Source organism: Pseudophryne corroboree, chromosome 1 (assembly GCF_028390025.1).
Source record: "Pseudophryne corroboree isolate aPseCor3 chromosome 1, aPseCor3.hap2, whole genome shotgun sequence".
Lineage (NCBI taxonomy): Eukaryota > Metazoa > Chordata > Amphibia > Anura > Myobatrachidae > Pseudophryne > Pseudophryne corroboree.
Window position 1 is genome coordinate 493683569 of NC_086444.1, and position 64258 is coordinate 493747826.

Sequence of the window (64258 nt, forward strand, 5' to 3'; positions counted from 1 at the left end):
TCTGGAGCTTAATAAACAAATGTCTCTCTGAGCATCCCTCATATACAAGGCAGCATCTCTGATATGCTCTATGGTCATTTGAATGGCGTCCCTATCTAAGGTGTCAATTTCCGTAGATAAGGAATCTGCCCATGCCACAACCGCACTACAAACCCAGGCCGACGCCATAGCCGGTCGAGCAATAGTACCGGAATGGTTGTAAATGTGCTTTAAGGTAATTTCCTGCCTGCGATCAGCAGGTTCCTTGAGGGAAGCCGTATCCTGAGAAGGCAGTGCCACCTTTTTGGACAAATGTGTCAGCGCCTTGTCAACTCTTGGCGAAGATTCCCAGCGTATCCTATCAGTTTGTGGAAAAGGATACGCCATGAGAATCCTTTTGGGAACTTGGTCTCCTATCCGGAAATTCCCAAGCCTTTTCGCACAAGTCACTTAATTCAAATGAGGATGGAAAAGTGACTTCAGGCTTTTTCCCTTTATACATGTGTAGCCTCGTGTCAGGGACAGGGGGTTTCTCAGTAATATGCAAAACCTCTTTAATGGCAATAATCATGTACCGTATACCCTTAGCCACCTTCGGCTGTAATTTTGCATATTCATAGTCGACACTAGAGTCAGTATCTGTGTCATCGATCTGAGATATGGTGCGCTTCTGAGACCCCGAAGGACCTGGCTACCCAGGTACAGGCATGGACTGGCTACCTGACTGATTCCTAGCTTCTGCCTTGTCTAATCTTTTATGCAATAGATTGACATTTGCATTCAAGACATTCAGCATATCCACCCATTCCGGTGTCGGCGTTGCCGACGGTGACCTGACATTCAAGCATTCCCCCCTCCACATTAAGCAAGCCTTCCTCGTCAAACATGTCGACACACGCGTACCGACACACTTCACACACACACACACACACACACACACACACACACACGGAACCCCTTTCCTGAAGACAGTATCCCTGTCAAGGCCCTTTGGAGAGACAAAGAGAGAGTATGCCAGCACACACCCCAGCGCAATAACCCGGGAGACCAACACAAAATGTTTTTCACCAGCAGCGCTGTATAATATGTAAACCGCCAATTATGTGGCCCCCCCCCCCCTCTTTTTTAAGCACCCTTTCACAGTGTGTAAGCAGGGGAGAGTCCGGGGAGCTTCCTCGCAGCAGTGCTGTGGAGAGAAAATGGCGCTGGTGAGTGCTGAGGGAGAAGCCCCGCCCCCTCGGCGGCAGGCTTCTGTCCCGCTCAAACTTAGTAAAAATAAGATTTTACTAACCAGTAAATCTATTTCTCGTAGTCCGTAGTGGATGCTGGGGACTCCGTAAGGACCATGGGGAATAGACGGGCTCCGCAGGAGACAGGGCACTTTAAGAAAGAATTAGGATACCCGGAAGAGCCGACCGTACAAGGAAAGGATTTTGGAATCCAGGGTAAGACTCATACCAGCCACACCAATCACACCGTATAACTCGTGATAAACTTACCCAGTTAACAGCATGAACAACAACAGAGCATCATATAAACCCTGATGCAACCATAACATAACCCTTATGTAAGCAATAACTATATACAAGTATTGCAGAAGAAGTCCGCACTTGGGACGGGCGCCCAGCATCCACTACGGACTACGAGAAATCGATTTACCGGTAAGTAAAATCTTATTTTCTCTAACATCCTAGTGGATGCTGGGGACTCCGTAAGGACCATGGGGATTATTACAAAGCTTCCAAACGGGCGGGAGAGTGCGGATGACTCTGCAGCACCGAATGGGCAAACACAAGGTCCTCCTCAGCCAGGGTATCAAACTTGTAGAACTTTGCAAACGTGTTTGAACCCGACCAAGTTGCTGCTCGGCAAAGCTGTAATGCCGAGACCCCTCGAGCAGCCGCCCAAGAAGAGCCCACCTTCCTTGTGGAATGGGCCTTCACTGATTTTGGTAGCGACAATCCAGCCGCAGAATGAGCCTGCTGAATCGTGTTACAGATCCAGCGAGCAATAGTTTGCTTTGAAGCAGGAGCACCCAGCTTGTTGGGTGCATACAGGATAAAACAGTGACTCAGTTTTCCTGACTCTCGCCGTTCTGGCTACATAAACCTTCAAAGCCCTGACCACATCTAGCAACTTGGAATCCTCCAAGTCACGAGTAGCCACAGGCACCACAATAGGTTGGTTCATATAAAAAGATGACACCACTTTTGGCAGAAATTGCGGACGGGTCCGCAATTCCGCCCTGTCCATATGGAAAAACAGATAGGGGCTTTTATGTGACAAAGCCGCCAATTCTGACACACGCCTAGCTGAAGCCAAGGCTAACAGCATGACCACCTTCCACGTGAGAAATTTTAACTCCACGGTTTTAAGTGGCTCAAACCAGTGTGATTTCAGGAAACTCAACACCACATTAAGATCCCAAGGTGCCACTGGAGGCACAAACGGGGGCTGAAAATGTAGCACTCCCTTTACAAACGTCTGAACTTGAGGAAGAGAAGCCAGTTCTTTTTGAAAGAAAATGGATAGGGCCGAAATCTGGACCTTAATGGAACCCAATTTTAGTTCCAAAGTCACTCTCGACTGTAGGAAGTGAAGGAAACTGCCCAGCTGGAATTCCTCTGTAGGGGCAGTCCTGGCCTCACACCAAGCAACATATTTTCGCCATATACGGTGATGTTTAGCCGTCACGTCCTTCCTAGCCTTTATCAGCGTAGGAATAACCTCATCCGGAATGCCTTTTTCTGCTAGGATCCGGCGTTCAACCGCCATGCCGTCAAACGCAGCCGCGGTAAGTCTTGGAACAGACAGGGCCCCTGTTGCAACAGATCCTATCTTAGAGGCAGAGGCCATGGGTCCTCTGTGAGCATTTCTTGCAGCTCTGGATACCAAGTCCTTCTTGGCCAATCTGGAACAATGAGTATTGTTCTCACTCCTCTTTTTCTTATGATTCTCAGCACCTTGGGTATGAGAGGAAGAGGAGGAAACACATAAACCGACTGGAACACCCACGGTGTCACTAGTGCGTCTACAGCCATCGCCTGAGGGTCTCTTGACCTGGCACAATACCTCTGTAGCTTTTTGTTGAGGCGGGATGCCATCATGTCCACCTGTGGCAGTTCCCACCGACCTGCAATCTGCACGAAGACTTCTTGATGAAGTCCCCACTCTCCCAGGTGGAGGTCGTGCCTGCTGAGGAAGTCTGCTTCCCAGTTGTCCACTCCCGGAATGAACACTGCTGACAGTGCTCGTACGTGATTCTCCGCCCATCGAAGAATTCTGGTGGCTTCCGCCATCGCCACCCTGCTCCTTGTGCCGCCTTGGCGGTTTACATGAGCCACTGCGGTGATGTCTGATTGAATCAGCACAGATTGGTTGCGAAGCAGGGCCTCCGCTTGACTTAGGGCGTTGTATATGGCCCTTAGTTCCAGGATATTGATGTGAAGGCAAGTCTCCTGACTTGACCACAGACCCTGGAAATTTCTTCCCTGTGTGACTGTCCCCCACCCTCGGAGGCTTGCATCCGTGGTCACCAGGACCCAGTCCTGAATGCCGAATCTGCAGCCCTCAAGAAGGTGAGCACTCTGCAGCCACCACAGAAGAGACACCCTGGCCCTGGGGGATAGGGTGATCAGCCGATGCATCTGTATATGCGATCCGGACCACTTGTCCAACAGATCCCATTGAAAGGTCCTTGCATGGAACCTGCCGAAGGGAATGGCCTCGTATGACGCCACCATCTTTCCCAGGACTCGCGTGCAGTGATGCACCGACACCTGTTTTGGTTTTAAGAGGTCTCTGACCAGTGTCATGAGTTCCTGAGCCTTCTCCGTCGGGAGAAAAACCTTCTTCTGGTCTGTGTCCAGAATCATGCCCAGGAAGGGCAGACGCGTCGTAGGAATCAGCTGCGACTTTGGAATATTCATAATCCAGCCGTGCTGTTGTAACACTTCCCGAGAGCGTGCTACGCTGATCAGCAACTACTCTCTGGACCTCGCCTTTATGAGGAGATCGTCCAAGTATGGGATTATTGTGACTCCTTGCTTTCGCAGGAGCACCATCATTTCTGCCATTACCTTGGTAAATATTCTCGGTGCCGTGGAGAGACCAAACGGCAACGTCTGGAATTGGTAATGACATTCCTGTACCACAAATCTGAGGTACTCCTGATGAGGTGGATAAATGGGGACATGAAGGTAAGCATCCTTTATGTCCAGAGACACCATAAAATCCCCCTCCTCCAGGCTTGCGATGACCGCTCTGAGCGATTCCATCTTGAACTTGAACCTTTTCAGGTATATGTTCAGGTATTTTAAATTCAATATGGGTCTGACCGAACAGTCCGGTTTCGGTACCACAAACATTGTCGAATAGTAACCCCATACCTGTTGAAGGAGGGGAACCTTTACCACCACCTGCTGGAGATACAATTTGTGAATTGCAGCTAACACTATTTCCCTCTCCATGGGGGAAGCTGGCAGGGCCGATTTGAGGTAACGGTGAGGGAGCATCACTTCGAATTCCAGCTTGTATCCCTGAGACACAATCTCTATAGCCCAGGGATCCACCTGTGAGTGAACCCACTTGTGGCTGAAATTTCGGAGACGCGCCCCCACCGGGCCTGTGGTGCACCAGCGTCATGCGGTAGATTTAGTAGAAGCAGGGGAGGACTTCTGTTCCTGGGAACTAGCTGTATTGTGCAGCTTCTTTCCTCTACCCCTGCCTCTGGCAAGAAAGGACGCACCTCGGACTTTATTGCCTTTTTGTGATCGAAAGGACTGCATTTGGTAATACGGTGCTTTCTTAGGTTGTGAGGGAACATATGGCAAAACATTTGACTTTCCCACCGTAGCTGTGGAGACCAGGTCCGAGAGACCGTCCCCAAACAATTACTCACCCTTGTAAGGTAAAACCTCCATGTGCCTTTTTGAGTCGGCATCGCCTGTCCATTGCCGAGTCCACAGGACCCTTCTGGCAGAAATCGACATTGCATTTATTCTAGAGCCCAGTAGGCTAATGTCTCTTTGAGCATCTCTCATATATAGGACAGCGTCTTTTATATGCGCCAGGGTTAGTAATATAGTATCCTTGTCCAAGGTATCAAGTTCCTCAGGTATCTGTCCATGCTGCTGCAGCACTACACATCCAGGCCGACGCAATCGCCGGCCGTAGTAAGGTACCTGAATGTTTATAAATGGACTTCAGGATACCCTCCTGCTTTCTATCCGCAGCATCTTTGAGGGTGGCCGTATCCTGTGACGGCAGGGCTACCCTTTTGGATAAGCGTGTTAAAGCTTTGTCTACCCTAGGGGAGGATTCCCAGCGTAACCTGTCAGTTGGCGGGAAAGGATACGCCATAAGCATCCGTTTGGAAATCTGCAGTTTTCTATCTGGAGATTCCCAAGCTTTTTCACATAACTCATTTAACTCATGTGAAGGGGGTAAGGTCACCTCTTGCCTTTTCTCCCCATACATATAAACCCTCTTGTCAGGGACTGGGGTTTCGTCTGTGATGTGCAACACATCTTTCATTGCTATAATCATGTAGCGGATGGCTTTAGCCATTTTAGGCTGCAACTTTGCATCATCGCCACTGGAGTCAGAATCCGTGTCGATATGTGTCAACAATTTGGGATAGTGGGCGCTTCTGGAGACCCTGACGGCCTCTGCGATGTAGGATCAGGCGTGGGTTGAGACCCCGACTGTCCCAAGGCTTCAGCTTTATCCAACCTTTTATGCAAGGAATTAACATTATCATTTAAAACCTTCCACATATCCATCCAATCGGGTGTCGGCGCCGTCGGTGGCGACCCCACATTCATTTGTACCCGCTCTGTTACCACATAGCCTCAGCGGCGGGCTTCTGTCCCGCGTTGTGTGTGTAAAATAATGGCGGGGGCTCATGCATATATACAGTGCCCAACTGTATATATGCTGCTTTTTGCCAAGAGGTTCTCAATTGCGGCCCAGGGCGCCCCCCTCTGCGCCCTGCAGTGACCGGAGTGTGTGGGTTTAGTGTGGGAGCAATGGCGCACAGCTGCAGTGCTGTGTGCTACCTCATATGAAGACTGGAGTCTTCTGCCGCCGATTTCGAAGTCTTCTTGCTTCTCACGCCAGCTTCTGTCTTCTGGCTCTGTGAGGGGGACGGTGGCGCGGCTCTGGGATCGGACGACCAAGGGTGCGTTCCTGTGTACGATCCCTCTGGAGCTAATGGTGTCCAGTAGCCTAAGAAGCAGGACCTATCTTCAGTGAGTAGGGCTGCTTCTCTCCCCTCAGTCCCACGTAGCAGAGAGTCTGTTGCCAGCAGATCTCTCTGAAAATAAAAAATCCTAACAAAATACTTTCTTTTTAGCAAGCTCAGGAGAGCTCACTAAGTTGCACCCAGCTCGTCCGGGCACAGATTCAAACTGAGGTCTGGAGGAGGGACAGAGGGAGGAGCCAGTGCACACCAGTATCCTAATTCTTTCTTAAAGTGCCCTGTCTCCTGCGGAGCCCGACTATTCCCCATGGTCCTTACGGAGTCCCCAGCATCCACTAGGACGTTAGAGAAATATGGCGGGGGCTCTTTTATATACATGTGCAGAGCCCACCTGTACATGTATATAGACTTTTTGCCATGCAGAGGTTTTATATTGCAGCCCAGGGCACCCCCCCCTGCGCCTTGCACCCTTACAGTGACCGGAGTATGTGAGGTGTATGGGAGCAATGACGCACAGCTGCAGTGCTGTGAGTTACCTCAGTGAAGCTGAAGGCTTCTGCCGCCTGACCACTTCTGTACTTCTAGCTCTGTGAGGAGAACGGCGGCGCGGCTCCGGGGGTGGACGCCCAGTAAGAACCTGCGTTCACCCCCTCCGGAGCTAATGGTGTCCAGTAGCCGAGGAAGCAGAGCCTATCTTTGACAAGAAGGTCTGCTCCTCTCTCCTGTGTCCCTCGATGCAGGGAGCCTGTTGCCAGCAGTGCTCCCTGTGAAAAAGTAGTAAAAATGTAGAGAAAAAAAAATCTAAACAAAAATGCTTCTAGGCAGAGAACTCTGGAGAGCTCTCTGCAGTGCACCCATCTTGCTCTGTGCACAGTGTAAAACTAACTGAGGTCTGGAGGAGGGGCATAGAGGGAGGAGCCAGTGCACACCCAGAGTCCAAAGTTTTCTTAAAGTGCCCTATCTCCTGCGGAGCCAGTCTATTCCCCATGGTCCTTACAGAGTCCCAGCATCCTCAAGGACGTTCGAGAAACAAAAAATAAGATTCTAGATCATGCATGGTTACTTTCTCAAACTATAGAATTTTGGGAAGCAGATCCTGCCCACTTCCCAAGTGAAGAACGTTCGCCAGAGGCTTGTTGATCAGATTTGCTGTGAATAAAATCATTGCCATGTCCAGGGATGTTACAAGGTGGGCAGCAGGGCCATAACGGAAATTGCATTATCACGTCCCCATGCATTTGCCACCTGGACCACAGTGCCAAAAAGCAGAACATTTTCCACATTCCCTTATTGTAATAGCCCAGTACATTTTATTTAGCTTGATACATAAACAAAATAACAAATGAATGTCACAAAAAAATAAAATAAAAAGAGACTACTTCTAGAATGTCAACTATTTGCTAGTAAGTCTACATTCAGAGCTCACCAGGTAGTAGTTGCCATTGCTGCTTTTTCTCCCACAATCCCTTTATCTCCTTTGCCAGTGCTCTCCTATCAATCCTAATTACATGTGACGATGCTCTCACAATGCGAGTCTAGGAGCAAAGGTTATGTTCTCAAGTGGAGGGGTATGACACTATGTCTAGGTCCAGAATAAAAAACATAACTGAGCAGACAGATTCATTCCTAAAATATAGCCAGGGCTTCCGGGAGATCTTTGGAGCCTGGTGCTAGGGGAAACAACCAGTAAAGCATGTAAAAGGTGTGGCCATGCCCCAATATGAATGCTAGGGCTTTCTCCCTGACCGGCCCTGGTACATCGTATTCCCCACCAGAGAGACCTTGGCAAAGCTACAGAGATACTAAACAAAATATCCCCTACATATTCCCTCATTTTTGAAGCAACAATCTCTGTAAGATCACAGCTGTGTGGTATATTCCATACATTGTATGCCGCCAGGTGGAAACAGCTGATGTTTGAGACAGTAGCTTTAGCTTTTATCTTCCAGGCAGTGACTTTTTAATCAAAAACACGCAAACTGTATACACACTAGAAAACATTTAATTTGTTCTTATTGCATAAACAAAATATGCAGGTACGACAATTGTCTTGGGACAATATATTTTGACCTCTATTTACAGAAAAAAGAAAAGAAAAAAAAAAATAGAGGAGGGGTCAGTTAACGTGCAAAGAGTCAGAGGAGTCTGTGCTATCAGTGGCATTATTTAGTAATCGTATACTGACCTCGGCTCCAATATGTCCACATTGTGGTCACACCGTTCACTGCCATAACATGAGACGCTCATGCTGTGCAAAATTCTACTACAATATCATTTCACTGAAAAGAGATCATTGCAAACACCACTCATGAAGAGCATAACAGGAATGCTAGATAGGTTTTGTCCTCTCAGTACAAAAGAGACTAGTTTACGAGTGATGATTTCTACGCTATGAAAATAGCTTATCCATAGAGGTGGATTCTATACAGTAGAGAGAAGAATAAAGTCAGCATGGAAGTCATTGCACAGCTCTTCTTCACTGGTGAGTCTCCTTGAATTGTATCATGAAGTCTGCAAGTTTCTCAGCATCATCCACAGTGACCGCATTGTACAGGGAAGCTCGGATTCCTCCCACAGATCTAAAATACAGAAGTACAGAATGTAAAATACATTACACTATAAAACATGCAGTGGTTCTATTAGAGTCAGTATTATATATATTTATAGAAAAGCATCACTAATGTTTGTTAAATCAACTGGCACCAGGGGCTGTGTTTGTATTGTTAAATATAATTTTTTTTTTTACTATTGTGTAAATACTATTTAATGAAAATAAAAACAGACCAGTGAAGGGAACTCTTAATGCCACAGCATACAAATGACAGAGGTGGAAATGTGTGTTACCAACTTTGTAACAAAAGTTTGTGGGGCGGTTGGGCTGTAAAGACTATCCTGTTTCAGCAGGAAAAAAAGTTTACCGAGCAGAGCTTTCTAATGCAGAATACATGTATGGCCCCAGTTCCTGATGGTTTTTCACTGACCTATCATAGGACATTTGTCAAACATTTACCTCCCCACAGTAACTAACCTTAAGCTATTTGCCTTCTGTTAGGCCCAGACCAAGTGGGTTATGTCCCAATGAGACAGGCTACATACAGCATGTGACGGGCTAATAATCTGATTCATCACACTAACATTACTCCTTCTATTGTCTTGGTCTTAGATGCTGACAAAACTTTCCATCAAGTCTCGTGGCGGTTCATATTTGCTACTCTTGTCAGCATTTGGCTTCCATGGCAATCTTGTAACAGCAATTCAGGCTTTAGATCACAGTCCCGTCGGAGGTTATGATGTACTGTGCTCTCTCTGATGTTTCTTGCCAGTCACCCACTCTGACCCTTACTGCATTGAGCCCCTGGGGACTAGAATTAGAGCCAACGAAAATAAGAATTTACTTACCGATAATTCTATTTCTCGTAGTCCGTAGTGGATGCTGGGGACTCAGTCAGGACCATGGGGAATAGCGGCTCCGCAGGAGACAGGGCACAAAAAGTAAGCTTTTAGGATCACATGGTGTGTACTGGCTCCTCCCCTTATGACCCTCCTCCAAGCCTCAGCTAGGTACTGTGCCCGGACGAGCGTACACAATAAGGAAGGATATTGAACCCCGGGTAAGACTCATACCAGCCACACCAATCACACCGTATAACTTGTGATCTGAACCCAGTTAACAGTATGACAAACGTAGGAGCCTCTGAACAGACGGCTCACAACAAATAACCCGATTTTTTTGTAACAATAACTATGTACAAGTATTGCAGACAATCCGCACTTGGGATGGGCGCCCAGCATCCACTACGGACTACGAGAAATAGAATTATCGGTAAGTAAATTCTTATTTTCTCTAACGTCCTAAGTGGATGCTGGGGACTCAGTCAGGACCATGGGGATTATACCAAAGCTCCCAAACGGGCGGGAGAGTGCGGATGACTCTGCAGCACCGAATGAGAGAACTCAAGGTCCTCCTCAGCCAGGGTATCAAATTTGTAGAATTTTGCAAACGTGGTTTGCCCCTGACCAAGTAGCAGCTCGGCAGAGTTGTAATGCCGAGACTCCCCGGGCAGCCGCCCAGGATGAGCCCACTTTCCTTGTGGAATGGGCCTTGACAGATTTAGGTTGTGGCAAGCCTGCCACAGAAAGTGCAAGTTGAATTGTGCTACAAATCCAACGAGCAATCGTCTGCTTAGAAGCAGGAGCACCCATCTTGTTGGGTGCATACAATATAAGCAGTGAGTCAGACTTTCTGACTCCAGCCGTTCTTGAAATATATATTTTCAATGCCCGGACCACGTCCAACAACTTGGAATCCTCCAACTCGTTAGTAGCCGCAGGCACCACAATAGGCTGGTTCAGGTGAAACGCTGACACCACCTTAGGCAGAAAATGAGGACGCGTCCGCAGTTCTGCCCTGTCCGTATGGAAAATCAGATATGGGCTCTTATATGATAAAGCCGCCAATTCTGATACTCTCCTGGCTGAAGCCAGGGCCAGTAGCATGGTTACTTTCCATGTAAGATACTTCATCTCCACCGATTTGAGCGGCTCAAACCAATGGGATTTTAGAAAATCCAAGACTACATCAAGATCCCACGGTGCCACTGGGGGCACAACCGGGGGCTGTATATGTAGTACTCCTTTTACAAAAGTCTGGACTTCAGGAACTGAAGCCAATTCTTTCTGGAAGAAAATCGACAGGGCCGAAATTTGAACCTTAATGGACCCCAATTTGAGGCCCATAGACAATCCTGTTTGCAGGAAATGTAGGAATCGACCCAGTTGAAATTCCTCCGTGGGGGCCTTCCTGGCCTCACACCACGCAACATATTTCCTCCAAATGCGGTGATAATGTTGTGCAGTCACCTCCTTCCTGGCCTTTACCAGTGTAGGAATGACCTCTTCCGGAATGCCTTTTTCCTTTAGAATTCGGCGTTCAACCGCCATGCCGTCAAACGCAGCCGCGGTAAGTCTTGTAATAGACACGGTCCCTGCTGATGCAGGTCCCGTCTTAGAGGTAGAGGCCACGGATCCTCCGTGAGCATCTCTTGAAGTTCCGGGTACCAAGTTCTTCTTGGCCAATCCGGAGCCACTAGTATCGTTCTTACTCCCTTTTGCCGTATAATTCTCAGTACTTTTGGTATGAGAGGCAGAGGAGGGAACACATACACTGACGAACACCCACGGTGTTACCAGAGCGTCCACAGCTATTGCCTGAGGATCTCTTGACCTGGCGCAATACCTGTCCAGTTTTTTGTTGAGGCGGGACGCCATCATATCCACCATTGGTTTTTCCCAACGGTTCACAATCATGTGGAAGACTTCTGGATGAAGTCCCCACTCTCCCGGGTGTAGATCGTGTCAGCTGAGGAAGTCTGCTTCCCAGTTGTCCACTCCCGGAATGAATACTGCTGACAGTGCTATCACATGATCTTCCGCCCAGCGAAGAATCCTTGCAGCTTCTGCCATTGCTGTCCTGCTTCTTGTGCCGCCCTGTCTGTTTACGTGGGCGACTGCCGTGATGTTGTCCGACTGGATCAACACCGGCTGACCCTGAAGCAGGGGTTTTGCCAGACTTAGAGCATTGTAAATCGCTCTTAGCTCCAGTATATTTATGTGAAGAGACATCTCCAGGCTTGACCATACTCCCTGGAAGTTTCTTCCTTGTGTGACCGCTCCCCAGCCTCTCAGACTGGCATCCGTGGTCACCAGGACCCAGTCCTGTATGCCGAATCTGCGGCCCTCTAACAGATGAGCACTCTGCAACCACCACAGAAGAGACACCCTTGTCCGTGGCGATAAGGTTATCCGCTGATGCATCTGCAGATGCGATCCGGACCATTTGTCCAGCAGATCCCACTGAAAAGTTTGTGCGTGGAATCTGCCGAATGGAATCGCTTCGTAAGAAGCCACCATCTTTCCCAGGACTCTTGTGCATTGATGCACAGACACTGTCCCTGGTTTTAGGAGGTTCCTGACAAGTTCGGATAACTCCCTGGCTTTCTCCTCCGGAAGAAACACCTTTTTCTGAACCGTGTCCAGAATCATTCCCAGGAACAGCAGACGTGTCGTCGGGGTCAACTGAGATTTTGGAAAATTCAGAATCCACCCGTGTTGTTGCAGCACTAGTTGGGTTAGTGCTACTCCGTCTTCCAGCTGTTCTCTGGATCTTGCCCTTATCAGGAGATCGTCCAAGTAAGGGATAATTAATACGCCTCTTCTTCGTAGAAGGATCATCATTTCGGCCATTACCTTGGTAAAGACCCGAGGTGCCGTGGACAATCCAAACGGCAGCGTCTGAAACTGATAATGACAGTTTTGCACCACGAACCTGAGGTACCCTTGATGTGAAGGGCAAATTGGGACATGCAGGTAAGCGTCCTTTATGTCCAGGGACACCATAAAGTCCCCTTCTTCCAGATTCGCTATCACTGCTCTGAGTGACTCCATCTTGAACTTGAATTTTTGTATGTACAGGTTCAAACATTTGAGATTTAGAATAGGTCTTACCGAGCCGTCCGGCTTCGGTACCACAAATAGCGTGGAGTAATACCCCTTTCCCTGTTGTAGGAGGGGTACCTTGACTATCACCTGCTGAGCAAACAGCTTGTGAATGGCTTCCAATACCGTCGCCCTGTCCGAGGGAGACGTTGGCAAAGCAGACTTTAGGAACCGGCGAGGGGGAGACTTCTCGAATTCCAACCTGTAACCCTGAGATACTACCTGTAGAATCCAGGGGTCCACCTGTGAGCAAGCCCACTGTGCGCTGAAATTCTTGAGTCGACCCCCCACCGTTCCTGAGTCCGCTTGTAAGGCCCCAGCGTCATGCTGAGGGCTTTGCAGAACCCTGGGAGGGCTTCTGTTCCTGGGCAGGGGCTGCTTGCTGCCCTCTCTTACCCCTTCCTCTGCCCCGAGGCAGATATGACTGTCCTTTTGTCCGCTTGTTCTTATAGGAACGAAAGGACTGCGGCTGAAAAGACGGTGTCTTTTTCTGTTGGGAGGGGGTCTGAGGTAAAAAAGTGGATTTTCCGGCAGTTGCCGTAGCCACCAGATCCGATAGACCGACGCCAAATAATTCCTCCCCTTTATACGGCAATACTTCCATATGTCGTTTGGAATCCGCATCACCTGACCACTGTCGCGTCCATAAACTCCTTCTGGCAGATATGGACATCGCATTTACTCTCGATGCCAGAGTGCAAATATCTCTCTGCGCATCTCGCATATAAAGGAAAGCATCCTTTAATTGCTCTATAGTCAATAAAATACTGTCCCTATCCAGGGTATCAATATTTTCAGTCAGGGAATCCAACCAGACGACCCCAGCACTGCACATCCAGGCTGAGGCGATGGCTGGTCGCAGTATAACACCAGTATGAGTGTATATACTTTTCAGGGTAGTTTCCAGCCTCCTATCAGCTGGATCCTTGAGGGCGGCCGTATCAGGAGACGGTAACGCCACTTGTTTCGATAAGCGTGTGAGCGCCTTATCCACCCTAGGGGGTGTTTCCCAGCGCGCCCTAACCTCTGGCGGGAAAGGGTATAATGCTAATAACTTTTTTGAAATTAGCATTTTTCTATCTGGGTTAACCCACGCTTCATCACATACATCATTTAATTCCTCTGATTCAGGAAAAACTACAGGTAGTTTTTTCACCCCCCACATAATACCCCTTTTTGTGGTACTTGTAGTATCAGAGATATGCAAAGCCTCCTTCATTGCCGTGATCATATAACGTGTGGCCCTACTTGAAAATACGTTTGTTTCATCACTGTCGACACTAGATTCAGTGTCTGTGTCTGTGTCGACCGACTGAGGTAAAGGGCGCTTTACAGCCCCTGACGGTGTCTGAGACGCCTGGGCAGGTACTAACTGGTTTGCCGGCCGTCTCATGTCGTCAACTGATTTTTATAATGTGCTGACATTATCACGTAATTCCATAAACAAAGCCATCCATTCCGGTGTCGACTCCCTGGGGGGTGACATCACCATTATCGGCAATTGCTCTGCCTCCACGCCAACATCGTCCTCATACATGTCGACACACACGTACCGACACACAGCAGACACACAGGGAATGCTCTTATCGAAGACAGGACCCCACTAGCCCTTTGGGGAGACAGAGGGAGAGTTTGCCAGCACACACCCAAGCGCTATAATATATATGGGAACAACCCTATATAAGTGTTGTTCCTTATAGCCGCTTAAATATATAAAAATATCGCCAAAATATGCCCCCCCTCTCTGTTTTACCCTGTTTCTGTAGTGCAGTGCAGGGGAGAGTCCTGGGAGCCTTCCTCACAGCGGAGCGGAGCAGGAAAATGGCGCTGTGTGCTGAGGAGAATAAGCCCCGCCCCCTATTCCGGCGGGCTTTTCTCCCGGAGTTTTAGACATTTGGCATGGGTTAAATACATACATATAGCCTTAATGGCTATATGTGATGTATTCTTTTGCCATAAAAGGTATTATATATTGCTGCCCAGGGCGCCCCCAGCAGCGCCCTGCACCCTCCGTGACCGTCTGGTGTGAAGTGTGTGACAACAATGGCGCACAGCTGCAGTGCTGTGCGCTACCTTCATGAAGACTGAAGAGCCTTCTGCCGCCTGTTTCCGGACCTTCAATCTTCAGCATCTGTAAGGGGGGTCGGCGGCGCGGCTCCGGGACGAACCCCAGGGTGAGACCTGTGTTCCGACTCCCTCTGGAGCTAATGGTGTCCAGTAGCCTAAGAATCCAATCCATCCTGCACGCAGGTGAGTTGAAATTCTCTCCCCTAAGTCCCTCGATGCAGTGAGCCTGTTGCCAGCAGGACTCACTGAAAATAAAAAACTTTTTCTAAGCAGCTCTTTAGGAGAGCCACCTAGATTGCACCCTGCTCGGACGGGCACAAAAACCTAACTGAGGCTTGGAGGAGGGTCATAGGGGGAGGAGCCAGTATACACCATGTGATCCTAAAAGCTTACTTTTTGTGCCCTGTCTCCTGCGGAGCCGCTATTCCCCATGGTCCTGACGGAGTCCCCAGCATCCACTTAGGACGTTAGAGAAAACTTCTGTGGTATTGCTCTAGGTTCTCAGAGGTATAAAATAGCTCTTTTTGCTGACAATGCCTTGCTCACATTGTCACGACCAATTATTTCTCTTCCAAATCTATACTATGAGCTTGGAGTTTAGTTTCCTATTGGGATATAAAATCAATAATTCGAAGTCGAAAACACTCATCTCATATCTGTATCAGTCCACTTTTCCCACCCTTTCTGATGAATTTACTGTATATCATTGCCCGTAAAAGGAAATATTTCAGACGTTAACAATTCTATGCTAGCCCCAGAATTCATCCTCAAGAAATAGGCTATGAAAGGAACTTGGGGATGCCTCCGGACAGCAAGGACTGGGTTGCCAATGGTCTTAGGACTGCTAAAGTTTACTTCCAGTGGTATTTGGTTCCTGAAAATGTAAAAAAAAAAATTTCTTGAACTTCTAACATACATGTTGGTGGCAGTGTAGGGAAGTTGGCATTTTCTACATGGTGGTCATGCCCTCAGGGCCAACAATTCTGGACTGTAATCTGAACTCTGATCACATGACTCGCAGTCCTCATAATTACCAAGGAACCAGCTGTTGCTTTGCTCAACAGTCTCAGTTAAGCACATTAGTAAGCCTTGGGACTGCTTGCATTTTTGCAATGTAGCCAAAACTGTAATTGCTAAAGGTTGAATACATCCCACTCTCCCGTTGATCCCGGCATTGCTTAATAGGTTGTGGTTTGCAAAATCCATGGACTTTATTAGTCGAGCCCAGAACACAATCCCAAAATGTCATGAGATCTGGAATCCATGGTTCCAGTTCAGGATACCCTTCTGCCTGGGTCAAGATAAGTTCCGCATTGCAGCGAGTTTGCTGTCCGATGCACACTTTGCATTGCTCCTCTTCTGTGTGCGTGTGTGTACACTCCACCCTCTGCTCTCATTTTTTGTGGATATGCATGTTCTGATAGCTACCCACTTTTGATCATGAAAGTCTATATCCTTATTTTCTAAAAAAGGTACCACATGACCTCTATTTAAGCAAACTCACATCTGAACTTATGGTGGTTTTCTTTCATAACCAAATGTAAAAAATAAAAAAATAAAAATATAGGATTCTGGTTACCTACCGGTAAATCCTTTTCTCGTAGTCCGTAGAGGATGCTGGGGTCCATATTAGTACCATGGGGTATAGAAGGGTCTACCAGGAGCCATTGGCACTTTAAGAGTTTAATAGTGTGGGCTGGCTCCTCCCTGTATGCCCCTCCTACTAGACTCAGTCTAGAAACTGTGCCCGAAGAGACGACATACTTCGAGAGAAGGAATTACACAGATAGTGGTGTGATTCACACCAGCCCACACAACAAGAGAATCCGGCTAACATGCCAGAACAACTTCAGCAACAGCTGAAACAGTAAATGACGCAGAACTTACCTAAGAACCAGGTAACACTGAACCATAAAACCAATGCAGGAAAACAAAGCGTTGGGCGGGCGCCCAGCATCCTCTACGAGAAAAGGATTTACCGGTAAGTAACCAAAATCCTATTTTCCCTTACGTCCTTGATGGTGCTCGGGTCCATATTAGTACCATGGTGATGTGCCAGAGCTCCCAGTACGGGAGGGAGAGCGCGGAGGCTCCTGCAACACTGCTTGACCAAATTTGAGGTCATCAGAGGCCAAAGTATCGAACTTGTAAAACTTGGCAAACGTGTTCGACCCAGACCAAGTAGCTGCTCGGCAGAGTTGTACCGCCGAGACACCCCGGGCAGCCACCCAGGAAGAGCCCACTTTACGAGTTGAGTGGGCCTTTACAGATTTTGGACACGGCAATCCTGCCGAGGAATAAGCATGCTAGATAGTGAAACCGATCCAGCGGGAAATCGACTGCTTAGAAGCAGGACATCCAATTTTCTTTGGATCATGGAGGACAAACAGAGTGTCACTTTTCCTATGACGAGCCATCCTCTTCACGTAAATCTTCAAAGTCCTCACTACATCAAAGGCCATTGAAGTAATTGAGGAGTCCGTAGCCACTGGCACCACAATAGGTTGGTTGATGTGGAAAGCAGACACAACCTTAGGTAGGAACTGTGGACGAGTCCTAAGTTCCGCCCTGTCTTCATGGAAGATAAAAATAAGAATTTACTTACCGATAATTCTATTTCTCGGAGTCCGTAGTGGATGCTGGGGTTCCTGAAAGGACCATGGGGGAATAGCGGCTCCGCAGGAGACAGGGCACAAAAGTAAAGCTTTCCGATCAGGTGGTGTGCACTGGCTCCTCCCCCTATGACCCTCCTCCAAGCCAGTTAGGTACTGTGCCCGGACGAGCGTACACAATAAGGGAGGAATTTTGAATCCCGGGTAAGACTCATACCAGCCACACCAATCACACCGTACAACTTGTGATCTAAACCCAGTTAACAGTATGATAACAGCGGAGCCTCTGAAAAGATGGCTCACAACAATAATAACCCGATTTTTGTAACTATGTACAAGTATTGCAGATAATCCGCACTTGGGATGGGCGCCCAGCATCCACTACGGACTCCGAGAAATAGAATTATCGGTAAGTAAATTCTTATTTTCTCTATCGTCCTAGTGGATGCTGGGGTTCCTGAAAGGACCATGGGGATTATACCAAAGCTCCCAAACGGGCGGGAGAGTGCGGATGACTCTGCAGCACCGAATGAGAGAACTCCAGGTCCTCCTTAGCCAGGGTATCAAATTTGTAGAATTTAGCAAACGTGTTTGCCCCTGACCAAGTAGCTGCTCGGCAAAGTTGTAAAGCCGAGACCCCTCGGGCAGCCGCCCAAGATGAGCCCACCTTCCTTGTGGAATGGGCATTTACATATTTTGGCTGTGGCAGGCCTGCCACAGAATGTGCAAGCTGAATTGTATTACACATCCAACTAGCAATAGTCTGCTTAGAAGCAAGAGCACCCAGTTTGTTGGGTGCATACAGGATAACAGCAAGTCAGTTTTCCTGACTCCAGCCGTCCTGGAACATATTTTCAGGGCCCTGACAACATCTAGCAACTTGGAGTCCTCCAAGTCCCTAGTAGGTGCAAGGCACCACAATAAGCTGGTTCAGGTAAAACACTGACACCACCTTAGGGAGAGAACTGGGGACGAGTCCGCAGCTCTGCCCTGTCCGAATGGACAAACAGATATGGGCTTTTTTGAGAAAAAAACCACCAATTTGACACTCGCCTGGTCCAGGCCAGGGCCAAGAGCATGGTCACTTTTCCTGTGAGATGCTTCAAATCCACAGATTTGACTGGTTTTAAACCAATGTGATTTGAGGAATCCCAGAACTACGTTGAGATCCCACAGTGCCACTGGAGGCACAAAAGGGGGTTGTATATGCAATACTCCCTTGACAACTTCTGGACTTCAGGAACTGAAGCCAATTCTTTCTGGAAGAAAATCGACAGGGCCGAAATTTGAACCTTAATGGACCCCAATTTGAGGCCCATAGACACTCCTGTTTGCAGGAAATGCAGGAAACGACCGAGTTGAAATTTCTTTGTGGGGCCTTCCTGGCCTCACACCACGCAACATATTTTCGCCACATGTGGTGATAATGTTGTGCGGTCACCTCCTTTCTGGCTTTGACCAGGGTAGGAATGACCTCTTCCGGAATGCCTTTTTCCCTTAGGATCCGGCTTTCCACCGCCATGCCGACAAACGCAGCTGCGGTAAGTCTTGGAACAGACATGGTACTTGCTGAAGCAAGTCCCTTCTTAGCGGCAGAGGCCATAAGACCTCTGTAAGCATCTCTTGAAGTTCCGGGTACCAAGTCCTTCTTGGCCAATCCGGAGCCATGAGTATAGTTCTTACTCCTCTACGTCTTATAATTCTCAGCACCTTAGGTATGAGAAGCAGAGGAGGGAACACATACACCGACTGGTACACCCACGGTGTTACCAGAACGTCCACAGCTATTGCCTGAGGGTCTCTTGACCTGGCGCAATACCTGTCCCGTTTTTTGTTCAGACGGGACGCCATCATGTCCACCTTTGGTATTTCCCAACGGTTTACAATCATGTGGAAAAAACTTCCCGATGAAGTTTCCACTCTCCCGGGTGGAGGTCGTGCCTGCTGAGGAAGTCTGCTTCCCAGTTTCCATTCCCGGGATGAAACACTGCTGACAGTGCTATCACATGATTTTCCGCCCAGCGAAAAGTCCTTGCAGTTTTTGCCATTGCCCTCCTGCTTCTTGTGTCGCCCTGTCTGTTTACGTGGGCGACTGCCGTGATGTTTTTCCCACTGGATAAATACCGGCTGACCCTGAAGCAGAGGTCTTGCTAAGCTTAGAGCATTATAAATTTACCCTTAGCTCCAGTATATTTATGTGGAGAAAAGTCTCCAGACTTGATCACACTCCCTGGAAATTTTTTCCCTGTGTGACTGCTCCCCAGCCTCTCGGGCTGGGCTCCGTGGTCACCAGCATCCAATCCTGAATGCCGAATCTGCGGCCCTCTAGAAGATGAGCACTCTATAACCACCACAGGAGAGACACCCTTGTCCTTGGATATAGGGTTATCCGCTGATGCATCTGAAGATGCGATCCGGGCCATTTGTCCAGCAGATCCCACTGAAAAGTTCTTGCGTGAAATCTGCCGAATGGAATTGCTTCGTAGGAAGCCACCATTTTTACCAGGACCCTTGTGCAATGATGCACTGTTTTTAGGAGGTTCCTGACTAACTCGGATAACTCCCTGGCTTTCTCTTCCGGGAGAAACACCTTTTTCTGGACTGTGTCCAGAATCATCCCTAGGCACAGCAGACGTGTCGTCGGATCAGCTGCGATTTTGGAATATTTAGAATCCACCCGTGCTGTTGTAGCAGTATCCGAGATAGTGCTACTCCGACCTCCAACTGTTCCCTGGACTATGCCCTTATCAGGAAATCGTCCAAGTAAGGGATACTTAAGACGCCTTTTCTTCGAAGAAGAATCATCATTTCGGCCATTACCTTGGTAAAGACCCGGGGTGCCGTGGACAATCCAAACGGCAGCGTCTGAAACTGACAGTGACAGTTCTGCACCACGAACCTGAGGTACCCTTAGTGAGAAGGGCAAATTTGGGACATAGAGGTAAGCATCCCTGATGTCCCGGGACACTATATAGTCCTCTTCTTCCTGGTTCGTTATCACTGCTCTGAGTGACTCCATCTTGATTTGAACCTTTGTAAGTGTTCAAAAAATTTTTTAGAATAAGTCTCACCTAGCCTTCTGGCTTCAGTACCACAATATAGTGTGGAATAATACCCCTTTTCTTGTAGTAGGAGGGGTAATTTAGTTATCACCTGCTGGGAATACAGCTTGTGAATTTTTTTCCATACTGCCTCCTTGTCGGAGGGAGACCTTGGTAAAGCAGACTTCAGGAGCCTGCGAAGGGGAAACGTCTCGACCTTCCAATCTGTACCCCTGGGATACTACTTGTAGGATCCAGGGGTCCTGTACGGTCTCAGCGCCATGCTGAGAACTTGTCAGAAGCGGTGGAACGCTTCTGTTCCTGGGAATGGGCTGCCTGCTGCAGTCTCCTTCCCTTTCCTCTATCCCTGGGCAGATATGATCTTATAGGGACGAGAGGACTGAGGCTGAAAAGACGGTGTCTTTTTCTGCAGAGATGTGACTTAGGGTAAAAAACGGTGGATTTTCCAGCAGTTGCCGTGGCCACCAGGTCCGATGGACCGACCCCAAATAACTCCTCTTCCTTTATACGGCAATACACCTTTGTGCCGTTTGGAATCTGCATCACCTGACCACTGTCGTGTCCATAACATCTTTTGGCAGTTATGGACATCGCATTTACTCATGATGCCAGAGTGCAAATATCCCTCTGTGCATCTCGCATATATAGAAATGCATCCTTTAAATGCTCTATAGTCAATAAAATACTGTCCCTGTCAAGGGTATCAATATTTTTAGTCAGGGAATCCGACCAAGCCACCCCAGCTCTGCACATCCAGGCTGAGGCGATCGCTGGTCGCAGTATAACACCAGTATGTGTGTATATACTTTTTATGATATTTTTCCAGCCTCCTGTCAGCTGGTCCTTGAGGACGGCCCTATCTATAGACGGTACCGCCACTTGTTTTGATAAGCGTGTGAGCGCCTTATCCACCTTAAGGGGTGTTTCCCAACGCGCCCTAACTTCTGGCGGGAAAGGGTATGCCGCCCATAATTTTCTATCGGGGGGAACCCACGCATCATCACACACTTTATTTAATTTATCTGATTCAGGAAAAACTATGGTAGTTTTTTCACATCCCACATAATACCCTCTTTTGTGGTACTTGTAGTATCAGAAATATGTAACACCTCCTTCATTGCCTTTAACGTGTGGCCCTAATAAGGAATACGTTTGTTTATTCACCGTCGACACTGGATTCAGTGTCCCTGTCTGTGTCTGTGTCGACCGACTAAAGTAAACGGGCGTTTTAAAACCCCTGACGGTGTTTTTGAGACGTCTGGACCGGTACTAATTGTTTGTCGGCCGTCTCATGTCGTCAACCGACCTTGCAGCGTGTTGACATTATCACGTAATTTCCTAAATAAGCCATCCATTCCGGTGTCGACTCCCTAGAGAGTGACATCACCATTACAGGCAATTGCTCCGCCTCCTCACCAACATCGTCCTCCTACATGTCGACACACACGTACCGACACACAGCACACACACAGGGAATGCTCTGATAGAGGACAGGACCCACTAGCCCTTTGGAGAGACAGAGGGAGAGTTTGCCAGCACACACCAAAAACGCTATAATTATATAGGGACAACCTTATATAAGTGTTTTCCCTTATAGCATCTTAATATATAAGCATATCGCCAAATTAGTGCCCCCCCTCTCTGTTTTAACCCTGTTTCTGTAGTGCAGTGCAGGGGAGAGCCTGGGAGCCTTCCCTCCAGCCTTTCTGTGAGGGAAAATGGCGCTGTGTGCTGAGGAGATAAGCCCCGCCCCTTTTTCGGCGGCCTCGTCTCCCGCTCTTAACGGATTCTGGCAGGGGTTAAATATCTCCATATAGCCTCCGGAGGCTATATGTGAGGTATTTTTAGCCAAAATAGGTATTCATTTGCCTCCCAGGGCGCCCCCCTCCCAGCGCCCTGCACCCTCAGTGACTGCCGTGTGAAGTGTGCTGAGAGGAAAATGGCGCACAGCTGCAGTGCTGTGCGCTACCTTTAGAAGACTGAGGAGTCTTCTGCCGCCGATTCTGGACCTCTTCTTACTTCAGCATCTGCAAGGGGGCCGGCGGCAAGGCTCCGGTGACCATCCAGGCTGTACCTGTGATCGTCCCTCTGGAGCTGATGTCCAGTAGCCAAGAAGCCAATCCATCCTGCACGCAGGTGAGTTCACTTCTTCTCCCCTCTGTCCCTCGTTGCAGTGATCCTGTTGCCAGCAGGACTCACTGTAAAGTAAAAAACCTAAGCTAAACTTTCTCTAAGCAGCTCTTTAGGAGAGCCACCTAGAATTGCACCCTTCTCGGCCGGGCACAAAAATCTAACTGGCTTGGAGGAGGGTCATAGGGGGAGGAGCCAGTGCACACCACCTGATCGGAAAGCTTTACTTTTGTGCCCTGTCTCCTGCGGAGCCGCTATTCCCCCATGGTCCTTTCAGGAACCCCAGCATCCACTAGGACGATAGAGAAATAGGGGCTTTTACAAGATAAAGCCCCAATTCAGACACGCGTCGCGCAGAAGCCAAGGCCAACAAGGTGACCGCCTTCCACGTGAGAAACTTGAGGTCAGCCTCCTGTAGAGGCTCAAACCAAGCAGATCGTAGGAACTGCAACACCACATCAAGATAACACGGAGCCGTAGGCGCCACAAAGGGAGGCTGAATGTGCAGAACCCCTTTCAAAAAGATCTGAACCTCAGAAAGAACAGCCAATTGTTTCTGGAAGAAGATGGACAAAGCAGAGATCTGGACCTCGATGGAGCCCAGTCTCAGTCCCATATCCACCCTGCGTGCAGGAAAAGGAGAAAACGTCCAAGTTGAAACTCCACCGCCGGAAACTTCTTGGCCTCACACCAAGAAACATATTTCTTTCAAATGCGATGGTAATGTTTAGACGTTACCCCCTTCCTGGCCTGTATCAGGGTAGGAATGACCTCACTCGGGATACCTTTCCGAGCTAAGATCTGGCATTCAACCGCCATGCTGTCAAACATAGCCGCGGTAAGTCTTGATAAGCGAACGGCCCCTGCAGAAGAGGATCCTCCCGTAGAGGTAAAGGCCGTGGATCTTCCAGCAGAATATCCAGCAGATCCGCATACCAAGCCCTCCTTGGCCAGTCCGGAGCAATGAGGATTGCCAGAACCTTTGTTCTTCTTACGAGCTGAAGAACCTTTGGAATCAGAGGAAGTGGAGGGAACACATACACTGATTTGAACACCCACGGTGTTACCAGTGCGTCCACCGCCACTGCCTGTGGGTCTCTTGACCTGGAACAGTACCTCTATAGCTTCTTGTTGAGGCCATCATGTCTATGTGGGGAACCCCCCACCAACCGGTTACCTCCTCGAACACCTCCGGATGGAGGCCCCACTCTCCTGGATGGAGATCGTGTCTGCTGAGGAAGTCTGCTTCCCAGTTGTCTACGCCCGGAATGAAGATTGCCGACATCGCCGCCGTATGCCTTTCTGCCAAGATGAGGATTTTTGACACCTCTGACATGGCAGCCCTGCTCTTCGTTCCGCCTTGTCGGTTTATGTAGGCCACCATGGTCACATTGTCCGACTGCACCTGAACAGCCCGGTCCTGTAGAAGGTGTGCTGCTTGCAGAAGGGCATTGTAAACGGCCCTGAGTTCCAGGATGTTTATTGGGAGAAGTGATTCTTGATCCGACCATAGTCCCTGAAAGGTTTCCCCCAGAGCGACCGCTCCCCAACCTCTTAGGCATCTGCGGTTAAAAGGATCCAGTCTTGAATTCCGAACCTTCTCCCTTCCGGAAGGTGCGGAAGATGCAGCCACCAGAAGAGCGAAATCCTGGCTTTCGGAAACAGGCGTATCCTCTTGTGCATGTGTAGGCAAGAGCCCGACCACTGGTCCAACAGGTCCAGCTGAAAGGGTCGAGCATGAAACCTGCCGTACTGCAGAGCCTCGTAGGCAGCAACCATCTTCCTCAGAAGGCGTATGCATTGATGAACCGATACCTGGGTAGGCTTTAGGACCTCACGGACCATTGCTTGAATCACTAACGCTTTCTCCACCGTGAGAAATACCTTCTGCACTTCTGTGTCGAGGATCATTCCCAGGAAAGACAGCCGCCTTGTCGGCTCCAGATGAGACTTTGGAAGATTTAGGATCCAACCGTGCCTCCTGAGCAGCCGTGTCGTGAGCGCGATGGAACGCAACAACCTCTCCCTGGAAGACGCCTTGATCAGGAGATCGTCCAGATATGGAATTATGTTCACCCCGTTTGCTGCGGAGAACCATCATCTCCGCCATCACCTTGGTGAAGATCCTCGGTGCTGTGGAGAGGCCAAACGGCAGGGGCTGGAACTGATAGTGAACATCCATCAGCGCAAACCTGAGATATGCTTGATGCGGCGCCCAAATGGGAATGTGGAGGTAAGCATCCTTGATGTCCAGGGACACCAGGAGCTCCCCCACCGACAGTCCTGAGATAAGGGTTCAAAGATTTTAAGTTTAGAATAGGCCGTACCGAACCATCCGGTTTCTGTACCATAAAAAGGTTCAAATAATGGGGGTCATTCCGAGTTGTTCGCTCGCAAGCTGCTTTTAGCAGCTTTGCACACGCTAAGCCGCCGCCTACTGGGAGTGAATCTTATCATATCAAAATTGCGAACGAAAGATTAGCAGAATTGCGAATAGACACTTCTTAGCAGTTTCTGAGTAGCTTCAAACTTACTCGGCATCTGCGATCAGTTCAGTGCTGGTCGTTCCTGGTTTGACGTCACAAACACACCCAGCGTTCGCACAGACACTCCTCCGTTTCTCCAGCCACTCCCGCGTTTTTCCCAGAAACGGTAGCGTTTTTTCGCACACTCCCATAAAACGGCCTGTTTCCGCCCAGAAACACCCACTTCCTGTCAATCACACTCCGATCACCAGAACGAAGAAAAAACCTCGTAATGCCGTGAGTAAAATTCCTAACTGCATAGCAAATTTACTTGGCGCAGTCGCATTGCGGACATTGCGCATGCGCATTAGCGACTAATCGCTCTGTTGCGGAAAAAAAAAAATACAGAGCGAACAACTCGGAATGACCCCCAATAACCCTTGTTCCGCTGCTGAAGTGGGACCGGAACAATGACCTCTGACACCACAAATTTTCTGATGGCCTCCAGAAGAATTGTCCTGTCTACCAGCAGCGCTGGCAAGCCTGACTTGAAGAAACGGTTAGGCGGGGGATCTTGGAACTCCAGTCTGTACCCTCTGGACACTATATCCAGAACCCAGGGGTCCAGACCCGACTGAACTGGTGGAATCTTGCCCCCGCCTGACCTTCCTCCAGGCCTAGCTGTCAGTCATGCGGAGGACTTGGGGGTATCAGAAGCGGGCTTCTGGGTCTGGGAACCTGCGGGAGCGGGTTTCTTTCCCTTGGCACGACCAGCTCTGAAGAAGGTGTTCGAAGGCTTATTCTTTCTAGGCCTCGCGGGCTGAAAGGACTGTGACGTGGTAGATGAAAAGGACTGCTTCGTAGCCAGTGCAGCCGAGGGGAGAAAAGGAGACTTACCCGCGGTAGCCGTGGCAATCCACGCATCCAGCGCCTCCCCAAAGAGAGCCTGACCTTTGTATGGCAGGCCTTCTACACACTTCCTGGATTCCGCGTCTGCAGACCAGTTGCGCAGCCAAAGACCTCTGCGAGCCGAGACGGACATGGAGGAGATCCCCGCAGCTATGGAACCCAGGTCCTTCATGGAATCCCCCAGGAACCCTGCAGAATCCTGAATATTACGTAAAAATAAATCAACGTCACCTTTGTCCAGCGTAGACGATTCCTCCTGCAGAGTGATTGACCACCTGGCAATAGCTTTATCAATCCAAGCACAGGCTATAGTAGGCCGCAATATAGCCCCTGAAGCCGTGTAAATGGATTTTAGCGTAGCATCCACCTTGCAATCTGCCGGGTCCTTTAACGCGGTAGATCCCGGGACTGGTAATACCACCTGTTTGGACAGCCTGGAGACAGAGGCGTCGACTATCGGCGGGGACTCCCATCTCTTCCCATCTTCCTCTGGGAAGGGAAAAGCCACCAAGACCCTCTTGGGAATCTGGAATTTATTTTCCGGAGTTTCCCATGCCTTTTCAAAGATAGCATTCAATTCTTTGGATGCCGAGAAAGTGAGGGGGGGCTTCTTATCATCTGTGAAGAAGGCCTCCTCCACCTGTTCCGGAGCCGTGTCCAAAATGTGTAAAACATCCCTAACAGCCTCAATCATCAACTGCACCCCCCTAGCAAGTGATGCAGTTCCCCTCAACACATCCCAGTCACCGTCTGCAGCATCAGAGTCGGTGTCCGTGTCATCCTGCATAATTGCAAGTGCACGTTTGTGAGAATGTACCGCAGGGGACCCCGAGGAGGCAGTATCAGACCATACAACCATAGAGGACTGGAGGACTTGAGTGGCATGCTCAGTCCTAGCAACTCTATCAGAAATCTGAGAAATAGTCCCCCTCAGAGAGACTAACCATTCTGGCTCTCTAGCTGGGATCTGTGCTAAAACAGTGCAATCCTGATTACATGGAACGGAGTCTTCCTGGGAAGACAAATCCTCTGCAGCATATGCAACAGTGTCCCTAGACATGTTGCACACACACTCAAACACCACACAGGGTATTATGAGGACAGAGTTTCCCCCCCAAGAATGGCAGAGAGACACAGAGATTGGAGCCAACCCCCACACAGCGCTTTAAAAGGTATAGGGAGTCCCTTACCAGTGCTGGCTGTGTCCCTTAATAGGTGACACAGCCTGTACACAGCCTCCCCCCCCCCCCCCCCCTTCCTTCTACAACCCCCTTGGTAACGTACAGACAGCTGGAGATTGCTCTGGAGGGACCTGGTTCCACTTGTAAGTGCAGGCAGGAGAAAATGGCGCTGAACGTTGCAGGGTCCGCTCTGAGAAGAAGCTCTGCCCCCTCAATGGCGCTGTCTTCCTCACTGATTGATTATACTGGCCGGAGGAGTTGTGCTGGCCTGGATCCGCAGACCCCTATAGACTTGCAGTGGACAGTGTAGGGTTTGGCGCTGGCCCAGGGCGCCCCACCGCTGAGCCATCACGGCGCGCGGGTGAGACCTACCTCTTCACCCTAAGGCCGCCTGCTTCACACTGTCCTCCCGCTTGTAAGGGGGGACAGTGACTCACTCGTCACCTTTTCAGCTCCCGAGGGGGTGGCGGCCGGGGCGTGATCAGACCCCTCTGAAGCCAAATGTTCAGTCAGCGGGAGCAGTGGCTCAAGACCCCACATGGCGGACACTGCACCTGCACTACCTCCCCCTTCTCTCCTCTCCCCCCCCCCAGTCCCACACTGCAGGGAGGCTGCCGCCAGCAGCCTCCCTGTAAAACAAAAAACTCTGAAAAGAAAAAAATTAAACCTTTTCTAAAGAAGCTCAGTAGAGCTCCCCTAGCTGTGACCGGCTCCTCCGGGCACATTTTCTAAACAGAGTCTGGTAGGAGGGGCATAGAGGAAGGAGCCAGCCCACACTATTAAACTCTTAAAGTGCCAATGGCTCCTGGTGGACCCGTCTATACCCCATGGTACCAATATGGACCCCAGCATCCTCTAGGACGTAAGAGAAATCCTTGTGCAGAATGGCAAAAAATGCTTTCCATAAATGCACACTACCATTTCAGGAAATAATATACCAGCACTTTTTTTTTTTTTTTTTACCTGTGTCCTTTAAGAGACATCATTCCAAGGGCTGAAGCTTTGTCCAGAAACTGTTTTTCTAAGGCGCTGTCACCTTTGCTATTACCAATACGGAAAGGGATATTCATTCTGCTTCTGCTCCTCTTCTCCACTGGACACCTGAAAGTACAGTACATAAGGCTCTTCAATTAGTTTTAGCAAGGACTTTTTACTAACACATAAAATTCAGGAGAACACAGAAACACACCATGTACATTAAAGAAGATGCTTTCGATGCTCTAAAATATTGTCTATCTCACTAAGATGTTTTTAGTAACAAGACAGTGGGTTTGCAAAGGCAGAATATTTGTGTCATGAACACAAAGACCTCAGATCGACGAATCACCAACATGTAAGGGTTAAGGCAAGGGGAAACAGTTAGCAGCCCTACTGCTTTCACACATTGCTCACACTCTCATTTACACAATCTACAACCACTGTGTATCCATCTCAGCCATTCCGTTCCTAACATTATTTCTTAAAATTCTGTTTGCACTGTCTTTTGCTTACATTACACCCCACATTCTCCTTGTTCATTCTATATTACACCTACACCATTCTATTCCCCTGAACACTACTGTACCAAATTATGGCTCCTCAATCCTGTCACAATCCTCACTGCCAGGTCTCACACCCCAAATTCAAAATCACCCACAAACACTCAGAACCCAGCCAACTTTATCCCTATCTCCCCGGTCCCCTCCCTTTCTTTGTCCTGTGCACTCTGGAATGCTAGATTAATCTGCAACAAGCTGCCAACTATCCACGACCTCTTCATCTCCCACTCTTTTCACCTTCTCACCATCACTGAAACCTGGCTCTCCTCCTCTGACACCACCTCCCCTGCTGCCCTCTCCTACGGAGGCCTCTCCTTCACCCACACAGTCAGAACTGATGGTCGCCAGGGTGGAGGCGTGGGCGTCCTTCTCTCCCCTAACTGCACCTTTCGTGTCATCCCACCTGAGCCCTCTCTCACCTTCTCCACCTTCGAGGTCCACACTATCCGCCTCTTCTACCCCATTCACCTCCTTGTGGCAGTGATCTACCGCCCCCCTGGCCACTGTTCACCTTTCCTTGACAACTTTGCTGCCTGGCTTCCCCACTTTCTCTCCTCCGACCTCCCCTCTGTCATCCTCGGAGACTTTAACATCCCTATTGACATCACTAATGCCGCTTCCACTAATCATCTCACCCTTTCCACCTCCTTTGGACTTTCTCAATGGACCTCCACCCCTACTCACAATCTCGGCCACTCCCTTGACCTTGTCTTCACCCACCGATGTGATCTCTCTGATTTCTCAAACTCTTCCTTCCCTCTCTCTGACCACCATCTGCTTTCTTTCACCCTCTCATCCTCCCTCCTCTCCACGCCCAGACCCACCACCACACGACGCAATCTCGGGTCTCTCAACCCCACTTTCATGTCCTCCCTCGAGACTTTCCTCTCTCCTCTTTCCACTATGACTTGTCCCAACCAGGCAGCCACCTTCTATAACTCTTCCCTAACCGCTGCTCTCGACTCTGTGGCCCCCCTCTCCTCTGTCCCCCTCCGCCGCTCCAAACCCCAACCCTGGCACACCAAACTAACATGTTCCTTACAAAAATGCTCACGCTCCGCTGAACGCTCCTGGAGGAAATCTCACTCTGCCGGACTTCCTCCATTTCAAGTTTATTCTCTCCTCCTACAGCTCTGCTCTTTCCCTCGCCAAGCAATCCTTTTTCCAAGCACTCATCTCTTCTCAGTCCTCCTGTCCACGCCGTCTCTTTGAAACTTTCAACACTCTCCTTCGCCCCCCTCCTCCTCCCCTCCCATCCTCCCTCACTGCCACTGCCTCCTTCTTCATCTCCAAAATTGAGGATATCAGACACGACATCTCCCGCCGTCACCCCTCTGCTACCCCCCTGCCCCCTTTATCCCTCCCCTCCATCTATCCCACCCTGTCCTCCTTCCATCCCACTTCAGAAAAGGAAGTCCACTCCCTCATCTTATCCTCCCCCCCCCCCCCCCCCACCACCTGCCCCCTGGACCCCCTTCCCTCCCGTCTTCTCCGCTCCCTCTCCCCCACTGCCTGCTCCCATCTTGCTCACCTCTTTAACCTGTCCCTCTCCACCGGCATCTTCCCCTCACCATTCAAACATGCTCTGGTCTCGCCTATTCTCAAAAAACCCAACCTCGACCCCTCATCACCCACTAACTACCGCCCCATCTCTCTTCTCCCTTTCGCCTCCAAATTACTTGAACGACTAGTCTACAGCCGTCTCACAAGCTACCTCTCCGACAACTCCATCCTCGATCCACTACAATCTGGCTTTCGCCCACTCCACTCAACTGAGACTGCCCTGGTGAAAGTCACCAATGACCTGCTTTCGGCCAAATCCAGGGGCCACTTCTCTCTGCTCATCCTTCTGGACCTCTCTGCTGCCTTTGACACCATAGATCATCCTCTCCTCCTCGGCACACTCCAAAACGCTGGCCTCTCTAGCACTGTCCTGGACTGGTTTTCTTCTTACCTCACTAACCGCTCCTTCTCTGTGTCTGCCTCCTGCACCACCTCACACCCTTCCATCCTTCCTGTTGGTGTCCCTCAGGGTTCTGTCCTTGGACCCCTTCTGTTCTCCCTGTATACCTCTTCCCTGGGTGCGCTCATTAACTCATTTGGCCTTCAATACCACCTCTATGCTGATGACACACAACTCTACCTCTCATCTCCTGATCTGTCCCCCTCTGTCCTCTCTCAGGTTTCCAGCTGCCTCTCTGCAATCTCCTCCTGGATGTCTGAAAGCTCTCTAAAGCTCAACATGGACAAAAAACGGAACCCATCTTCCCCCCATCCAGAGCAACACCCCCAACCAATATCTCCATCATTGTTGACAACACCACCATCTCCCCCGTTCCCCAACTCCGCTGCCTGGGCGTCACTCTTGACTCCTCCCTCTCCTTTACACCCCACATCCAAGCTCTGGCACAATCCTGTCGTTTCCAGCTACGCAACATTGCTCGTATCAGGCCATATCTCTCCCAGAGTGCAACTAAACTCATCATCCACTCACTGGTCATCTCACGACTTGACTACTGCAATGTCCTCCTCACTGGCCTCGCTTGCTCCCATCTTGCTCCACTCCAATCTGTCCTGAACTCCGCAGCTAGGCTTATCTTCCTCTCCCGCCGCACCACATCTGCCACTCCCCTTCAACAAAATCTACACTGGCTCCCATTCCCCTACAGAATCCTCTTCAAACTCCTCACCCTCACATACAAGGCCATCTCTAATTCCACTGCTCCCTACATCTCCAACCTCCTTTCCCTTCATACTCCCTCCCGCCCCCTACGGTCGACTAATGACCGTCGCCTCTCCACCGCCCTGGCCACTGCTTCCCATGCACGAGTTCAGGATTTTGCCCGTGCTGCACCCCTTCAGTGGAACGCACTCCCCCGCTCCATTAGACTCTCCCCAACCTTGCAAAGCTTCAAACAGGCACTAAAAACCCACCTATTCATCAAAGCATACCCTCCCGATGCATAACCCAGTGCTGAAGCCGCGCCTCCACCCCCCTGCCTCATGCCGTGAACATCTCAGCTTTGCTTACATACTGCCATCAGGCTACCTCCCACTTGCCTGCACCTCTTGTCATCTGTCTGTCGCCCCTCCCCATTAGATTGTTAGCTCTTCAGAGCAGGGCCCTCTTTCCTCTTGTTATCTAAGCCCTCGTCTCAACACATTTCACTCACAGCTCTCCCCTACTCAACGACCATCTTTATCCTGCTAGTAAAGGCTCATCTCCATCTATGGCCACCAGCCTCTAGTCGTACGATGATCACTCCCTCAATACTTACATCTTAGCTGTATTAGGTCTTGAGAATGTGTGGTGCTCTGTTACCTGTACTCTATTTCTGTTATTTATTTACTGTAATGCAATGTTTTGTCCCCTGTACAGTCCTTTGTACGGCGCAACGAAACACATGTGGCGCCTTATAAATAAAATGTAATAATAATAATAATAATAATCAACAACATACCGCCAGTCGAGATCCCGGCGATCACAATACAGATGCCAGAATCCCGACAAGTGGTGAAATGCTAACACCGGAATCCCGTCAACACAGGCTATTCTCCCTCTGGGGGAGTCCATGACACCCATAGAGGGAGATTACCACCTGTGGCGAGCGCAGCGAGCCTGCAAGGGGCTTTCTAGCATTCAGCACGCTGCCGGCATACTGCTGGCCAGCGCGCCGGCCGTCAGTATACCATACAGAACACAAAGTAAGTTGTGCTCCATTTAATGTACATTACCACCTTCAATACACAACAGTAAATAATTACAGACTTACACAAATAATCCATCCGATTTATCAATAATATTATAAATCATTTCCGATTTGATGATGCTCAGCTTTTCCATAGCCGATGCGCCTCCATTATTCTTGATCCATTCTAACACTAGGCCCATTATGTAGATGCTGAAAGACAATGGCATGACCTATTTAACTGCACATTCCAACTCCAACAAAATGCTTTCCATACACTTCAATGGAATATTTTTCACATTGGCATTATATCTTCTAGTATTCGGACAGCATAAAAAAAATAAGAATTTACTCACCGGTAATTCTATTTCTTGTAGTCCGTAGTGGATGCTGGGAACTCCGTAAGGACCACGGGTAATAGACGGGCTCCGCAGGAGACTGGGCACTCTAAAAGAAAGATTAGGTACTATCTGGTGTGCACTGGCTCCTCCCTCTATGCCCCTCCTCCAGACCTCAGTTAAGGAAACTGTGCCCGGAAGAGCTGACACAACAAGGAAAGGATTTGGAATCCAGGGTAAGACTCATACCAGCCACACCAATCACACTGTACAACTTGTGATAACCATACCCAGTTAACAGTATAAACAACAACTGAGCCTCAGTAACAGATGGCTCATAACAATAACCCTTTAGTTAAGCAATAACTATATACATGTATTGCAGAGAGTCCGCACTTGGGACGGGCGCCAAGCATCCACTACGGACTACGAGAAATAGGAATTTACTCACCGGTAATTCTATTTTCTCTGACGTCCTAGTGGATGCTGGGAACTCCGTAAGGACCATGGGGATTATACCAAAGCTCCCAAACGGGCGAGAGAGTGCGGATGACTCTGCAGCACCTAATGAGCAAAGGCAAGGTCCTCCTCAGCCAGGGTATCAAACTTGTAGAACTTAGCAAATGTGTTTGAACCCGACCAAGTAGCAGCTCGGCAAAGTTGTAAAGCCGAGACCCCTCGGGCAGCCGCCCAAGAAGAGCCCACCTTCCTTGTGGAATGGGCTTTTACGGATTTAGGATGCGGTAATCGTGTTACAGATCCAGCGCGCAATAGTTTGCTTTGAAGCCGGAGCACCCAGTTTGTTGGGTGCATGCAGGATAAACAGAGAGTCAGTTTTCCTGACTCCAGCCGTCCTGGCTACATAGATTTTCAAAGCCCTGACTACATCAAGTAACCTGGAGTCCTCCAAGTCCCGAGTAGCCGCAGGCACCACAATAGGCTGGTTCAAATGAAACGCTGATACCACCTTAGGGAGAAATTGGGGACGAGTCCTCAACTCTGCCCTGTCCATATGAAAGATCAGATATGGGCTTTTACATGACAAAGCCGCCAATTCTGACACACGCCTAGCTGAAGCTAAGGCCAACAGCATGACCACCTTCCATGTGAGATACTTTAGCTCCACGGTCTTAAGTGGCTCAAACCAGTGTGATTTCAGGAAATCCAACACAATGTTAAGATCCCAAGGTGCCACTGGAGGCACAAAAGGGGGCTGAATATGCAGCACTCCCTTAACAAACGTCTGAACTTCAGGCAGTGAAGCCAGTTCTTTTTGAAAGAAAATAGATAGGGCCGAAATCTGGACCTTTATGGACCCCAATTTTAGGCCCATAGTCACCCCTGACTGTAGGAAGTGCAGAAATCGACCCAGCTGGAATTCCTCTGTTGGGGCCTTCCTGGCCTCACACCAAGCAACATATTTCCGCCATATGCGGTGATAATGCTTTGCCATCACATCCTTCCTAGCTTTTATCAGCGTAGGAATCACTTCATCCGGAATGCCCTTTTCCGTTAGGATCCGGCGTTCAACCGCCATGCCGTCAAACGCAGCCGCGGTAAGTCTTGGAACAGACAGGGCCCCTGCTGTAACAGGTCCTGTCTGAGAGGCAGAGGCCATGGGTCCTCTGAGATCATTCTTGTAGTTCTGGGTACCAAGTTCTTCTTGGCCAATCCGGAACGATGAGTATAGTTCTTACTCCTCTCTTTCTTACTATCCTCAGTACCTTGGGTATGAGAGGAAGAGGACGGAACACATAAACCGACTGGTACACCCACGGTGTCACTAGTGCGTCCACAGCTATCGCCTGAGGGTCCCGTGACCTGGCGCAATATTTTTTTAGCTTTTTGTTGAGGCGGGACGCCATCATGTCCACCTGTGGCAGTTCCCAACGATTTACAATCTGTGTGAAGACTCCTTGATGAAGTCCCCACTCTCCCGGGTGGAGGTCGTGCTTGCTGAGGAATTCTGCTTCCCAGTTGTCCACTCCCGGAATGAACACTGCTGACAGTGCTAGCACGTGATTCTCCGCCCATCGAAGAATCCTTGTGGCTTCTGCCATTGCCATCCTGCTTCTTGTGCCGCCCTGGCGGTTTACATGGGCGACCGCCGTGATGTTGTCTGACTGAATCAGTACTGATTGGTTTTGAAGCAGGGGCTCTGCTTGACTCAGTGCGTTGTAGATGGCCCTTAGTTCCAGTATATTTATGTGTAGAGAAGTCTCCAGACTTGACCATTGTCCTTGGAAGTTTCTTCCCTGAGTGACTGCCCCCCATCCTCGGAGGCTTGCATCCGTGGTCACCAGGACCCAGTCCTGTATGCCGAACCTGCGTCCCTCGAGAAGATGAGCACTCTGCAGCCACCACAGCAGAGACACCCTGGCCCTTGGGGACAGGGTGATCAACCGATGCATCTGAAGATGCGATCCGGACCATTTGTCCAACTGATCCCACTGAAAGATCCTTGCATGGAACCTGCCGAAGGGAATTGCTTCGTAAGAAGCCACCATCTTTCCCAGGACCCGCGTGCAGTGATGCACCGACACCTGTTTTGGTTTCAGGAGGTCCCTGACCAGAGATGACAATTCCTGGGCCTTCTCCTCCGGGAGAAACACCTTCTTCTGTTCTGTGTCCAGAATCATTCCCAGGAAAAGCAGACGCGTCGTAGGAATCAGCTGCGACTTTGGGATATTCAGAATCCAGCCGTGCTGTTGCAACACTTCCTGAGAGAGTGCTACGCTTACCAACAACTGCTCTTTGGACCTCGCCTTTATGAGGAGATCGTCCAAGTACGGGATAATTATAACTCCCTTTCGTCGAAGGAGTATCATCATTTCGGCCATTACCTTGGTAAATATTCTCTGAGCCGTGGAGAGACCAAACGGCAACGTCTGGAATTGGTAATGACAGTCCTGTACCACAAACCTGAGGTACTCCTGGTGAGGTGGGTAAATGGGGACATGCAAGTAAGCATCCTTGATGTCCAGCGACACCATAAAATCCCCCTCTTCCAGGCTTGCAATAACCGCCCTGAGCGATTCCATTTTGAACTTGAACTTCTTTATATAAGTGTTCAAGGATTTTACATTTAGAATGGGTCTCACCGAACCGTCCGGTTTCGGTACCACAAACATTGTGGAATAGTAACCCCTTCCCTGTTGAAGGAGGGGGACCTTGATTATCACCTGCTGGAGGTACAGCTTGTGAATTGCCGCCAGTACTATCTCCCTTTCCCTGGGAGGAGCTGGCAAGGCTGATTTGAGGTAACGGCGAGGGGGAGTCGCTTCGAACTCCAGCTTGTATCCCTGAGATACAATTTGTACAGCCCAGAGATCCACTTGTGAGCGAACCCACTGGTTGCTGAAGTTTCGGAGACGCGACCCCTCCACACCTGGCTCCGCCAGTGGAGCCCCAACGTCATGCGGTGGACTTAGTGGAAGCAGGGGAGGATTTTTGTTCCTGGGAACTGGCTGCCTGGTGCAGCTTCTTTCCTCTACCCCTGCCTCTGGCCAGAAAGGATGCGCCTCTGACCCGCTTGCCTTTCTGAGGCCGAAAGGACTGCATTTGATAATACGGTGCTTTCTTGGGCTGTGAGGGAACCAGAGGTAAAAAAGTCGACTTCCCAGCTGTTGCTGTGGATACGAGGTCCGAGAGACCGTCCCCAAACAATTCCTCACCCTTATAAGGCAAAACCTCCATGTGTTTTTTAGAATCAGCATCACCTGTCCACTGCAGAGTCCATAATACTCTCCTGGCAGAAACGGACATTGCATTAATTCTAGATGCCATCAGGCAAATGTCCCTCTGGGCATCCCGCATATATAAGACGACGTCTTTTATATGTTCCATGGTTAGCAAAATAGTATCCCTGTCGAGGGAATCAATGTTGTCTGACAGGGTATCAGTCCATGCTGCTGCAGCACTACACATCCAGGCTAAAGCAATAGCAGGTCTCAGTAGAGTACCAGAGTGTGTATACACAGACTTCAGGATAGCTTCCTGCTTTCTATCCGCAGGCTCCTTTAGGGCGGCCGTATCCTGAGACGGCAGTGCCACCCTTTTAGATAAGCGTGTGAGCGCCTTGTCCACCCTAGGGGATGTTTCCAAACGTAACCTATCCGTTGGCGGGAAACGGTACGCCATCAGTAACCTCTTAGAAATCACTAGTTTCTTATCAGGGGGAACTCCACGCTTCTTCACACAAATCATTTAATTCATCAGATGGGGGAAAAGTCACTGGCTGCTTTTTCTTCCCAAACATAATACTCCTCTTGGTGGTAACCGGGTTAACGTCAGAAATGTGCAATACATCTTTCATTGCAGTAATCATGCATCGGATGGCCTTTGTAGACTGTACATTGGTCTCATCCTCATCTACACTGGAGTCAGACTCCGTGTCGACATCTGTGTCTACCATCTGAGCCAGAGGACGTTTATGAGCCCCTGACGGCCTCTGAGTCGCCTGGGCAGGCGCGGGCTGAGACCCCGGCTGTCCCAAGGCTGCTGCGTCATCGAACCTTTTATGTAAGGAGTTGACACTGTCGGTTAAGACCTTCCACATATCCATCCAATCAGGTGTCGGCCCCGTCGGGGGCGACACCACACTAATCTGCCCCTGCTCCGCCTCCACGTAACCCTCCTCATCAAACATGTCGACACAGCCGTACCGACACACCGCACACACACAGGGAATGCTCTGACTGAGGACAGGACCCCACAAAGTCCTTTGGGGAGACAGAGAGAGAGTATGCCAGCACACACCACAGCACTATATAACAGGGATGTACACTTATCTTATTTGCGCCTAAATTTAAGTGCCCCCCCTCTCTTTTTTACCCTTCTTGTATCCAGATACTGCAGGGGAGAGCCTGGGGAGCTGCTTCCAGCGGAGCTGTGAAGGGAAAATGGCGCTGGTGTGCTGAGGAAGAAGGCCCCGCCCCCTCAGCGGCGGGCTTCTGTCCCGCGTTTTGTGTGAGTTAATGGCGGGGGTTTGCACACATATACAGTGCAGACTGTATTATGTGTATAATTTGTGCCAATAGGTATTATAATTGCTGCCCAGGGCGCACCTCCCCCCCCCCCCCCCCCCCAAGCGCCCTGCACCCTACAGTGACCGGAGTGTGTGGTGTGCAGTGGGAGCAACCTTAATGAAGACAGGAGTCTTCAGCCGCCGTTTTCGTCGTTCTCTTCTGTCTTCTGGCTCTGCAAGGGGGACGGCGGCGTGGCTCCGGGAACGGACGATCAAGGTCAGGCCCTGTGTTCGAACCCTCTGGAGCTAATGGTGTCCAGTAGCCTAAGAAGCACAAGCTAGCTGCAAGCAGGTAGGTTTGCTTCTCTCCCCTCAGTCCCACGTAGCAGTGAGTCTGTTGCCAGCAGATTTCACTGAAAATAAAAAACCTAACAAAATACTTTTTCTAGCAAGCTCAGGAGAGCCCACTAGGTGCATCCAGCTCTGGCCGGGCACAGATTCTAACTGAGGTCTGGAGGAGGGGCATCGAGGGAGGAGCCAGTGCACACCAGATAGTACCTAATCTTTCTTTTACAGTGCCCAGTCTCCTGCGGAGCCCGTCTATTCCCCATGGTCCTTACGGAGTTCCCAGCATCCACTAGGAGGTCAGAGAAAATAAAAACCCATTGAGTATTTAGATAAAGGTGAAAAAAAAAAAGAAAAAAAAGTGAAGGATATTAACTGCTAAGAGTCATATGCATACTGATGTACTAATTAACAGCAAAAAAACATTCTGGATAAGTGTAAAGAGACAAGTGTATGCATACATAAAAACAGATAAATAAGTAGTCAGATGATTACAGCGATACAGGTAACTGCCAAACACACAAAGCATTGGAGGCGTTTAATTCAGAGGCTTCAACATAATTGTGGTTTCTTGGATAAGTAAGGTAGGTAGAGAATATATATATATATATATATATATATATATATATATATATATATATATATATTTATTAGAGTATCCCATATCCAAATATTCCGAAATACGGACTTTGAGTGAGAGTGAAATAGTGAAACCTTTGTTTTTTGATGGCTCAATGTACACAAACTTTGTTTAATACACAAAGTTATTAAAAATATTGTATTAAATGACCTTCAGGCTGTGTATATAAGGTGTATATGAAACATAAATAAATTGTGTGAATGTAGACACACTTTGTTTAATGCACAAAGTTATAAAAAACATTGGCTAAAATTTACTTCAGGCTGTGTGTATAAGGTGTATATGAAACACAAATGCATTCTGTGCTTAGACTTAGGTCCCATCGCCATGATATCTCATTATGGTATGCAATTATTCCAAAATACGAAAAAATCCGATATCCAAAATACCTCTGGTCCCAAGCATTTTGGATAAGGGATACTCAACCTGTATTGTGGTGTCTTGATAGCTACGCCGGAAAAGGATGAGGTCTTAGAAGGAGATGACTAATGGGCCATAGTAATTGAATTACACTAGGGTGAGATGTTGGCATGGAATTACAGAAATCTATAAATTAAAGGCAATAATATAAAAACACTTCCCTGCTAAGAGCTTATTAAACTACATTTACAATATGTCAGCAGGCATAACATCTCATTGAAGAATAGGTCACAATCCTTCAAGTTCATTGATACGGGCTGGTGGTACTTGGCGATGAAATAAGGACACTCTCGTTTTGCATCTACTTTCACCTAACATTTGTCATTAGAAACATATTTACTATTTTCCGACTCTTTAAGTGGGATGTAGTTGGTATCTCGGCTCTCAGAAGGCCGACGCTGAAATCCTAACACCTGTTGGAATGCCAACGCGAGCATCACAACAGCCAGGAACCCAGAACATAAGTATCCTAGAGAGGTTAGGGTCAGGCTGTGGGCAGGGAGGGTTAGGGGGGAGGGAGATTAAGGTTAGCTGCCTCCTGCACCCCTGTTGGGATTTCAAACAGTTAGGATGCTGGTGTCGATATTCTGACTGCCTGACTGCATCCCGTACCCAACCCCTTTAAGCATTTTACTTGTCAACAGTTCTGCGTGCCTTTATGTAGTCTTGAGGAGGAAACAAAAAAAAAAAAAAAAAAACCACTGAATATTTTTATTCTCTGGCCATTCATCTTGCATCCAAACGCTGGTTTAACAAGTTATATAAGACACAGAAGGAGCAATAAACACAAAATTACAGTTATTCAGAGCCTACCTGAAACACGGAGGAGTATTATACAAAGAGCCATTTCCTGCTTGGATTTTGTAATCAAAGACTGTGGGGCATTCTCTCAGCGCAAAGCCCAATAGATCATCTCGCACTATTACTACCGTGACGCCAGCACAGCCAATGTTCTTTTGAGCCCCGGCAAAAATAAGCCCAAACTAGAAAGCAGAAAATAAATGCTGGAAATATAGTGTTGCTTTGTGCAAATAAGAGCAAACATTTACCTACATTTCTACATAGTCTTTATCACTACAGTTTATATGACAGCATGTACACAAGTATTTAATGCCCCACTTACTACAGGAGGGGTAGACTAACCTTTGGCACTCCAGCTGCTGTAGAACTACAGCCCCCAACACGCCTTGAGACAGTTTTAGTATGTCATTACAGTCAAAATGTGGCAGGGCTTTCTGGGATATGTAGTTCCACAGCAGCTGGAGTGCCACAGGTTGCCTACCCCTGTTCTTCAGTATGGCACTTGAATAAACATCACCCTCCATTGGATGGATTAAAAAGAATCCTTCTGTTCAGCTCCCAATTAATTGTATTATTTTTTTCTTAGTGTGTTTGTCGGTCATCTAAACATGATATTGAGCTAATCAATATCCAAAGTACCAGATAAATCACGGCTCCAAAGTTACTATCTCCACTATGTATAGGAGATGTGTTGTGTTAAAGGATGCAAATACCCCAACTAATTATAATGGTAGCAACACTAACTTTGTACCTTTAATAACGTTTCTAATTATAAACAAATTTAAATAAGTAATTTCTTGATGTACAGTATGTGAAAGTTACTAAAATGTCACTACACTTAAACATGCCAACCATTACCAGCAAGAAGCAGACGCCCATAGTCCACAGGCATCTAGAACCATTTTACTTTTGATATATGTATTACTGTAAACTTATGATCTACATTATGCGAGGCACTGAAAGAAAACCTGTACCTACCTTGGAAATCTCAATTGGCCTAGATAAGAAATTTGAAGACATATCGCAAACTAGCACGGATCCCTTCACATCAGGAATATGCTGGAACTCCACACCATGCACAGTTTCATTAGCACAATAGTACACATAGGAAGCTTCCGGGCTAAGATTCCACGTGCTTGGATCAGGAATTTCTAAATACAACAGGGGAAATATTCAATTAATTCCAGATCTCATAATTAATTTTCATTTACATGTTATGAATATGACTGAATTGCTGGCATACCTTCAAAAATATTTTTTTTTGTTAAAAATATATTTAGCTCTAGAATCTTACATAAGATAGTTATGTCTAAAATGTGAAAATTTTAAGAACATTTTCTAGTATTTATGTACTGTAGTAAATGTAATAATTAATCTAATTAAATAAGGTCATTTAAAAAAGGTAACTGATCCATGCAAATGTATCTATTGCTCCAGTGTAAAAGATTACATGTACATACATGATGCTTTAAGATAAAAGGCCATTAGGACATTTCTTTTCTTGCATGTTTTTTTTTTTTTTTTCATTATCTATTTTGTGATCAATTGCAGTTAATTAACACATGTAGAAGAGTCCTAAATCTGAGATGTGTCATGCATATGGTCCCAGAGTAAGTCGTTTTAAAAATCTTACAAAAAGGCCCAACTGTACTAAAAAAAAAAAAAAAAAAAAATTATATAATATAAAAAAAGTCGAATTGAGATACAGGAGCTGAGACGGGGGGAAAAGGGAGGGGGGGGGGGGGGGCGCGGGCGAGAAGCGCTACAGCAGCGTAGCCAGAGGATGTCACAGCCGCTGCTCACGGCAGCGTCCACACGGCTCTCGCTTGTTGGACGCTGCTGTGAGCGGCGGCTGTGACATCCTCCGGCTACGCTGCCCGCTGCTGTAGCGCTGCTCTCCGTCTGTCCGCGAGTCTCCCCCATCTCTGCTCCCGCATCACGGCAGCATCAACCCCGCTCCAGCAAGCGAGGTCTCGCTTGCTGGAGCCGGGTGGACACTGCTGTGAGCGGCGGCAGTGACATATCCTCCGGGTCTGCTCTTCCCAGTCTGCCCGCGGCTCTCCCCGTCTCTGCTCCCGCAACTCACTTAGACTTTTTTTAAAGTCGAATTGAGATGATCGAAAAGGGGACCAAAAACAGTTTGACACAAGCACGTGGATTGACAGCTATTCCGCCGATCCACGTGCTTTGACAAGTCAAATTCCTCGACTTGATAATTCGTGGTTAGATTGGGGTGTAGTATGGGTGACCGGCGGTCTCCTGACCGCTGGTCACCTTACCGACGCCGGGATCCTGGCAGCATACCGACGCCGGGATCCCGGCGGGGAGGGGCGAGTGCAGCAAGCCCCTTGCGGGCTCGCTGCGCTCGCCACGCTGCGGGCTCGGTGGCGACGGTTCTATTCCCACTCTATGGGTGTCGTGGACACCCACGAGTGGAAATAGTCCCTGTTGGTCGGCATGCCGACCATCGGGATAGTGAGCAGTCAGGCTCACGGAGGAGGTCATGTGACTGTCGGTCAGCCGACCGGCGGTCACATGACTACCACCCTTAGATTGAATAGGTCAGAACCCTTTCCGACCTAAAAAAAAGTCGAAAACTAACTTCTTTGACAGACGGCAGCTTTCGACTTCAACTGAATATACCCCATAATATGCTCAACACAAAAGACTTTATGGGGTTGATTTAATTAAAAGGTCACAAGGCCATCAATGCAGGATTGCACATACATATTTATCCAACTGCCTATCCGGCACAACCCTAAGGGAAGATGCTGTAGAGATAGGGAGTATTGAACTTTTAATTAAATGTGTCACATGAGCATCCACTGTAGGTGGAGTCTCGCATTTCGTACAATCAGCTGATGGTAGCTGATAAAAGAAGCTGAGCTTCTTAGGGACCGTAAATTTAAGGAGTTTTCCTTGCCTCGCTCATGGCTTTTTTGAAGTGGTCCGAGTGAGGAAACTCTGCTAAAACTACCTTCTGCCATTTACGCAGAGGATCTTTAGTAGTAGGGGCTGGTTCAGCATCCTCAAGCTGAAGTGACAACTTCACAGCCCTAATTAATGCAGAAACATAAAACTTAGGTGGGGCCTCCTCGTCCCGAGAGGGTTTCAGCGTCTGAAACTTCAGCTTGCTCGGCAGTAACTAATGATTTGTCTGAGTCAGAGACGGGGGTAGACTGAAGAAGGCAGAGGCCGCTTAGAAGTAGAGGGTGCAGGCAATACACCTTGACCCTGCATCATGTTTTGAAAAACAGCCAAGGAAGCAGCCAAGCTCTGTACAGAACTAGAGATTAAGTCCAACCATGTTGTAGGGACGGGTGGGGCTGTAATTACCTGATAAACAGGCTGTAATGAATGTGGAAATCCCATAGAGGGAGCCATTGAGAACTGCAGTGATTGTGGTATACCCATAGGTGAAACCACAGATGATGTAGCAATATGGTCAGCAATGTGGTAAAACATAAACCTTCCTATCAAATTGCATCCACTCTGTACAGTCCACACATATCCTCATATGTCTTAACTTTCCCTTCCTCTCGAACACGGTTCATCATTGCTGTATGACCATATCATACAGCCCTCCAAGAACCTTTGCAATCTGGCGAACAACTATGCAATAGATAGGCATGTGTACACAAGGAAAGGTGCTATTTCCCTATAGGTTGTAAGCAGGGTCTTCCTACCTCTATGACTGTTTGTTATCACCCAGTTTGTTATTGTTATTTCAAATTGCAAAGCGCAACGGAATTTGCTGCGCTATAAAAGAATCTGTTAATAAATAAATAAATAAAAGATGCCCATGGGGGTACTTGTACAAGTGCTGGAGGAGCTGAGAGTCACCATACAGGTTGTGCACTGACCATCCAGTGACAATTCCTGAGGTAAAACCTCAGTGTTACAGGTCTTACATGCTACCATTGTAGAAGCCCCCGACTGCTTGGTCTTAGCTTTGTACACAGTAATTCTGCTATGTCTAACAAACACACAATTGTGGCAATGTGCAGCGTGAAAACAGTAGTATGTGACAAGGTGCACACACAAATTACAATATACAGTACAGTGTGGCAAATATAACCTCAAATGCACCAGTTTTCAAGGGTTATTTAAAGAGAGAAAGGGAAAGCAGTATGAGACAGAGATTGAACACATGCAGCAGTACTAGCATAAGTCACATACAATGCAGAATAAAATATAATCTACCCTGCTCTGTAGAAGAGGCTTTGTAGGATGCAGCTTTTTTTTATAACCTGCGATGTGGTAGAGATATACATGGAGATTCTGCCCACTGCTCCTGAAGACCTGCAGAGCTCAGATAATGGCTGCCCAGCGTCTCTCTGTGGAGGAGGATGAGGGAGAAGCAGCCCAGGGTGGGAAGACCACTGTGGAATTGCGCTCTGGGCTGGAGGAGGGGCCGCTGGGGAAGCACTGACCTCCCCTAAGCTGAACTTCACCACCGGTTCTCCTGGCCTGCCCGTTTACCCAGCACCAGTGTACATTACAGCCTTGGTGATCTAGTACGGCCGCAGGGAACACTTAATGGTCAGAAAGCACGTCAGTGCCGCTGGCCCTCTCCCTAGGCCAGTGGTAAAAAGACTGTGCTATATGCAGGTTACCAGTCTTACCTGTCCCCCAGTGATCTGGATGTAGTGAAGAAATTGTGCCAGGGGTCCCGCCGAAGCCACACATCGAGCATCAGTGCTGGCTTCCTATTGGACTACCAGATGCTGATTGCTCAGTAAACAGTAGGGGAAAGAAAAAAAAAAATTTTTATATATTATATATATATATATATATATATATATATATATATATATATATATATATATATATATATATATATATATAAAAAATAAAAAAAATTAAAATTTAAAAACTTGTGCTGCAGTGTGCAGCCCTTGTCCAGTGTGACCAGTTGCAGGCTGGCATTAAAAAAAAAAAAAAAAACCCACACACACACAAAAATAATAGGAATTTGATACCTACCGGTAACTCCTTTCTCCTGTTCTCGTAGTCCGTAGGGGATACTGGGATGGATTAGTACCATGGGTATAGATCGGGTCCATTGGAGCCTGGCACTTTAAGAAATGTTCAGTGTGTGCTGGCTCCTCCCCTCTATGCCCCTCCACCAGACTCAGTCTAGGAAAACTGTGCCCGAGGAGACGGACATACTGTGAGAGAAGGAAAACAGATAACAGTGGTGAGGTAACGAACCAACACACACCAGTAAGACCGGATAGTCGCGCTAACCAGAACAAAAAGGATAGCCACGCTAACCAAACCAAGGATAGCAATGTTAAACACGAACAGTAATAGGGATAGCAACAGCAGACCCAACAAAGAACTTACAGCCAGGTAAGCAGGAAACACGAAGCACTGAGGCGGGATCCCATTCCCCGGATGGATGTTGTCAACTCCTGGAATGGATATGGCCCTTGCGTTGGTTTCCGTCCAGAGGAGTATCCTCGACACCTCTCGCATTGCGGCCCTGCTTCTTGTTCCTCCCTGTCGGTTTATGTACGCCACAGCCGTGGCATTTTCCCACTGTACTTGTATGGCCTAATTATCAGAGAAGATAGGAGGGCATGTAGAAGAGAATTGTAAATTGCCCCAAGCTCCAGAACGTTTATCGGGAGCGAGGATTCCTGACTCGACCACATTCCCAGGAACCGAGCCCCTTGGGTCACTGCCCCCCAGCCCCGGAGGCTGGCCTCCGTTGTCAGCAGAGTCCAAGACTGGGCATTGAAACTCCGACCCTCCACAAGGTGAGAGACTTGTAGCCACCATAACAGGGAGATTTGCATGTGCAGGCGAGAACTAGACCACTTGTCCAGCAGATCTAGCTGGAACGGACGGGCATGGAATCTGCCGTACTGGATTGCCTCGGAGGCCACCATCTTTCCCAGTAAGCGGATGCAAAGGTGAACGGAGATATTGTGGGGTCTGAGCACCGAGCGGACCATAGCCTGGATAGTCAATGCCTTGTCCTTGGGGAGGAATACCTTTTGAGACAGTGTCCAGTATCATTCCCAGGAACTGAATTCTGTGATGGTTCCAGGTGAGAGACTTCTGGAAATTTAGGATCCACCCATGTTCTGTAAGAAGTCGAGTAGCCAAGTCAATGCTGTTCAGACTCTCCCTGGACACCGCTTTTATCAAGAGATTGTCCACGTAGGGGACTATGTCGACTCCCATCATGCGGAGTTACAGCATCATCTCCACCATGATTTTTGTGAATACCCTTGGAGCTGTGGAAAGACCAAAGAGTAAGGCCTGAAACTGGAAGTAGTGGTCCAGTATAGCGAATCTGAGATAAGTCTGATGAGGGGGCCATATCGGGGTGTGTAGATAGGCATCCTTTACATCCAGGGATACCAGGAACTCCTCTTCTTCAGGACCTGAGACCACCGCCCTTAGAGATTCCATCTTGAACCTGAACACCCGAAGATACGGGTTCAGAGATTTGAGATTCAAGATCGGCCATACCAAACCGTCCGGTTTTGGTACCACGAATAGACTTGAATAAAATCCCTTGTGCAACAAAGGAGGTACCGGAAAATATAACTTGTTTGTCGTAGTTTCTGAATGGTGTTCTGCAAGGTAACTCTTGCTACTGGTGAAGCTGGTAAGCCTGACCTGAAGAATCTGTGAGAAGGGAGTGCTTGGTATTCCAACCGGTAACCCTGGGATATGAGGTCCCTCACCCAATGATCCTGGCAGGATTCTGCCCACACATGGGCGAAGTGTTGAAGCAGAGCACCCACTTGAAAGTCCCCATACAGCTGGGGCCAACCATCACGTGTAAGGCTTAGCGGATGAGGATCCGGAGGCCTGGTCCAGAGACCCAGCAACCACTGGTTTACGGGGTTTACCTCGGTTTCCTCCAGCTGCATTTAAGGCACCCCTGGCTCTGCCTCTAAATCTGGCCACATGAAAGGACTGCAGAGGGGGCCCAGGATAGGGAAGTCAGATAGGCACGGCAGATAGACTTACCTGCCGTTGCTCGAGAAATCCACTTGTTCAGTTCTTCCCCAAACAAGGCATCCCCTTCAAAGGGAAGATTTTCCACACTCCTCTTGGAACTGTCGCAGCTACAGAACTTTGCGAGCCAAAACGGCCATCGCAGTGGTATGGGCATTGAGGAGGCCTATTTCTTTGATCACCTCACTCATGAAATTTGCAGCATCCTGGATATGATGCAGTAGAGTCAGGATCTCATCCTGAGGTAGAGTGTCAAGCCCCCCTATTATATTTTCAGACCATTTCACCAGTGGCCCACCTTGTAATCCAACCGCAACCAATAGTGGGCCTCTGCATCCCGATACCAACCCAAGCAAATCCCTTTTGGTGGAACATTTTTAATCTTAAAAAGACTGGACTGAAGCCGATTGTATGGTGAATATCTAGACATCTTCGCACAATCCTCCATTCCAAATGCACTGCAAGTTCTTCTCTTTTGTCAGACCAAAATTGTAATGTGTGTAACGCAATTGCAAATTTTGAAATTTAATTCAATTAAAAATAAAGACAAAAAAAAAAAAAAAAAAAAGCATAGTGCTGTGATTTTACAGAAAGGCAATATACTTGGAAAGAAAAAGTTGCTGCATGTGCGGTCATCTTTAGACAGTAAAAGAAACATTCTCTCATGAATTGATATTGAATGTTTTGGCTTACCTGTATAACTTCCAAGCTTTGGATGGACAATATTTACTTTTCCATACTTTTCTGCCTCTTTGGCTGCTTTTGATGACCAAGCACCAGTAACTACATAGTCTGCATGTTTTGCTTCCTTTAAACCAATAAGATTAAGAGGAACAGCGCTAAATTGTCCACTTCCACCACCTTGAAGAAAAAGCACTTTATAGTTTTCTGGGATGTCCCTGATGAAAAAATAAAAATGTACATATTAATATAATTTGTCATTCCTAACTATTTTAGATGAACACTTCTTTCTTACAATCAACTTCACTATATGTTTTAAAAATAAATAAAAAAAAGTCATAAAAAAAAATAGAAAAAACTTGTCTGCAAGGCACACCAGATACTGCAGAAAAAAATATACTATGCCAGCTCACTCACGCTCCTAAGGCTATATACACATACATCAGTAGGATGTGCTGTCGATAAGACATCATTTACAACGGGACCCGGCATCAGTGCATACACACTTGCCAATGTCGGTAGTGACGGTCCGACATGGACGGCCATGGTGCATTTGGCAGCCTGGCCTTCGTCTGCGTTATCGCCCTACGGACAATGTTGCAGTCGACCCGCGGGAGTAACATTTTGTATATACACATTAGAAGATACAGTTCTGAACCGGTCAGATCCAAGCAATATCGTCTAAGTGTGTACGCACCTTTACACTATTCCATTTCAAACATGATAAACTGCACCAATGTTTCCTAGTATCTCCTAACTTAATTAACCTGGGCTAAATTTCATTTTATTTCAACATCTACTTTATTCAACTGGGCATTCATTATGCACACGAGGACGGAGCCAATTGTTCTGGGAGATGCGGGCTATGTTTGATGGTATTTCTATGCTATGAAGCTTATATACCAGAGGTTCTCAAATTCGGTCCTCAATGCACCCCAATGGTCCAGGTTCAAGTATATCTATGCTTGGCCACAGGTGCGTTAATTAGTAACTCAGTCAATTTGATGTAACCATCTGTGCTGAACTATTGAGGACCGCATTTGAGAACCTTGGTTATATACCGTCAGCAGAAGATTGCGCAATAGAACTTTACAACACTGATGGGACTGTAAACCGACATCCAATGTAGATGACAGGCTCTGTGCCATTAGACCTTATGTGCATTGGATCTATTCCAACTTCCCATCAAAGTTTTAAATAGGTCATAGACCAGAGGTTCTCAAATGCGGTCCTCAAGTCACCCCAACGGTCCAAGTTTTAAGTATATCCATGCTTGGCCACAGGTGAATTAATTAGTACCTCAGTCAGTTTGATGAAACCATCTGTGCGGAACCATTGATATTACTTAAAACCAGGACTGTTTGGGTGCCTTGAAGACCACGTTTGAGAACCTCTGTCATACACAAATCAATCTAATATTGACATACAGTACATTTTAATATGGAACAGACTGTATAATCATCTTAACTAAACATTTTACCCAGGCCTTGCACATTTATATTTGTTTATATTTAGTACCCTTTATAAGAGAATGGGATTTAAGTAAATAGTTATATTGTGACATGCATAAATGTACAAATATTGTTTGCTAAAGTTTAATCAACTTACAACATTTTCCACAGAAGGCTGTTTAACCATAATACACCAATAATAACTTACAGCAACTCTCGCAAGCAAATCTCTGTAGTGTTCAAAATCTTTGTGAAATCAGATGACCTGTGGCTCATTTCTATTAAAAGAGAAAAACCAAGTGGGATATTGGTTTGTTAATTATGTTAGATGTTCTATAGCAGTCTATTTCATTTAGAAGCACTCTACATACCAAGAACACTAATGCCAAGCCCTTTGTAGTCAACCAATTCCTTCTGTGCTTCCAGCAAAACCTGCACAATAAAAAAAAAAAAAAGGGTTGAGAATTTAATAAAATGATAAACGTTTACAAACTCATCTTCAAAAGCCAAACTAATGTTAAGATAATTGTTTGCCTTAAGTATATGACCATTCACTTTTTTTTTTATATTGGGCTACATCATGACTGGTGAAACCCTCTAGCTTCTTAAATTGTACTCCTATATTTAACTTGCGGTCTCCTAAATTCTACATTCATGGCACAGTTTGCCCACTACCCCCGATTTCCAGGAACAGTCAAAAGTTTAAAAGAGGTCAGCATAGACGTCCCCACTGTTTAATAATGACTGGCTGTACAATAAAATGGTTCTCTCTACAAGACTGGATTTTTTTACTCTGTAGGCTTAAATTAAATGAGTCAATCCAATTAGGTGCGCGTTGGGTCCTGTGAGCCATTCTCAATGCAAATTACATTTGCAATCCAATTCCAAACTCATTGTTTTTCTACATGAAATTTGCATTGTTGTGTGCACAACCCCCTGAGCAGGTGAAAACGTAGGGGGAAAAAAAAGTTGTTTTAAAAGGGAAAAAATGACAGGAAACAGTGCAGAACCACTGGTACACCCCTCCTAACTAATTATCATGTACTTGGAGGGGTTTAACTTGCATAATTTGTCTATTAGAGACTTGTCAGTTTTTAGATGAATTTTATCAAATCAATAATGGGTTAAATGATGTTGGACACCTACTGTAGGCTTGTTGCGCTTGCCTCCCCCCCGGCCATCTCGTTGCTGGGATCCTAGCGTCGGTAAGGTGACCGGCGGTCACGCAAACCAAACCATTGCATTTTGTAGAAAAATCGAGCAATCTTGCCGCATGTACCGTGAATAAGCCTTTGTAATTGGATCTTGCATTTATCGGGTGTACGCATTCCTGCATCGTATGAGAGATTAATGAAACAAGCCCACTCCTATTTGGATTGACCCCTAAGTGTACCTCAAAAATACTGCAGTAAAGATAGTAGTCAAAAAAGTAGAGTAGCAAAACACATATGGTACCAGCCTTATCGGATTAGAAAGAAATTGCTTGTCACAGGATAAAATAAAAATAATAATTGGTGATCAACTTTAATTTCAATTCTGAAATCATAGCTGTAAAAATATGTAAAACAATACTGAAGTTACAGCCTTGTCATAGAAACTGTTATTCCACAAATGTGACAAGTATGCAGAGGCATGTGAATTAGATGGTAGCACGCCCCTTTGTTGTGCTCCTCCTTTGATTGGTCAGAGGGCGACAGCTGATGCAATATTTTCCTGCACAGATCCACATCAGCAGAGCAGCACAATTACTGCATGCTCCAATTATCAACATCATAGGAGGAGATCCTGGAAATCTTTCACTCTATTCCATTATTTATTTGTATTTTTGGGGGAATTAATACACCAATGAATCTGATTTATCCCCACAAAGGGTCAGTGTTTCCCTATATATTTTAGCTGCACTCAAGGCGTCTTAATACTAGATACAGTGTGTGTGTGTGTGTGTGTGTGTGTGTGTGTGTGTGTGTGTATGTGTGTGTGTATATATTTGTTTATTTATTTATTTTTTTGCAGGTCATCTCATCCCTGCTGTATTACTATGCAACAACCATTTCATGAACTATAAATTTTTTCGATTAAAAAAAACAAAACCGTAAACGCTTGCACCCTTCTCTTTATTACGTAGCCAATTACCATGCAAAATAGTGTATTTCCCTGAATATCCTGTAAATCAATTTCTTATTAAGAGACTGCGCAGGAGCAGATTTTACTTGTAAGACCTATGCATTTTGCAATACAATTATCTAAATGAGTACACCATACATAAGAACAGCGCGCAGGCATGCCATCAGATCACACCATCAGCAGTATTTTTTATAGCTGTAGTTGGGCATGAATCTATTTACAGGTTTATACAAGTAGCAACTGTTGCCACAAGAGTAAGCGCCCTCTGTGCACAGCCTAGTTACATCATGTTCAGCACCTGGCAACCACATACTGCAGGGAGTGAGGCTACAGTGCATCTCTGTGACTGCTTTAGTATTTGTTACCCGAGACGCCAGGTGTAACGGAGCCATATTCTAGAGCAGCAGAAGAGGAAGCCCCCATATCAGACAACTAGGGGAATATAAAGCACTGTTCTATGTAGCACCCCCAATAGCAGTGTCGCACCCACTACCCATTGTAGCACGGCAATTCACTGGTCACCAACATGAGTCCTACAGAGAAGAGCAGGACTACATATAACCATGGCAATACTATATAGCACAGCACTTACACTGAAGCTTGGTGCAGCACCTGGAGCTCACTGCACCAAGCGCTTATACTAATGCTCCTGTATATAGAACATGGGCACAAGATCTGGCAGTATATATATATATACACACACACACACACACACACACACACACGACTATTTGCCATTACTGGCAGCTACTATTACAGCAATACTTACCGAGGGAGGGAGCTTGGCTGGTCCAGCACCAAAATTGAGGACTTGCCTGATGATGTCCATGATCGCAGCTCAGGAGGGTGAGATGGGAACTGATAATTATAAGGAGGATGCCGGGTGACAGGACGCAGTGTGCAGGAGGACAGGATGGCTGCACGCAGTATGAGTGATGATCTTCTGCTGCTGCACAATGATGTCTGAAACGGGCTTCACATCCCCGCAACCTAACTCTGTAACTATCCAGCGGAGAGGCTCTTTTCATTGGTCGATTTCACATGGAGATTTCTGATGTTGTTCTTTGATTCGCCAAACGCTGAGACCGCGGCATCTGATTGGCGGGCGGTCCACGAGCTCGGCGCGTGATCACTGTGCAGATGCAGCAAGGCTGAGTGCGGATTGCACCATCCAGCAGCGGCTACATGTGCAGGGGGCGGGGTCGCGCACTCCTCACCTGACACATGTAATGTGTATGTACTGTATACGTCCGCCGCCCTGCGGCTGCGTGTGCTTTCATCATCATCATTTACACCTGAGCAGCAGCACATCATCACATCAGCCTCATTGCTGCTGCTAGGAGAGTGTGCTCCCATGTATGACACGTTATGTGGGTGATGAGATTTGTACATAGATTTCTGCTAGATTACACACGCAAAACCTGCAAAGGCAGTGGCTAGGTCCAACCTCAGTCCTCAAAACACACAGAAAGTCTTTAATGAATGAAAGCGATACCTGAACACAGGTGGCCAAGGGGTCTGTGAACTAGGGATGGCCATCGGTCGGTTAACCATCGATGGCTACCATCGGTTATACCCTTGATGGATAAACTTGATGGTGTGAAACCCATCTGCAATGGAACTATTGATGGTTTCACCCACCAATGGGCACAGGTGCTTTAGTGTACGACAAGCTGTGGGCCAATCAAAGCTAGGGGGCAGGGCTTTGGGTGTCAGGGGTTGGGCTATGCTCCGGGTCCTGACACCTTGGAAAAACAAATACATTTGGTTGCTCTGTAACATCGATGGTGGGAAACCTACTGGTTCTCCCCATCGATAGTAAAAGTAGTTACAATCGGTCATAGACCATCAATTATTTATAATCATCGATGGTCAATGTCCAACCCTATTATGTACTAAGCCTTGGAGAGAGATAAAGTGGATGGAAATAAAGTACCAGCCACCAGACACCCGTCATTTTTGAAACTCAAGGAAGGGGGGGGGGGGGGAGAGAGAGTATTATTCTGGCATGGATCATGCCAGTATAAGTCTTCCTGCTTCGCCTCTTTACAGAGGCCTAGCGCTGATGCGTTCTGTCACTCCCTCAACTGGCTCCAGTGCACATGTGCAATATCTTACTACTATCGCAAGATCATCTGTGCACAGCCCACATCCGCAGTTGCACTGACCGTTCTTACATTGCCCTGAAGATCAGGGCACTATCTTACAGATATCGGCGCCGATAATGCCACACTTGCCACACATCACAGTCATACTTTGGGGAGAAGCGGTATCAGTGCACATAACGTGCGCTGATGACGATTTTCCCCCATAACGGAGGATCATATCTAGGGGCCACAGCCTGTAACATGGCAGTTAGGAGCTGATTGGCTGGTACTTTATCTCCACTTTATCTCTCTCCAAGGCTCATTACATAGAACCTTTAATTTGTGCCTCAGTAATTTTGATGTAACAATCTGTGATCAATCATGGATAGCCTTAAACCCTGGACTGTTAGCGTGCGTTGAGGACTGAGGTTGGGAAACACTGCTGTGTAGACACTTTCAAAAGGAGGAGTCATTTGGATGAACACAAAGCCACAGCTCTGCATGTCTGAACAAGGCAAGTATTAATGCTAATCTCACACATTTAAAATCTAAATCAGCAGTCTGCCCTTAATGACAAACGGATAGACTGCAGTGCTGTGAAGTTTGCAGACTACGGTCTCTTCTACAAGGCTAATAGGTTGGACATCCGGAAAGTATTCCCAGTGCTTCACTTTTTCCACATTATGTTATGTTACAGCCTTATTCCAAAATGGAATACATTCATATTTCCCTCAAAATTCTACACACAATACCCCATAATGACAACATGAAAAAAGTTTTTTGAGATTTTTGCAAATTTATTACAAATAAAAAACTAAGAAATCACATGTACATAAGTATTCACAGCCTTTGCTCAATACTTTGTTGATGCACCTTTGACAGCAGTTACAGCCTCAAGTCTTTTTGAATATGATGCCACAAACTTGGTACAACTATCTTTGGGCAGTTTCGCCCATTCCTCTTTGCAGCACCTCTCAAGCTCAATCAGGTTGGATGGGAAGCGTAGGTGCACAGCCATTTTCAGATCTCTCCAGAGATGTTCAATCGGATTCAAGTCTGGGCTCTGGCTGGGCCACTCAAGGACATTCACAGAGTTGTCCTGAAGCCACTCCTTCGATATCTTGGCTGTGTGCTTAGGATTGTTGTCCTTCTGAAAGATGAACCATCTCCCCAGTCTGAGGTCAAGACAGCTCTGGAGCAGGTTTTCATCCAGGATGTCTCTGTACATTGCTGCATTTATCTTTCCCTCTTTCCTGACTAGTCTCCCAATTCCTGCTGCTAAAAAACATCCCCACAGCATGATGCTGCCACCACCATGCTTCACTGTAGGGATGGTATTGGCCTGGTGATCAGCGGTGCCTGCTTTCCTCCAAACATGACGCCTGGCATTCACGCCAAAGAGTTCAATCTCATGGTCTGAGAGTCCTTCAGGTGCATTTTGGCAAACTCCATGTGCTTTTTACTAAGTAGTGGCTTCCGTCTGGCCACTCTACCATACAGGCCTGATTGGTGGATTGCTGCAGAGATGGTTGTCCTTCTGGAAGGTTCTCCTTGTCCAAAGAGGAATGTTGTAGCTCTGGCAGAGTGACCATCGGGTTCTTGGTCACCTCCCTGACTAGGGCCCTTCTCCCCCGATCACTCAGTTTAGACGGCCAGCCAGCTCTAAGAAGAGTCCTGGTGGTTCCGAACTTCTTCCATTTATGGTTGATGGAGGCCACTGTGCTCATTGGGACCTTCAAAGCAGCAGATATTTTTCTGTACCCTTCCCCAGATTTGTGCCTCGAGACAATCCTGTCTGGGAGGTCTACAGACAATTCCTTTGACTTCATGCTTGGTTTGTGCTCAGACATGCACTGTCAAGTGTGGGACCTTATATAGACAAATGTGTGCCTTTCCAAATCATGTCCAATCAACTGAATTTACCACAGGTGGACTCCAATTAAGCTGTAGGAACATCTCAAGGATGATCAGTGGAAACAAGATGCACCTGAGCTCAATTTTTTAGCTTTATGGCAAAGGCTGTGAATACTTATGTACATATGATTTCTTGTTTTATTTTATTTTTAATAAATGTGCAAAAATGTAAAAAAACTTTTCACGTTGTCATTATGGGGTATTGTGTGTAGAATTTTAAGGGAAAAATGAATTTATTCCATTTTGGAATAAGGCTGTAACATAACAATATGTGGGAAAAGTGAAGCGCTGTGAATACATTCTGGATGCACTGTATTTCCAGCCGTGCAGGTAAGCTATCAAAATGTAGGAAATAAGTTTTAAATAATTTAATAGACATTTGGGTGAACAGCTGGTGAGGTTTGATATAGACTCTGTTTTAGTGATGCTATTGAATAATGGCAGTGTATCCATCACAACAAGCCATCAGAAGGTTTCCAGCCAGTAGTTCAAGCATCAATGGTTAGTGCACAATGGGCTTAATTCATGTCTGTATGCAATGGCAGATGTTCACGCAACAGAGTGATTATCAGCAGACTGCTGCGATCGCAATGCGCATGTGTCAAGGTACCGCCACAATCTCGCTTACTATGAGGATTTCATGGAAAAGTGAGTGACAGGAAGTGACTGGTGGTGTAAACGGGGAGTGGTTGGAAAAGCACAGACATGTCATGTCCGTTTTTGGGGCGTGTATCTGCTGTCGGCTGCAAGCTCGTACGTGCAAAACATGGCACCTGCATTACTACTGCTCTGATCAACCCTTAACCTCAATGTTGCTTGCTTTTGTGTATAGGCTGTTAATGAGTACACAATTATGAACACATTTGCGATGGCTCCCGTGGGCGCATCTTCTCATTTCTGGGCGGCAGCTTCACTTGCTTTTCACATTAGCAGTTCAGTAGCCTAGAAAATTGCAATTGCTTACAAACATTAATCAGCCCCACAGCGTTGCTATGGACACTCATCTTGGGGAAAGCAGAATGGACGTAATTTTAGCATAGAATGGAAAAAGCATAGGAATAGGAATGAACAACAATGGTTACCAACCGTCCATTTCCAATAGCCATCCCTACCTACTCTGCTTGAGTCAGTAAGGCAGAGAAGATCCAGGACATTCCATTGAATGGTCAAAACCCTAATGGACCAAGGGCCTAATTCAGAGTTGATCGCAGCAGAAAATTTGTTAGCAGTTGGGCAAAACCATGTGCACTGCAGGGAGGGGGAGGGGGAGGGGGGGCAGATATAACATGTGCAGAGAGAATTAGATTTGGGTGGGGTATGTTCAAACAGAAATCTAAATTGCAGTGTATAAATAAAGCAGCCATTTACCCTACACAGAAACAATATAACCCACCCAAATCTAACTCTCTCTGCACATGTTATATCTGCCTCCCCTGCAGTGCACATGGTTTTGTCCAACTGCTAACAAAATTCCTGCTGCGATCAACTTGGAATTACCCCCATTGTTTTGCCCAACTGCTAACAAATTTGCTGCTGCGATCAACTGTGAATTACCCCCAAGTCAATTTAGTGGAATGTGATGTAGAATATCACTGCAACGTTCTAAAACGGCACATTGTGGAAACTGCGTTGAATTGGATTGTCTCCTATACTACAAGATCAGTCTAATTTCGCGCACGCATACAGTGGATATAAGTTTACATGCCATGCTTGCTCACAGTCCTAAAGTTCTGGTAGATTCCCAAATTTGAGGGAGTTTTCTTGGCTGCCCAGGAGAGTGGGCGTAGGGAACCCTCCCACTGCTTCTCCGGCACCATGTCCATGCAATGTGGTGTAGGGAATTGCAGCAAATTTTACAGGGATGGGGCTCAGATAACACAATTCATAGTGCCGCTCTCCCACCCCTCCTATGAAATTCAGCCTGCAAATCACGATTTGATCCCAATTTGTGGGATCCCAAATCCAGTTTGATCCACCCAATACTTTTAAAATATGTGATGCCAAGTGGCAGTCATCCACGCCTGGAGCTCCGCTATACAGTCAGTGGTTCTTATGTACCATAAAATTCTATGTTTCCATGTTGACAAAACACGTTTCCAGTACTACAGTCCCAGCCCTATCTGCAGCCTAAACCTACTCTTGTATTTTTGACATGCTAATTGCCTGCATTCACAATGTCGACAATGAATGACGACATAATGATTACATACAGTCAGCACTGCTTTTTGTTGCCTCAGTGCCACTAACATTGCTGCTTTTTTGTGTAAGATGCAGGCTACTTTAGGGCAGTTTGAACACTTTTGTCTGTGACAGATGTAGCCTTACCTTTTTTTGGTATATTGCCATCCTGACCTCACCACCTTTGAACATGGGCATTGTAGCTGTCCTTTGCTCTGACTACTGTTTAGGACCTGACATATTGAGGTCAACGTCCGCAATGATGTGATGAAGTCAGTGGTTCCCAAACTCAGTCCTCAAGGCACCCTAACAGTCCAGGTTTTAAGGAAAACCACTTCTAAGCACAGATGGTTAAATCAGATTGACTAAGGTACTAATTAAGTCACCTGTGCCCAAGCATGGTTATCTTTGAAGCCTGGTCCATTATGATGCCTTAAGGGCTTGTCGAGTGGCCTCCGTGCGTGTGCTTGTTCTGCCGTGCGTGCACATGCCCGCACGCTGTGTACATTGGCTCATGAGGCCCTGCGTATTAGCGCGTGGTATGAGTAAATACGGTAGCATACGCATTCGCATGGAAAAGCCACAAAGACATAACTGACATTTCAGCCACGTAGTGCATAATTACACATAGCCTACATGCACCACACCAGCAAGTTACATTTACTTTAGAAATGGAACAATAGACGGATTCAACTTTACAGGATATGAGGGGACAGAATTAGGTTAGGAGGGGGTGTTTGTTATCCAGTTGTACAGTATTTCAAGGGCAATATTCCGATGGCAGTTTGCAGAAAGTAGCACGCTCCTGCGCATAGATATGTGCAGGAATATATTATTAATATCACACTGTACTTACTGTACTCTTGAGATTCGGCTGGAACCCAGTGGAGGACATCTGCAAGTGCACCTGGACTAAGCATCGCCCACCTGTTCAAACCAACCTATGACCCCTGATGTACTGTAAATGACCAGCTCTTTGACCTATGAAAGAAGAGATTACAGTTTCCTTTGTTTCATGCTTTAGACCATTGTATAAAACCAAGCCTCCTGGCTGGCCTCAGTCTATTCTCTGAAGGTCATCTATCCAGATTGACGGAGGACCGAAACCGGGTGCGCCATCGAACAAATGTATGTATCCATTGGTTGTAGCTTCTTCTCTTGTGTTATTGTATTTCTGTTGTAACCCCCTTTTAAGTAAATATTTGTTGCTGGGTTGGGCCACAACATAACATATACAATTGGTGTCGCATTTCCTTTCCTGTTAGGGGTTAAAGTGTATAGGCCGCACGTGTAGCTATTTTGTGCTTACAGCGTGACGGCGTGCTTATGCAACGTGTACACATTTCATAGAGGTTTAACAGACACGCGATTAGAGGTTGCAGCAGCCTGAACATCTGTGTATTTAAGGTATTGCTATTTGTTCCTGTAAGTTAATTGAAATTAATAGGCTGCATTTGAGAACCTCTGGACAAAGGGCCTGAGTCATGATTGTAGGTAAAGCAAAAAAAAAAAAAAAAAGCAAGTAACTTTGCGTCTGGAACAAACCATGGAGGTGATTCAGACCTGATCGCTGGGCTGCTAATTTTGCTGTCTTGTGTTCAGACAGTCGCCGCGCAAGGGGCAAGGCCGTCTTAACAGCAGTGTAGGCCCCTTGGCAAAGCAATGCACTGGGGGCCCCTACCCATTCTCCAGTGGTAGAGGTGGGCTGTGCTATCAGCGGCAGCTTTGATGTCCCACAGGTGGTAGGGGGTGTTCTATCTTCCGCTCAGCATGTAGGACCTGGAGCAGTAATTTCTGCTAATTACTCCTTTACTGCACAGATGGAGGGAGATGGGGCGGGAGGGAGAACACTAAACTGTAGAAGGGGCATTGGGCTGAATGAAGGGTCCCCGGTACATGACTTCCAGGGTGGTAGTGGGTGTTTAATACACAGGGGAGGGGTGGATGGTAGAGTTGGTTTAATATTCATTATTTTCCGGTGGGAGGGCAGCTTGCTTGACTGCAGATATCTCCAGTTCCTGGAAATAGATTTCTTAGATTTTAATGGGCTAAAAATCTAGAGAGTCCCATCTTTTTATGTAGGTACTGGGGACTTGGGTATCAGAGTTTAGCAGCCAGAGCAATCTACAGATGAAAATATAAAACTGCGTACCAGGCGTGAAGCTGGAGCAGGGACCAGCTGCTTGAAGGCTGATATCTCTGATTCTGGGCATAGTAGAGACAAACTGCCAGTGTTCACTGAAAGGGGAGAGTCCCAGCTTTTGGAGTATATCTTCAGAAAAACTCTAAATCAGACAGAAACTGAGAGATCTGGTTGGGAAGAGCAATTAAAAGGCTCGGATGGGGACCACTGCTTTGAAGCCGGATATCTCCGGTTCCCCAGGGCCGATTTTCAAAAATCTGGTACCCCTGTAAAAAGGGGACCCTCAGCTATCAACCTAGGGCCTTTAGACTTCTGGGTCCCTTGGGCAAATACCCATTTAGACCATATGAAAAGACGGCCTTGCCAAGGGAAGTGTATATTCGCCCATGCAAGTGTGCGATCGCATGTGTACACCGTGCTACAAATGTCCCTCAGCGGACAGCTGCAAATCCACCTGTCGCTGTTCGGCGATGCCTGTTTGGCAACGCGCATGTGCATTGCGGTGCATAAGCACGCGCAGTCTATCGATAATTGCCCGTTGTGCGAAAATTGCACAGCAGCGATCAGGTCATAATCGTGCCCCATGTTGCCATGTAAGGGGAACAAATACTGTACATTAATTTTTTGTCTGTGCAGGGTAAATACTGGCTGTTTTTGCATATAGCCCACAAATGTTAACCAGCTATGTACTCATAAGGAGGATAATTTAGGTGCTGCTTAACCTCAACGCATTTCTCCGCCTGTTTATAGTATCAGTGGCTTCCTCAGAAGATGGAGGCTGTTTTGTTTTGCTAAGGGGATGAGAGTTTCACAAGTTTTATCATCCGAACTGGTAGCATAGGCTAGCCAGTATAAATTTCCATGTGTTTAACTTATATCTACAAAACTTGGCTTGGTTTAAGCCAGTGGTAAAAAATGGTGGTGGCAGTGCCCAGTGAGCCTTCCCCTGCAGCTCCCACTTAACTGCTGCCAATTTAACTTAGGGCCTAATTCAGACATGATCGCTCCTCTGTGAATTTGCAGAGGTTTACTATCAGATAGTCGGCGCCCAGCCAGAGTGAAAATCCGCCCCATGCAAGTCTGCGTACGCCGTATGAAAAGCTTTGCAAATGCTGGTCAGCTGCAAATCCGTTCGCAACTCACAATAGAATTTTTTTTCCAATCTGCGCAATCTCTGCACAGCCCAGGACTTACTCCTACAGTGCAAAAGAAACAGGCTGATTCGGGTGGAGCCGACGTCACACACCTGCCCTGACAACGCTTGGGAACGCCTGCGTTTTTTGAGACACTCCCAGAAAACGGCCAAGCAATGTTTTACCTAAATATTTGTACACCTTTAACTGTAATTGTCAGTAGAGAAACAATGGGTTTTGGATTTATTAAGGTACCAAATAATATTAAAATGGAGGATATAAAGTCACCAGAGAGCTACCTGGTGTAAACATTCCAAGTGTGACAGAACGGAAGTTAAGAAAGATCAGAAATAGTCAGAGTTCATGCCACTGATGTCACAATTCACATCACAATCACTAATAGTAATTCAGAGATGGACGCAGATCTTATGCTGGCCATACACTTGTGCGATTGCTTTCGACGCGAGATCGGGCCAGATTTCCCTTGAAGCTCACCTTGAGATAAATCTCATCGAAAGTGCATTTTTACTGGATTCGATGCGCATACAATCCTGAGATTTATCTCATGCCCCTTACGACCGGAAATTGGGTGAGGGGAAGAGGAGTGGCTAGGAAGTCATCTCCTGTCTTCACATATCGCACATCGCGATGTGATAAATCGAAGTGGTAAAAAACAGCATGCGATCACACCCCGATTCGATAAATATTAAGTGCAGCACATAATATCTTGAGACGCAACATTCGACCGGCGTGCCCGCGCATCACGTCGAAAGGTACCTTAAATGTGCATACAATCCCCCGATTTCTCTGACAGATGTGGTCGAAATCGCAGGCTAGTACCGATAATCTCACAAGTGTATGGGCACCATTACTTCCCCACAGCAAGATCTGAATCCATCTACTGACATGCCGGGGGCCGCCCAGCACAGAGCAAGGCCACCCAGCATGTGTGTGGTGCCACCCCGTGATGCATCCGCAATATAATTGCGCCCGCATCGATTTAAGGTCGTCCGCTACCATTTTTATTATCAGAGCAGTTGCAGGTGACGTCACACAGCCACCTCGAAAACACTCCCAACACACCCCCATGTTACCTGCAACGCTGCGTCAACGCCCCTCCGAAGGTTCCCACTGTCAATCTCCTTGCAGTCGCATTGCCACAAGGTGAAGGGTCGCGCACACTCAATGCGGCTGATGCGAGTGCACAGACCCCCTGTATACAGATGCGCGGCTGCGTTTGGGTCTGAATATACCCCATAGTCCCTTATAAAGGTCCCATAAGAATAAGTGCTAGATGGGATGCAAGGCTAAAGGCATGTGAAGAGAACACTAGTTGTGGTCACGTTTCACTATGAAGCTAATGCTGAAAATAAACTTGCTTTGAGGGTTGTTTCCTGTTGTTGGGGGGAAGGGGGAGGGGACAGGTAAAATTATCTATTACACTCCAAAATAAAGTTAAACTTAGAGATAAAAAAATTATCCAAACCTCCCTCCTCACCTAGCTATGAAGTTGGGGCTGTATCATAGGTGTATTTTACGTGCATATAATGCAGGTTTAAGTCCATCATACATAATAGCATCATCATGTCTCATAAAAAAATAATGGTAATAATCATCATGTGCCCTGCTGTTCAAAGTGACTGATAAAGCATAGCCTGCCCTCACCATCATCACAATCATCTAATGTTTAGGGAATAAGGACGCTCATGTACAAATGCGTTCTTATACATCTAGCCTCCATACACCATGCAGCGAGCCATGTTTCGGGACGCAGTGGCTAAGTGTGACATCGTGCAGCTGCCGTGGCCTGCCACGCAAACGGTCTGGACACACCTGCGTTGTCCAAACGCCGCCCCTCCCCCTCCACAATGCGGCGCCGAAGCCCATAAACATTCAGGCAAAGGTGGTCGCATATGTGAGATGTCATCGCATCTCACTGGGTGCGCACGTGCAGTGCGGCTTCTGCGTGTGTGCACACTGCAAAAGGACTTCAGCATGCGTACGCATCATAGATGAGTTCCATGCTGAATCGGGCCCTTAGTCTGTATACAAGGGGTCATTCCGACCCAATCGCACGCTGCACTTCTTCGCAGCCATTCGATCGGGTCAGAAATGCGCATGCGCGGCGGCTGCATTGCGCAGGTGCGTCGTTGCTGTCGTCGGGCAGCGACACCACGAACAAAGAAAGCGGTCGCAGTAGCGACCGCAAGAAGATTGACAGGAGGAAGGCGTTCCGTAGCGTCAACTGACCGATTTCTGGGAGTGGTGCGGCGAACACAGGCGTGTCCAGGCGTTTGGAGGGCAGATGTCTGACGTCAATTCCAGGACCTGTATTGCTGGATTGATCACACAGGGTAAGTAACTCTTACCCTGGTCTACTTCTACACAAAACTTTTTTTTGCATTCAGGGCTGCACAAGCGTTCGCAGCCTTGCTATGCAAAAAAGCCTTCCCCTATAGGCGGCGTCTAGTTGATCGCAAGGACAGCAAAAAGTTGCTACGTGCGATCAACTCGGAATGACCCCCACAGAACAGAGCAGAATTTATACTGGAAAAAAGCTGCGGCTGCTACATTGCTACATTGTAGTACCCTGTGTACAGATTCAGAGACTCTGTCAGACACAATATACAAGTGTCATATATCAATTTAATCAGCGCAGTCTCCTTGTGCGCCCGAGTTGCATTTTGTTGCAATGAACATGAATTTTCGCAACAACAAAAAAAGAAGCAAAAAAGAAGCTTGACACTAGAAGATTCTCATGCGACTTGGCGTACCAAGAGGGACTGCCACAAAGATGTATGAGGACAGGTCTGTACAGTAGATGAACTGACACATACTGTACTAAATGGACCCAGTGTGACCTTAATCTCTAAACATTAACTTTGTGGTATCTATAGACAAACGGTTGAACATTATCTGCACCAGCAGCAAGATTCACACAGCACAATTTTGCAACCTCTGCAATTACAAGAAATGATTCTGCAAAACTGTAATCTGCTTACCCAGCCTAAAGAAAAACCAGTACATATATAAGATGTGATTTTGCTTTGTTTTCTGTAAACTGACTCAGAATACAATACAACACTTTACAAATATTTATTTACACCACCATTGTATTAAGGCAATGTGACTTAAATTGGTGATGACCATTTTTTTTCTAATTTTTGTTGTTGTTGTTGTGGCACTTGCACAGGGACAATGCGGTTTTGAGTGCGCACATTTGCTTTACTGGCATATTTACAGTTAGACAACATCGTTAACCACTTAACTAGCATCGTCAGATCACATGCAACCGCGCTACCCCACTGTGTCCCCCAGTTTTTGACAAGTAGATCCGTTCTGCAGATGTGCATATACACTGTATTGATGTTTAAAAAAAATATTTTTAAACTATGTTAAATTATAAAAAAAAAACAACTATATGAGTGGTTTTGAAGGGAAAAATCATTAGTTAATTAAACTGCAATTTAAGTTGGTCGATATACTGGTGTCAGGTATTCTGCTATCAGTCTCATGCATGTCAACAATGTGAATGTTGATATACAGACTGCATACCGTTTTGTGCAGAACTCCGATTAAATGAAGAGCAGCTAAAAGTTGTTGTTTTTTTGGATGCACTGAGCAGGGATCCATATTGAATGGAATTCAGCCATAGAAGGGCTGAACTCAACTTCTTTGTCTTTGAAAACTGTTAATAATTGGGCAGTACAGATGGTGTAATGGTTAG

General features: G+C 47.2%; 1 protein-coding gene across 1 annotated transcript; it reads right to left on the reverse strand.

Moving 5' to 3' along the window:
- Positions 1-8165: 8165 nt before the first annotated feature.
- Positions 8166-52220, reverse strand: PSAT1 (phosphoserine aminotransferase 1). The gene is made up of 9 exons (XM_063913830.1): positions 51846-52220; positions 49324-49384; positions 49161-49230; positions 47514-47719; positions 40818-40990; positions 39852-40021; positions 32414-32542; positions 28066-28203; positions 8166-8760 (listed from the first exon to the last, which is right to left on the reverse strand). Exons 1-9 carry the CDS (start codon positions 51903-51905, stop codon positions 8658-8660), a joined length of 1110 nt encoding a protein of 369 aa, XP_063769900.1. The 5' UTR covers positions 51906-52220; the 3' UTR covers positions 8166-8657.
- Between the last annotated feature and the right edge of the window lie 12038 nt (positions 52221-64258).

What these genes read in the sequence shown, in the direction of transcription:
- PSAT1 (XM_063913830.1), bottom strand. Translation starts at nt 51,905, where the DNA reads ATGGACATCATCAGGCAAGTCCTCAATTTTGGTGCTGGACCAGCCAAG. An exon ending in GGCCAATTGAGATTTCCAAG is followed by an intron (nt 40,022 to 40,817) that starts GTAGGTACAGGT and finishes TCTGCTTTCTAG; the next exon opens with TTTGGGCTTATTTTTGCCGG. An exon ending in ATGTCTCTTAAAGGACACAG is followed by an intron (nt 8,761 to 28,065) that starts GTAAAAAAAAAA and finishes TCTGTATTTTAG; the next exon opens with ATCTGTGGGAGGAATCCGAG.